The 71117-nt window shown below is 48.1% G+C and overlaps 1 protein-coding gene, 1 long non-coding RNA gene and 1 other non-coding gene across 6 annotated transcripts; 2 read left to right on the forward strand and 1 right to left on the reverse strand.

Moving 5' to 3' along the window:
• Positions 1 to 560: 560 nt before the first annotated feature.
• On the forward strand, positions 561 to 34600 carry LOC112205615 (uncharacterized). Of its 2 annotated transcripts, none has more exons than XR_010151514.1 (4): positions 561 to 752; positions 30883 to 31049; positions 33889 to 34162; positions 34515 to 34600. It is a non-coding gene; the product is annotated as an uncharacterized LOC112205615 (transcript). The 2 variants fall into 2 exon arrangements; XR_002939704.2 differs by lacking the exon at positions 561 to 752 and adding an exon at positions 24585 to 24672.
• On the reverse strand, positions 9186 to 34518 carry RHCG (Rh family C glycoprotein). 3 transcript variants are annotated; one of them, XM_016927052.4, is made up of 11 exons: positions 34020 to 34518; positions 24444 to 24630; positions 20685 to 20835; positions 17889 to 18036; positions 16950 to 17116; positions 15431 to 15568; positions 15092 to 15228; positions 14657 to 14781; positions 14330 to 14403; positions 10501 to 10642; positions 9186 to 9634 (listed from the first exon to the last, which is right to left on the reverse strand). In XM_016927052.4, the coding sequence occupies exons 1-10, from the start codon at positions 34201 to 34203 to the stop codon at positions 10514 to 10516; spliced, it is 1440 nt and encodes a 479-aa protein (XP_016782541.1). In that variant the 5' UTR covers positions 34204 to 34518; the 3' UTR covers positions 9186 to 9634; positions 10501 to 10513.
• On the forward strand, positions 13821 to 17019 carry LOC134808477 (uncharacterized). The gene is made up of 3 exons (XR_010151515.1): positions 13821 to 14205; positions 15107 to 15241; positions 16836 to 17019. It is a non-coding gene; the product is annotated as an uncharacterized LOC134808477 (long non-coding RNA).
• Positions 34601 to 71117: the final 36517 nt, after the last annotated feature.

The following is a 71117-nucleotide window of genomic DNA, read 5'->3' on the forward strand; positions in this document are numbered from 1 at the left end:
TGGTGCCCAGCGCAGTCAGTGCTCCCTGCCAGGCTGTGTCAATGTTCACAAGTCAAGAACAAAGAGGGGACTTGAACAACAACCATCAAACACACCAATGGGGCAGTCTCTGTGTGCACCCCCTGTATCCCTGTGGAGAGAAACTCGGGCTCTGCAGGGCTCTCTAAGGACCTTCACTTTACAGGAGGAGCTTCTCAGTTGCCCACGTTTGTCAGATCTACCTGATCATGTGACCCAGTGCTGGTTTTGGAAAGAGGGGCCTCAACCCAGATCTCTCCCAGGGAGGTGAGGCAGGAGAATAGGGTCCGAAAGCAGGGAACCTAAGGCCGATGCATGCTGACTGGCTATCAGAGGCTACTGACTTTTCAACCCCTCCTTTGCCTGTGTGGCAATTGAAAAATGAAAGTACCTCTGATTGGTCCCCTCCCACAGCCAATCAGACTGGTCGTGGGCCTACTCTTCCCCTCCAGCAACCAATCAGACTGGTTGTAGGCCACTACTTCATTTGCATAGAGTGAACCAATGGGAAACCTCTAGAGGGTATTTAAACCCCAGAAAATCGTGTAACCCATGCTCTTGAACTACTTGCTCCAGGCTTCTCCCATCCTGTGGAGTGTACTTTCGTTTAAGTTAAATCTCTGCTTTTGCTGCCTTGTTTTGTTTTTGTGTTTTGTCCAATTCTTTGTTCAAAACGCCAAGAACCTGGGCAACTACGCTTAACTGGTAACATATGTTGGGGAACCAGCCAGGAGGTAAGCCCAAAGTTTAGGATTTATTTTTCTCTTTTTCCTCTTTCTCTTTTCCTTTCCAACTCAGAACCCTCAGGGGATAGCGCCTATGCACAGAGGCAACTGCAGGTTTGTGGCCAGGGCTACTCTCTGGTGAAAACAAAAGGTTTCTATGTGGAAGCGCCTACCCCCAACTGCCCGGCTTGGGTGAGGGACCAAGTCCTTTTCTTTTTCAGTCTTTCAGCGGCCGTTTCCTAGCAGCTCCTTAGTAATTGAGGGCAACTGGCCAGGACCACTCTCTGGTGTTACCTGAAGGCCAAGGAGTGACCGGGGATAGCTGCCTGCCTGGAAGGGGGAAGGGCTCTTTTCCGTCTTGTCCAGTTATCATCCCGGAACCCTCCGTGTGATGCAGTTGGCAGTGGCAGCCCATCCAGGGTGAACTCATGTTTCAGGCGACTTAAACCTTGTTTCCTCATGCTAAATTCTTCCCTTCCCCTACTTAACTGGCTAAGGACAAGTCAGAGGGTTTGCGCAGATGGTTTGTGTGTGTCATGCGTCATGCGGGGGGATTCATAAAAGGGAATTTATGTACAATTTAATCTTGCCTAAATTTAGAAAGTTAAATAATTGTTTTAAGTGGGATAGGAAAAAATCCAAAGGTTTGACTGAAAATTAATTTCTAGAAATCAAGGCCTTCATCCAGGGACAAGAGGGCAAGTTCATAGTGGGCCATCAGTGGTGGAGGAAACCATTCCATAGTGGTGTCAGATCTAAGGTCAGAGACGTCCGACAGACTAAGATGGGGCCCTAAAGAGGGATGCCCCCCAGGACCCCACTCAGGGCCCAGAATTTTTCCAGGGGGATGACCCGTGTAAAATTTGGGTCACCTAATGGGCCCTCCACTTTCCAAAGTCCTCTTCTCTTTTCCAGACCACTATAGGCAACTCTCCATCGATTCCACCTGATTCCTCTATGGGCCACTCTCCATCTATTTCACCTGGTACCCTGCTTGGCTACATCCTCCACCACTGAAATCAACTTTACCCTGACAATCTAAAGAGAAAATGTATGATTCTTTTTTTCTGCAATACTGTTTTACCTCATTATGAGCTGCTCAGCCCGGAACAGCGGGTGGTCAATGGTAGCCTTAATTATGACACCATCCTGCAATTAGACCTATTTTGTAAAAGGCAGGGCACATGGTCAGAAATCCCATATGTACAGGCCTCCATGGCACTATACTGAAACCCAATAATCCCCTCAAAGGAAAGTCCAAAGGCAGAACTAGATACAGACAACCCCTTTTTACAAGGGCCACCTATCTCTCAGGGTGACAGAAACCACCCCCATATAGCCCCTTGCCAAGTGCTCCTGAGGCTAAAACCACAACACCGGGGACCCTACTAAGTCCCCCTCACACTTGGAGAAGAACACCATATTCAACTCTCCCGCCAGCCCTGCTATCCCTTAGGGAAGTAGCAGGAGCTGAGGGGCCAGTCCTAGTGCAGGCCCCCTTCTCTGTAACTGATATACAACAATGTAAGGAAAAGCAAGGAAGCTATTCCGAGAATCCCAGGAAATTCGCAGATGGGTTCCAAACTTGGACCTTAGCCTTTGATCTCTCATGGAGAGATGTTCAATTCATTCTAGCAACTTGTTGCACCCCTTTGGAAAAGGAACGAATCTTTGAGGCTGCCCGCCAGGAAGCAGATAACTTATTTGCCCAAAACCCTCAGGGCAATCACCTGGGCCCAGACACAGTCCCCACTACTGACCCTAATTGGGACTATAACACACCTGTGGGAATGAACAACTGGGCTAAATTTCTTGAGGCTCTCCTTGGAGGAATGAAAAAGGGAATAACTAAGGCAGTAAATTATGATAAAGTGAGGTTACACAGAGCAAGGAGGAAAATCCAGCCATGTTTTATGGCAGACTGAAGGAAGCCTTTAAAAAATATACTAATCTGGACACTTCCTCTCCCGAAAGCAAAATATCAGTGGCACAATTCATTCAACAATCCAACCCAAACATTAGACATAAGCTCCAAAAGCTACAGATGGGGCCACAAACTAATCATAATCAGCTTCTTGATACCACCTTTATGGTGTATAACAATCGTGATCTGGTGGAAGGAAAAAGGGAACAGAGTAAAGAAAAATAGCAAGCCAAAAGTATGGCAGCCATCATTGGCAATGCCCTGAATGCCCGAAAAGCATCCAAGGGAAACCCAAAGGGCCATAAGGATGATGCCAGAAAGGGCTCTTGCTTCAAGTGCAAGAAAACTGGGAAATGGGCAAAGGACTGTACTACTCCCCCTCCAGGCCCCTGCTGAAAATGTGAGGGCACCAGTTATGACCCCTGGCACTGGAGGATTGATTACCTTTGCTCCCACCAAGGAGCTTCATCAGGCAAAACTCTAGCTGTGCACAAGGAGGAATCAGATGAAGACTGAAGGGGCCCCAGGTCTTCCTCACTGCCCCTGTCCAGGAATATCGTAATTACTACTGAGAAGCCCCTGGTAACTCTGTATGTCGTGGGCACCCAAATTCATTTTCTTTTTGATACAAGGGCAAATTACTCTGTTCTTACTGCTTATACAGGAAAACTTTCTTCCCTGTCCATGAGTGTTATGGGAATGGAAAGAAAGCCATAAAAAAGATTGTTTACTCCTCCTTTGATTTGTCAATTTGAGAAACAAATCTTCCAACAGGAATTTCTAGTAGTACCAAGATGCCCAGTCCCCCCGTTGGGAAGAGATACTATGGTTAAAATAGGGGCACTACTACAATTTAAGCATCACCTGGTGAAATTGCTAATAGTAGAAAATACAATGTCCCAGACCACATTAATGAACAGGTTAACTCACTAGTATGGTATACTGGGAAACTAGGGAAGGCCAAAACAGCAGTGCCAGTCAAAATATGGCTTAAAGACCCCAGCTATTTTCCCAATTGAAAACAATACCCAATTAAGCTGCAAGCAAGAAAAGGCCTAGCACCCATAGTTGAGGTATTACTTACCCATGGGCTCTTAAAACCTTGCAATTCTCCCCGCAACACCCCCATCTTACCCGTTCAAAAGCTTTTGGGGAAATACAGGGTAGTATAGGTTCTCAGAATAATTAATGAGGCTGTTATCTCTCTCCACCCATTGATGATGGATCTATATACCCTACTGGCTCAGGTACCAGGGGATGCAAAATGGTTCTCAGTCCTACACCTAAAAGATGCTTTCTTCTTCATTCCTCTGGTTCCAGAGTCCCAATACCCTTTTGCCTTTGAATGGGAAAATCCTAATACCAGAGAAAAACACTTGGGCAGTGCTCCCCTAAGGCTTTTGGGATAGCCCCCACTTCTTTGCCCAACCCTTAGAGAGGGATCTGAGGGGTCTGCAATTGGAGGATGGGAGTATACTCCACTATGTGGATCACCTTCTTGTGTGTAGCCCAACCCAAGAGGCTTCTGACCAAAATACTATAAAAACCTTACATTTCCTGGCTGACAGGTGATACAAAGTGTCCAAAAAGAAGGCTCAGATTACTCTCCAACAGGTCCACTGTTTAGGGTATATCTTAACACCTGGAACCTGGCAAGTATCCCTAGAACGAGTGCAAGCCATATGTGGTTTGGGCCCCTCCACCCCAAGCAGCAGCTTCATTCTTTTTGGGGAATGGCCAGGTTTTGTGGAATATGAGTACCAAATTTAGGGCTCATAGCAAAGCCCCTGTATGAAGCAACAAGGAGGCCTGAAAATGAGCTAATGGAATGGACCCTGGAAATGAGAGAAGCCTGTGCCAAGCTAAAATAGGCCCTTACCCAGGCTCCAGCTCTTGGGATCCCAGACCTAACTAAGCCCTTCGCTTGTATGTAGCAGAGACGAATGGCATAGCTGTGGGAGTGCTAGTCCAGAAATTAGGATCAGAACCCAGACCAAACACCTACTTTTCAAAGAAGTTGGAGAGAGTGGCCTTGGGATGGCCAAGTTGCCTGTGGGTAACAGCAGCCATTGCTATGTTAGTGGAGGAAGCCACTAAAATCACCCTGAGCCAATCACTGGAAGTTCTAACCCCCCATCAGGTAAAGTCAGTCTTAGAGATAAAAGGACACATCTGGGTGATGGGGGAAAGGTTAACCAAATACCAGGCCATGCTCCTAGACAATCCAGATGTAACCCTTAAAACCTGTAACACTTTGAATCCAGCTTCATTGATACCCATAGGCCCAATGGCAGATCATTGCTGCGAGCCAGTCATTGCACATGCATATGTTAGCTGGCCTAATTTAAAAGATCAGCCTCTCCCAGATTCTGAGGACTTGCTCACAGGTGGCAGTTCTGTGTCAAATGGGGAACACTGAGCTGTGTATGCAATAGTCAATCACAACACCCTTATGGAAGCCCAGCCACTGCCCCTTGGCACATCAGCACAAAAGGCTGAAATCATTGCTCTTACCCGAGCATTAATTTTGGGACAAAATAAAAAGCTTAACATCTATACAGATTCTAAATATGGCATTCCTTGTGGTTCATGCTTATGCTGCAATCTAGAAAGAAAGGGGACTACTAGCTAGCAAACACTCCCCCATAAAGCATGGGCCTGAAATTCTTCAGCTATTGGAAACAATACACCTGCCACAGGCCATAGCTATAATCCACTGTAGGGGGCATCAAAGGGACTTAACCCCTATAGCACAAGGGAACAGAAAGGTCGATAGAGAAGCCAAAGCCACATCCCTCAGGGTGCAATCCCAACAGATCCTAGCACTGATTCCTTTCTATGATTCCCAGTGGATCCCAAATACACACTACAGGAAGAACAGTTAATAAAGGAGCAAGGGGGGCAAAAAAAAAAAAAAAAAAAAAAAAAAGATCCTGGTGGTATATGAGATCAAAAATACATCTCCCTCAAACAGCCCAATGGAGAATTATAAAAACCCTGGATGACTCCTTCCATATGGGGAGAGATGCCACCCTGGCCATGGTTAACAGGCTCTTCATTGGGCCTAACTTAGCTTCGGTAGTTAAGCAGGCCTGTCAAGCCTGCTCACTGTGTGCACTTAACCCAGGAAACAAAATGCCTCCTCTAATAGAACCAGACCAGAGGAGAGGAACTTACCCAGGGGAAGACTGGTAATTAGACTTCACCCATATGCCAGCTTGCAGAGGATACAAGTTTTTGTGAGTGCTAATAGATATCTTTACTGGTTGGGTCAAAGCTTACCCTACCAGAACAGAGAAGGCTAATGAGGCTATAAAGTTTCCCTTAAAAGAAATAATCCCCCGGTCTGGGTTACCTCAGAGCCTCCAAAGTGATAATGGCACATCTTTTATCTCCCAAATAACTCAAGGGGTTGCTAAGGCTCTTGGAATCAAATACTATTTACATTCAGCATGGAGGCCTCAATCCTCCAGGAAAGTAGAAATGGCTAACCAAACTCTAAAATGAGTGTTAGCTAAACTATGTCAGGAAACATCAAAAACTTGGGTCAGCTTACTGCCTATAGCCCTCTTAAGGATCCGTAATACCCCTAGAGCAAAAATTAATATAACCCCCTATGAAATGTTATATGGAAGGCCATTCTTAACTAGTGATTTAATTACTGATCCAGTAACAGCCAGTTTAGTAAGATACCTAGTTAACTTAAGACAATTTCAGCAGGCTTTACAAAAGTTTGGAACTCAAAGGCCCCACCATACCGGGAACTAACCAGCAACCCAAAATCAGGCTAAGGGATAAGGTACTTGTTAAAACATAGAAGGAGGGATCACCTGCTCAACAATTGCAACCCCAATGGAAGGGACCGTTTTTAGTGGTACTAGCTATGCCTTCTATGGTCAAGGTACTAGGATTAGATAGTTGGATACATCTTTAAAGGATCAAGTCTGTGATACCTGAAGCCCAGGACCAGGAGCCTGAAGTTTCCATCAGACAGTCAAAAGACAAGTAAATGCCTACCAACTTTCCTTGGTGTTTTTGTTGCATAGTTACTGTAGGCTGGATAATACCAGCCATGTTCTCAGATTTCTTGCAGTTTAGCTGCTTTCTTTCAAACGATTGGAATCACTTCCTTTGTAGTAACTAAGCAGACTGTTGTAATTCATTCCTATAACAAACATTCCTGACAGCATAGGTATCCACCCCCTGAAGTTCCCATTAAATCTTTTAACCAAATTCATTTCCTCTCACCTAGAGACCATCAAGTTTCAGATGATCCTGTGACAAGGTTTCCAGCCTGTTCCAAATGAAGGCAGCACCCCTGGCCATCAAGAAACTACCCAGTCTCCACTCGATAGATAAAGGCAGGAGTTCGGGGATCCCCAATAGGTAGGGACTGCACCTCAAGTCAGGGTGATGCAGTTACAGAAGAAAGACCATCAGTCACTCTGTCTCCCATAAAGATTTCTGGGGATCATGTCTCTCAGGGGGGAAATGAGGCAGGAGAATAGGGTCTAGAGGCAGGGAACCTAAGTTCGATGCATGCTGACTGGATATCAGAGGCTACTCCCTTTCAACCCCTCCTTTTTCTGCATGGCAGTTGCTGCCTGGCAGTTGGAAATGAAAGTACCTCGGATTGGTTCCCTCCCGCAACCAATCAGACTGGTCGCGGGCCACTACTTTATGTGCATAGAGTGAACAGATGGGAAACCCCTGGAGGGTATTTAAACCCCAGAAAATCCTGTAGCCCAGGCTCTTGAGCCTCTTGCTCGAGCCCGCTCCCACCCTGTGGAGTGTACTTTCGTTTAAAATAAATCTCTGCTTTTGCTGCCTTGCTTTGTGCATTTTGTCTAATTCTTTGTTCAAAATGCCAAGAACTTGGACAACTATCCTCAACTGGTAACAGACGCGCTGGGCATAGGCTCTTAGTGTAGCCTGCACATTGCACAGGAGGGAGTTGGAAGCCAGCGCTGGCCCCCTCCCCTCCCTGTGCAGCCCCCAGGACCCAGGTCATGTGATCAGGAGGAGGGGTGAGCCCCAGAGCCCTAAAAGCCTGGCTCTGGGTTGGGCCCAATACTGTTGGCCTGGTGGTGCCTGGGATTGGGGTGGGAGGGGTGGGAGGTGGGCTTCAGGAACCCCCCCTGGGGGGGGTTCAGCACCCCTTCGCACCCCGCCCCCCACGCCACCCCGCACCCTCTCACGCTGCGGGCCCCTCCCAGGCCCTTCATAGGCATATGGGGCTGGGCCAGGCGGCTCTGCTGGGGGAGGGAGGCTGGGGCTCAGATCAGCTGAAATCAAAGCCACAGCTCCCTCCCCGCCACGCCGCACCCCTGCCGAGCGCCGCGCACCTCCTCCTTTGTCACAATGTTTTTCAATCCGGTGAAGCAAACTGTCCAATTAGAGCCAGGGTCTCCGGCTTCCATCTTTGCCGACGTTTAATTAACATGCTCCTCTTGGCAGCTGCTGACAAGTTCCAGAAACAGGTTGTAAAGGGTTTTTGTCTTTACCCAGCATGGAAAATGAGGGGTGTTACATCGCGGGTACATGAATAGGTTGCATTTCAGATCCCTCCTTCCCCTCCCCCCTGCACTGGTAAGAGGCATGCAGCCGTGTGTGTGTGTGTGTGTGTGTGTGTGTGTGTGTGTGTGTGTGTGTGTGTGTGTGTGAATTGCAAGGGGGCGGGGAGGGCGGAGTTGGAGGCTGAGAGACCTCCTCCCTTTTCCCTCACCCCTTCTTCCCAGGAGCCTTTGCTCCACAAAAGATCCGGATTCCAAGTCTTATTCTCCAACTGGCACACTTCTGCCTCACATCTCTTCTAGCCAGTAGCAGACTTCACCGTGTTAATTCCTACCCATGGGTCTGTGCCCATGCTGTTTCTTTGCCATCCTTCTGGTAAACTCCTATTCAGCCTCCAGAACCCTGCTCAGGTGGCCCTGCTTTGAGAAGCCAACTGGGTACAGACTTCCTGTCCAGCCACACCTGTCAGAGTTCAGCATGGATTCTGAGGGTCAGGTCTGTCTCCCAGCTAGACTGTGAGCCCCTGAGGGCAGGAAGGTGTATTACTCTGCCCAGGGTGGTGGTGAGCCTGGGAGATCTACCCTCCTGAAACCTTACCCCACTGTCCAGGGAAAAGAAGGCTGGCTTGGCAGAGAGAAAGAAGGGAAGGGATGGGGAGGAGGAGATGGGCCCAAAGGAGCCCTCCCTCCCTTCTCGCAGCCCTGCTGGAGTGCCCAGAACAGGACCACATGGAGGGCACAACAGGGATGCCAGCTTTCTCAAGGGCTGAGTTTCTGGAGTAGCTGATGGAGGGGCCTTGAAGCAAGACCCCAGCCCAGAGCTGAGCCCTGCTGGGTGCCCCAGGCTGAAGGCAGGCTCTAGTACCCAAGTTCTGCCTGTTCAGCCTGCAGTGACTTTCCTCGCAGTGTGGGTGGTACCCTTGGATGAAGGTAACGGCTGGGGCAGAAGCAGGTCTCTTGGGTCCTTTTCTCTCTCAAACTGGCCCCATTGGAGCATTCACACCATTTTACAAAGGACAACAAGAATGTTTATTCCTGGAGGCTGCCACGTACACAACACAGAGAGGTCTGGGGGACCCAGGGAGCATAGGAGATGCTGGCCGAGGTGCAGGCACGGGGTAGAAGAGCCTCATAGGTGGTGACTGGCAGCTAAGTTGTCTCCTGGGAGAGCTCAGGTTCACCCACCATGTCCCAGCCCCACTTTGAGCCTGTTTTTCTCCAATGTGGCCAAGACCCCAGGCAGAGGCAGAACTTCTGCAGCCAGAACCCGGCTTGGATGCCCACTTTGTAGCTTCTCCTTCTCCATTCTCAGGCAGACCCCCTGGGATGAAGGGGAGGGCAGGGGTGGAGGCACCTTGAGGCCAAGCCAGCAGGTGGGGGTGCTGCTTGCTCGCTCTTGCGTCCCTAGCTAGGTCAGCACCAGCTCCTCTGGGCACCAGGACAGTCTGTGGAGCCTGCAGGGAGACAGCCAAGAGCAGCGGGTCACTGCCGGGTCCTGCTGTAGCCTCTCAGGCACCATTTTCTTTTCTGGATGGGGTGGACAGTAAAGGCAACTGGGCATAGCCTCACCTTCCTCTTTCCTGGCACCCTAACATCCTCTCTTGCCACATCACTCAGGCCCCAGACCCAGCTATTGCCAAGGTCTGGCCTCCAAGGAAGTTAAATAACAATAATAAGAACAGTAACAATGACCAGCAAGGACCCCAGTTTCTCCACTTGCTAGTTGTGTGATCTTCAAGAACCTGAACTTCTCCGAGCCTTAGTTTGCTCATCTATTAAAATGAGGGCAGTAATTCTACTTGCCTTGTAGAGATCTTGGGAAGGTTAGATGTGAAAGCCATGAGCAAGGGCTTGGTGCATTCCACAGAGGAGGCACAGTGTTAGTTGACGGAAAGAAAGAGGCGAGGGTGGGTCTCATCTGAGCTGAGCAACTGAATACAACCAGACCTGTCAGCTTCATTTTTATAGGTGAGGAAATCGAGGCCCAGTCTCTGGGGTGAAGAGATTCTCAAAGTCAGACACCAGCAGGCACAGTCACAAAGCCAAGTGTGCCCCCAGGTCTCCTTCCATATTCCTTCCAGGCCCTTGTGCCTTCACCTGTTCCTGTGTCTGTCCTGGATGCATGTTGTCTGACTCTAAGAAGCTCCCCTGCCAACCCCATGTGCCCACTGCACCTCAGGCAGGAGGGGTGGAAGCCCTCATTTCTTGATGTTTGCTTTTTGCCTCTTTGCTAGTAACATCTGATTCTGAGAGCTGGGCCCCCACTGGGAGAACCTCCCTGTCATCCCCCAAGCCAAGCCCATGCTCACCTGCTCCTCACCTGCCCTGGGAGCCTAGGGTACCAAGGGAACCGAGGAAGCCATGGGTAGTGGGGACACCATGGGTACTGAGGGTACTGAGGGTCCTGAGGGCTTGAAGGTGGGGTCCTCAGGGATGTAGACAGTGCTGTTCCCTTCAGGCATCTACAGAGAGAGGATGCAACTCTGAGGACCCTGTCCCAGTCCAGGCAAGGGTGTCCCTGGTGACTAGAACCTGGAGCTGCAAATGGTGTGTGGCGAGCGCCACCTTGTGATCGCCGTGCGGATCACATGCCACGGAGAGCAGGGTGGTCCTTCAACACAGGAGTCCTGCCCCTACCCTATATTAGGCACTGTCCTGGGTGCTGAGGCATGGCAAGGAGGAGACAGTGTCCTTGCCCCATGAGAGCAATGGTGAGGCATTGCAGTAAAATACCCAGTGACAGTAAGAGTTGCAAATGCACACGACAGGCTTATAACCCAGCCTGGGGGATGCTGAGAAGTTGTGCTGAACCCACTTTTAAAAGATGAATTGGAGTAAGGGGCAGAGGCGGTAAAAGGCAGTATGGCAAGCTCTGTAAACTGCAGACAGGTCCGAAAATGGGGTGGGGAAGGTGCAGGGAAGGCCAGAAGTGGGTAGAGAGGTGGAGGGCAGGCAGGGCAGGTCAGCCCTGCCCTTGCCCCATCTGTGGTCCTGGGGAACACTGGTCCAATCCCCATCCTCTGAGAAGCCACCTCACTCCCAAGGTAAACCACTCAGGGCCTCAGGGACTGCCTGATAGTGTTCCTTCCATTGGCACAGAATTTTGTTATTCCCAACCAGGTACAGCCAGCCCTCCATACCTATGGGTTTTGTATCAGCAGGTTACACCTATCACAGGTTGAAAATATTTAGAAAAAGCAACAACAAAAAATGACAATATAACAATAAAAATAATAAAAACAAAAAACAATACAGCATTTACATTGTGTTAGGTATTACAAGTAATCTAGAGATTACTTAAAATATATGGGAGGATACATGTAGGCTTTTATGCAAATACTATGCCATTTTATATCAGGGACTTGAGCATCCCCGCAAGAGATCCTGTAACCAATCCCCTGAGGTTACTGGGGGACGTCTGTACTGCTCAAGGTATACAGAGCTGAGAGATGTGAAGTTGGAATAAATTATAAAGATCAAAACAGAACCAAGAGGGAACTTCTACATGGGGGAACTGATAACATTTCTGATTTATTTCATTAGCGTAAAATCTGTTGGTTTCTAATTGTGGTGTCTAAAATAGTTTAAGTTCTGACTTTCTTAAATATAGAATAGAAATAATTATCCTGTGAGAAAAGAAAGTTTATTAGGAATGTAATAACATAGAACAATTCTTATGATAGAGCGGTAAGGAGAAAGAGACGGATACTAAATTGGGTGAATAATACAATTTCAACCGTGTAAGAAAAATCTATGCAGAGAAAAAAGATAGAAAGGAAATATACCAGAAAATATTAATATTGCTTGACATAGGGTGACAGGATTTCTATTTTACTGTATTTCCAGATTTTCTTTAATGAGCGCCTAGTCATTTTTAATTAAAAACATTTTTAAAGAGTTAATTTAAGAGACATTCGTTATGTGCATGAAGTTACCTTATAGTAGATATTAGTTAAAATTACCCTTAAAACTTCTGGTATGGTTTTAAAAATACAGAGCTAAGTGAAAGGCATTATGGGTGGCCCCTTGTCCCAGGAGCCACAGACACAGGCGGGTCCTCACCCTTGTCATGAGGGGACAGTGCAGGAGGCATGAGGGGAGTCCTGCCATCCTGCATCATCCAATGGCAGGTGGGCACCTCCAATCATGATTCATGGGGAGAGGCCAGCCTGAAGTCACAGAAAGCCCAGATTGTGGCATGTTTTTAAGGAAACTGAGTTCTGTGACATTCCACCACTTTCATATCTAGAACAATGTTCCTCAACTGCTGAAAGGGGTGGGATCCTGCAGAACTCAGTTGCCTGCCTGCTGCCTTCTTCATTCCTTCCTGCCTTCCTTCCTTCCTGCCTGCCTTCCTTCCTGCCTGCCTGCCTTCCTTCCTGCCTTCCTTCCTTCCTGCCCGCCTTCCTTCCTTCCTTCCTGCCTTCCTGCCTGCCTTCATTCATTCCTGCCTGCCTGCCTTCATTCATTCCTGCCTGCCTGCCTTCCTTCATTCCTTCCTTCCTTCCTGCCTGCCTGCCTTCATTCATTCCTGCCTTCCTTCATTCCTTCCTTCCTGCCTGCCTGCCTGCCTGCCTTCCTGCCTGCCTGCCTTCCTTCCTTCTTTCTTTCCTTCCTTCCTTTTTCCTTCTTTTCTTTCCTTCCTTTTTTTTCTTCCTTTTTGGTCTCACTCTGTCATCCAGGCTGGAGGGCAGTGGCGCAATCACAGCTCACAGCAACCTCTGCCCCCCCCCAGGGTTCAAGTGATTCTCCTGCCTCAACCTCCTGAGTAGCTGGGATTATAGGCATGAGACACTGAGCCCGGCTAATTTTTTGTATTTTTAGTAGAGACAGGGTTTTGCCATGTTGGCTAGGCTGGTCTCAAACTCCTGACCTCAGGTGATCTGCCCGCCTCGGCCTCCCAAAGTGCTGGGATTATAGGCATGAGCCACTGCGCCCAGTCCAGAACTCAGTTTCTGTATTGGAATCACCTGGGAGCTTGTCAGTTGCAGAGTCCCGGTCCCTACTGAATCAGAACCTCTGGGGTGGTGCCTGGGAAGGTCTCCAGGTGGTTCTCATGGAGACTGAAGCTGAGCACTGCACTGTGATTCCTAACCCAGGCTGGGTGTTAGAATCCCCGAGGAAGCTTTAAAAAAAGTATAATGTCTAGACCCTACCCCAGAGCAGTTAAATCCAAGTCTCTGTGGGCTGGGGCCTGGGCTTTGGAATGCTGTCAAAGCTCCCTAGGTGATTCCAGTGTGCATCTTAGCGCGAAAACCGCTGCTCAAATACAGTGGTGCTTAGACTTGTTTGTCATCAGAATCACCTGGGGCTTGTTAAACCAGCGTGCTGGGCCCGCCCCCTTGTTTTGGAATCAGGATGTCTGAGGAACTTAAGACTTTGCATTTCTCTCTCTCTCTCTCTCTCTTGCTCTCGCTCTCTCTGTCATTCTCTTCTCCCTTCCCTCCCCTCCCCTCCGCTTCTCTCTCTCTCTCTGTCTCTCTCGGGATCTTGCTCTATTGCCCAGGCTGGAGTGCAGTGGCGCCATCATGGCTCACTTTAGCCTCCACCTCCTGGGCTCAAGCGATCCTCCTGCCTCAGCCTCCAGAGTAGCTGGCACTACAGACGCATTCCACCATGTCTGACTAAGTTTTCTATTATTTTTTGTAGAGACAGAGTCTCCCTATGTTGCCCAGGCTAGTCTCAAACCCCCAGGCTCAAGCTGTCCTCCTGCATCAGCCTTCCAGTGTGGGAATTACAGTTGTGAGCTACTGCACCCATGAGAATTTGCATTTCTAACCAGTCTGTAGGTGATGCTGATGGTGCCGGGCACTATACCATGGGGACCACTGCTCTAGAATAAAGCTGACTGAGTCTTTAGGGACAAGAGTAAACTCCAGCTGTAGCCCTGACTATAGGTTGCTTCTGTCACCCCCTCTAGGGTATGCAGAAAGAGAGGTACACATCACCCACTCCAAGCCCTGGGGTCTAGAGGGAAGAGTCTTCAACCTCCATGAGACACAGCCTCCCCCGATGAAGAAGTAGGGTAATGTAGGCTCTGACCCCCACCCCCGGCATCTGGGTCCCCAGGCCCCAGCCCAGCTGATGCAGTGGAGGCAGGGAGGGAACGCAGCTGCCCTCCTTCAGGGGGCCAAGTCCCTGGAACTCACCTCCCAGTAGACCGCATCCTCAAAGCAGTTCTCATCTGAAGGTTGTCCCCAGAATGGTAATCTCAAAATGAGCCCTACAGAAAGTTGGAGATTATAGGATGTCAGGAAGTGCCTTCTCTCTGCTCACCCCAGCCATTTCCCTCAGCTGGGAAAATCCTCCTGGGGCCCTTGGGCTGAGTTCCAAATTGTCCCAGTCCTGTAGCCAGAAGTGCAGAGATCAGGGATTCCTGGGGGCTCAGGCTGACCTGTGCCGCATGCCCTTTACTTCTCCACCCAGGGAGCCCCACAGCAGCACCCCCCTTCTCTGGCTCAGCCATTCCTGCTCACCCACAATGATGCCACCCATCAGGGCCATGGCCAGGGTCACCAAGAGACCATAAATCTGGAACTTCCCCTGTGTTCTTGCGGTCCAGTCCCCCTTGAAACCTTGAAAGTCAAAGGAATGGACAAGCCTGGGGTGGAGACAGGGGGCAGGTCAGGGCCCCATGGAGAGGCCAAGTAACCGCTTGCTGCCACCCCAAAAATGTGACCGGGTACCACGGGCCTCAGCCTTCCCACCCACAACATGGGGACACCGGACGTATCAGTTGGCCTCTAAAACTCTAAGGGACAGAGTTTGGGGAGAGAGACCCATGAAACAATTGGTCCAGAGTGGGGAAGGAAAGGGAGAAAGATGCAGTCGGGTCCCAGAGGAATAGCAGGAAGAAGGGATGGGAGAAGGAAGGGGGAAGCTCCATCCCACTGCACCTCCTCCACATTTACCCTTCTTTTCCATAGACTTCAAGGCTGGCAGAGGCCGCTGTCACAGCACCCACGATGCCGCCTATGATGCCAGGAATGCCATGCAGATTGTTAATGCCACATGTGTCCTGGATGTGCAGCCGGGACTCCAGGAATGGCTGGAGACGGGAGGTGGGTGCTGCTCAGGCCGGGGGCTGCATCAAGGGTGTGGGGAGGCCGGGATTCCAGAGACCCTCAAATACACAGAGACCCAGGATTCTCTAGCCCTCAGCCCCCTCCCTAGGAACCCTTAGCTCACTTGTCAGGAACACAAAGACCTCAGCATTCTCTAGCCCCCAGCCCCTTGCCTGGGGCACTTACGGTCAGGTATACAAAACCCAGGGTGGAGATGATGCCGCAGACGAAGCCGATGATGAGGGCGCCGTAAGGCATGAGCATCATCTCAGCAGCGGTACCCACAGCCACCCCTCCTGCGAGCGTGGCATTCTGGATGTGCACCTGGGCAGGGCAGGCAGAGCAGGCAGGAACTCAGTCCTCTCCCTGGAGCACCGGACCTGGAGGAGCTCACTTGCTGGCTGTGCAAGGGTGCAGCCTGGCTCCTGGGAGCCAGGGATGGCTGGGAGTTCACCTCAGCAAGCCAGGAGCCTGCAGAGGACTTCAGCCCCACCCAGGCTTGCTACAGCTGCTCCCTGTGCCTCTCTGCACATGCCACCCATCCCGCCTAGCAGGTCTGGGCATTTTCCATGTGCTGGTGCACTTGCTGGTGAGCCCTGACAACAAGCACACTGTTGTTTTATGTATACCATGTATACCTGTGTGCCCAGACTAGCATGTCTGAATGTTCTTGCCATGGATGCAAGTCCACGTCAAGTGCCTATGGGGTCTAGACATAGGCACGCACCAGCTGCTGCTGTCTGAATGCTAACCTGTACCAGGTACCATGCTGCTGGCTGTAGGGGTTAGCGCTTTCCATCTCTACAACGAGTCTGCAAGGTGAGGACAGTTATCTTGCAACATTTGCAGATGGCGAAACTGAGGTGAGGGGGGTTAAATAACTTGTCCAAGACCACAGAGCTAGCAAGAGGCAGAAAGGTGTCTTGATCCAGGTTGTGTGGCCCCAGAGTCCCTGTCCTTGACCCTATTCCATGTCCCTTCCTGCAGGTGGGTGTGGATACACACAGGTGTGCCAGTCTGTGTGTCTGATTCTCTTCCTCAGGTGCCTGAATCCCCACCTCTCTGCATGGTGATAGTGTCCCCAAATAATCGATACTCCAGACAGTGTCTCAGCACACATATGCCCATGTCAAGACGCTTGTGTCAGATTATAAGATAGGTTGGGCGCAGTGGCTTACACCTGTAATCCTAGCACTTTGGGAGGCTGAGGTGGGTGGATCACCTGAGGTCAGGAATTTGAGACCAGCCTGACAAATATGGTGAAACCCCATCTCTACTAAAAATACAAAAATTAGCTAATTTAGCTGGGCGTGGTAGCCTGCACCTGCAGTCCCAGCTAGTCGGGAAACTGAGACAAGAGAATTGCTTAAACTTGGGATGCAGAGGTTGCAGTGAGCCGAGATAGCGCCATTGCACTCCAGCCTGGGTGACAGAGCGAGACTCCATCTCAAAAAAAAACAAAACAAAACAAACAAACAAAAAAAAACAAGATAAAGAATTCTCAAAAAAAAAAAAAAAGATAAAGAATATCCTTGCTCTGGGTGTTGCTGAAAACTGGCCATGTGCTCAAAACAAATCATTTCTCCCCCAGCCTCATCTGCAAGATGGGTGTGATGATCCCCTCAGAGGTGTTGGCAAGGCATGGTGATCAGCGCCCTCCAGGCCCAGGCAGTCAGAGCCACACCCCCAACGCCCTCATGCTCACCATGTCCAGCTTGCCCTTCTTGTGCAGGGCACTGGATATTGCCACCGAGGTAAGCACGCAGGCTGCCAAGGAGCAGTAGGTGTTGATGGCGGCTCGGTGCTGGCTGTCCCCATGGTAGGATATGGCTGAGTTGAAGCTGGGCCAGTACATCCACAGGAAGAGGGTGCCTGGTCAGACCAGACAGGCCCAATGGGCCCGGGAGGAGAGGCATTAGATACAGCCCCACAGCTCAGGCAGGCATCCTGTCCTTTAGCTCTAGAGATGACCCCACACCCAGCTGTTTCCACCTCTGCAGCTTTAGTCATGCAGGGGCTCTTCCTGGAAGGCCCTCCCTGCCTTCCTTACCCCCCACTTAGCCTTCCACACCACTCCAGGAAGTCTACCCTGACCCCCATTTCTGGGCTAAATGCCCCCACCCTGTTCCCACAGCGCCAGGAGGGAGAATCTTTTCTCTACTGTAGGGAGATCCTCCACATGGCACTGCTTTCTCTTCCACTACACTGTGAGGAGCTCCTGGAGGGCAGGGCTGGGTTTTGAGAGACCAGAATGGCTGTGGTCAGTGTCTTCTCTGGAATGAATGGACACAGGAAGTGGAAATGCACATCTTGCCCTAGCCCAGGGGATGGAGTGAGCAGCTCCTGGTTACCACTCTGTCTGCCTTGGGGCATTCTAGGGGAAATACAGGACGAGTGACCAACTTCTTTCAGCTTCATAGGGAAGGGGGACAGACATATGGGATTCTAGAAGTATCTATAGGCAAACTCTGTTTGCCCTTCCCCCAAAGAGAACTGGCAGCCATGCACCATACCACGTGGGGATCAGGTCTGATCATGGTGGCCTTCACCCATCATGGTGGCCTTCACCCATCATGGCTGCCTTCACCCATCATGGCCACCTTCACCCATCATGGTGGCCCTCAGTCATCATGGCAGTTCTCACCAATCATGGCAAAGAGGTCCGACTGGTACACAGAATTCTGTCTCTCCTTGCTCTGCTCTAGGTTGCGTCGGTAGAGGATCCGGGTCACTGTGAGCCCAAAGTAGGCGCCAAATGTGTGGATGGTCATGGAGCCTCCTGCATCCTTCACCTGGGGTGCAAGGGGCCTGTCAGACTCTGGCACCTTCTCTCCCTCCCTCCTCATTGCCGTCCCTGTCTTGCCACACACACACACGCCCAGAGCTCCAGCCTTCTCGGACTCTTCAGGGTGCAGGATGGAGCCTGGGGCCTTCACGGACCAATCAACTGGTAATGGGGAGAAGGTAGGGATTCCCATCAGCAAAATGCCAGGGTGTCCTCACCCAGCAGATTTGGTTGTTCCCAGATGGGGAAACCCAGGCCTGGAGACAGACTTGCTCATACTGCTGGAGGAGGTAAGGCAGAGGCAGAACTGAGGGAAACGACCTACCTGCTTTGTCACCCACTGGTTTCCACCTCTGTGCCTCTCATTTGACAAGCTCTGCATTTACACCACCTGCTAGTGCCTTAGCAGGGCTGTTGTCAGGATTCATGCAGGCAACTTGCCCCTGGTGAGGGCCTGGCACTTAACAGGTGCCAGATTGATGTTTGTCCCCCTCACACTCACCTCTCCTTCTCTTTAACCTCCTCCTTCCTCCCCACCTAGAACCAATTTCAGATGAATAGAATCACAGACTCACTCCTTCACTTTAGATGGGGGAAACCCAGCCAGAGAGGTAAGTGTGTCATCCACGGTCATAGAACTGGTTGTTGACAGGGCTGGGATTCTCGACTCCCAGCCTAGCAGATGCCTCTACTAGCTGTGTGACCTTAGGTGAGCCCCTTAACCCCTCCGAGCCTCAGCTTTCTCATCTATAAAACAGGGGTAAGCCAGGCACAGTGGTGGCTCATGCCTGTAATCCCAGCACTTTGGGAGGCCAAGGCAGGTGGATCACCTGAGGTCAGGAGTTCAAGACCAGCCTGGCTAACATGGCGAAACCCCATTTCTATTTAAAATACAAAAATTAGCTGAGCATGGTGGTGTGCACCTGTAATTCCAGGTACTTGGGAGGCCGAGGCATGAGAATCGCTTGAACCCGGGAGGCAGAGGTTGCAGTGAGCTGAGATCATGCCACTGCACTCCAGCCTGGGCAACAGAGTGAGACTCCATCTCAGAAAAAAAAAAAGAGGGGATACGCATACTGAGATTCAGTAATGCAAAGGACTGAGAGATGACCCTTGGAGGCAAAGGGAACAGCAATTGCAAAGGCCTTGAGGTGGGACCCAGCTTTGTGCCTGAAGAGCAGACAGCACAGTATGACAAAGCACAGGAAGATGGGGAGAGAGTAGACAATAAGATGGGGAGAGAGTAGACAACATGTGGAGAGAAAAGTTGGCGCCAGAACAGGAAGTGCCTTATAACAAGTTTGGATTTTCTCCTGAATGAAATGTTAAAACTGCTGATAGATTTTCAGTGGGTGAATGGTCTTCTATGCACTATTTATTTATTTGGTTTTTTTTTTTTTTTTTTTGAGATGGAGTTTTGCTCTTGTTGCCCAGGCTGGAGTGCAATGGCGTGATCTCGGCTCACCACAACCTCTGCCTCCTGGGTTCAAGCGATTCTCCTGCCTCAGCCTCCAGAGTAGCTGGGATTACAGGCATGCGCCACTACGCCCGGCTAATTTTTGTATTTTAAGGAGAGACAGGGTTTCGCCATGTTGGCCAGGCTGGTCTCGAACTCCTGACTTCAGGTGATCTGCCTGCCTCGGCCTCCCAAAGTGCTGGAATTACAGGCGTGAGCCACCGTGCTTGGCCTAATTTTGTATTTTTAGTAGAGACGGGGTTTCTCCATGTTGGTCAGGCTGGTCTCGAACCCCTGACCTCAGGTGATCCGCCTGTCTCAGCCTCTCAAAGTGCTGGGATTACAGGCATGAGCCACAGTGCCTGGCCTCTTCTCTATGCATTATTTATAGGGCACTCTGGCTGCTGGAGATGACTTTCCTTAGGGGCAAGGAAGGCAAGAATGCAGCCGGGGAGATGAGTCAGGAGGAAGAGATATGGTAGCTTGGACTAATCTGGTAGCTGAAAAAAATTACAAAATGAATGACTGAATTTAGGGTGACCTAAATCATTCCCTGCCAAGGAGGGGGAGTTCCAGACAGAGTCCAAACGTAGAAGAGGAGGGTGCTAAGAAAAGGGTGCAGTTTCTACGTGAGATCCCCTACTGTCCAAAGGCACCAAGGAGGCTTCTGAGATAGAGTCAGAGGTCTAAGGTGCCTCTTATCTGAGCCACTGAATTGACCTCCCCGAGGGAGCAGCACTCCTGTCATGGCCCATGTGAATGGCAGCTCTGGTGCTGTGTCGTACACACCATGGCCACCTTGGCCATTCACCTGGGATCCTGTCCTACAGATTTGCCGCTTCAATACACCGGATTCCTTTTCTTGGCAGAGGAATCTGGAAATGTGGTATGTGTGCAAGAGTATGTGCAGGGATATCCTATTCATTCCATGTGATGTGTGGGAAAGAAAGGAGGGGGGAAAAAAACAACATTCAAGGAAGCCCTGCTCTGCCCACGTGCTGGATTGATTGGCTAGGTGGACTGTGGTACCTGCCTGGTAGATATTATTACTCCCACTTTAGAGATGAGAAAACTGATTGACGTTCAGGAAGTTAAGTGACTCGCCAGGCTGGCATGTCTCCCCAGCTGTCTATTTCTCCATACCCTGCTGTCCCCCAAAGCACCCCCACCACCTCATCCCCATTCTGAGCCCTGCTCACCTTTAGCAGGTTAAGGAGAATGAACTCATTCACAGCGAAGAGGGTCACTTGGAAGAAAGTCATGATGAGCAGCTGAATGGGGCTGACTTTACCCAGAACTGCCCCAAAGGCCACGCAGACAGAGGCCACGCAGAAGTCAGCGTTGATGAGGCTGTGGGGAGACAGGCCAGTGGAGAAGCTGGGGCAACAGCAAAAAGTGGCACTGGAGGCCCTGGACTTTGGTCGTATATGGATTTGGGCTTGTGGCTTAACCTTTCTGAGCCTCAGTTTCATCATCTACACTAATGGGCACCTAACATTTAGAGCTACTCCAAGAATGAAAAGAAACCACACGAGACAGGACTAGTACAGCAGCACACACCAGATGCCCACCTCCCATGCAGCCCATCTCAGGCCCCCACTGCTTGCAGACAGCTTGGGCTCAGGGCACCATGTGGTCTGGTTGCTATTGTTGAACACGCCCCATATTTGGGGTCCTTCCCTGCCCTGTAGCTTCTACTTGCTTTTCCAGAACCTCCTTTTACTGCCTCCTCTTTCAGGAAGTCTTCCTGTTTCCTCCAACCAGATGCAGTTTCTGCCTCCAGATCCTTATCTCTCCCTCTGCACACACCTCTTCTGCTGGTAACCAGGGCCTTGCTATTGGGATCTTTCCTTTACCTTACCCATGAAGAGGATCTATGTCCAGGGAAGAGACAGGGGGGCCTTCCTGCAGGAAGGAGGGAGCTGGGGTGGTACTGGATGGAAGGAGGGAGCAGGAAGGCCAGCAGGGAGGATGGAGGCAAAGGGGCAGGTACACAGGTCCTGCTCAAGCCTGGACCCTGAACACCCTGCCAGCCCAGCAGAGGGCTGATGAAGAGGCAGACAGCTGAGTGGACATTGTGTAGACCCTGATTCCATCCATGTGCCCACTTTGCCCAAGCCTGGCCTCCTTGTCCCCTGCCAGCAGCAAAGCTGCCCTCTGGATTCCAAGGCAAGACCCTCAGTGTGGCTCTTAGGCCGAGAGAGTTGTTGATGGGGTGGGTGGGGGTCTGTCACATCTAGAAGGGACTCCCTTCCCCTTCCATGCTCAGGGCTGTGTGTATGAGAGAGAGAATGGGGTGAGGAGTGAGAATGAAACTAATTGTAGGGCCAGTTCACTGGACTGTCCACTCCACTATTGCCTCATTCACCGCTGTGTCCCCAGGGCCTAGTGCAGGGCCTGGCTAAATGAGCGATGGCAGTTCCTAAGTGCTGGGCTCTGGGGTATCTACTAAGTACTGTATATGCCCTCCTGTGCCATCCCTGAGCCATACAAGACAGGCACTGTCATTAGCCACATCATTTAGATGAGACATGGAGAATTAGAGAGGCTAAGTTATTTGCCCAAGATCCCATAACTGCAGCTGGAAGATTCATCTTGATAGAAGTGACCATTAGAAAGGAGAGAGAGAGAGGCCGGCCATGGTGGCTCACACCTGTAATCCCAGCACTTTGGGAGGCCAAGGCAGGTGGATCACGAGGTCAGCAGTTCAAGACCATCCTGGCCAACATGGTGAAACCCCATCTCTACTAAAAATACAAAAATTAGCTGGGCTTGGTGGCAGACACCTGTAATCCTAGCTACTCAGGAGGCTGAGGCATGAGAATCACTTGTACCCAGGAAGTGGAGGTTGCAGCGAGCCAAGATCGCACCACTGCATTCCAGCCTGGGTGATAGAGCAAAACTCAGTCTCAAAAAAAAAAAAAAAAAAAAAAAAAAAAAAAAAAAATGGAGAGAGAGAACAGAAAGGCCCATCTCTTGGGCTATCAGCATTTGGGAGATGGAGATCCAGATGCCACATCTCAGGAGGGCCGAGGAGGCTTGGGCAGGGCCTGAAGAGGGGCACTTTCTACACTGACAGGTGGGACTTAGAAGACTCTTCAGCAGGGACAGGCCAGAAGCCAGGGGGAGGGTCCACATCTCTGGATCCACAAAGTCAGGTCTGGGGACAATATGCTCATCCCAGCCCCGGGCACCAGAAATCAGCTCCAAGTCAGGTGCTGAAAAATCAATCTCCTGAGAGCCAATTTGTCCAAACTCAGTTTTTCAAGTGACCAACTTGCTGAACAACTGCTTCACCAAAAGCCTGTTAACTCACGGTTTGTAATAATTCCCTTTGAATTTTTTTGAGATTAAAAAAATTCATTTAGCCATAGCTATTTTGCTGTGGTGGCCAATGATATATATTACAGGTGTTTTTATACTTTGGATCTATGGTTTTGGGAATGATAATTTCTTGTGCATTTTGAACTTCGGGGTGATATGCATGTCAAGCGTCTTATAAACAAAAAGACTTGTTTACTGTTTCCAACACATATCCAGTCAACTATCTTTCCTGTTTCTCTTAATTCATGGATTAATTATCTGGCTTGGATGAAGTAACTTTTTGCAAATATTTGACATGTGTCCTAGATTTCAGACACCTGGCTATCATACCTCGTTGGTATCCTAAAAGTAACGGCAGGGATTTGCCCTTTAAAGGTGGTTTATACCAGTTTGCCTCTAAGCCCTTTCTGTGGACAGTTTATGAGTGAGCTAATGAATGTTCATTTTCACACACCAATGATTACTTTTCTCAAATTAATTTTTTTTTCTTGAAGGATGGGAGAACGGAGGAAAACATTTTTTTTTCTTTAGCTGACCTTTTCATATGTCTACAGAAATAAAAGTCTGTCTAAACTGGACTTAAAGAAGAACCTCCAATAAACTAAAACTTGGCTAAAGCAGGAAAAATCTCCCAAAGGCTCTTGAGTAGGACCAGAGCAACACAAATTGCTATAGGTTTCATAAGTTGCCGTGGGATAGAGAGTTTGATAAATGAGTCATTCAGTGAGCTGACCACTTTCTCCATTGATTTTTTTGGCAAGTTGGCTTTGGGTGAATTTATTTTATAACCTGTTGGTGGTGTTGTGGGTTGGGGAGGTGTGTTGAGGCTTGGAGGAGGTCACTGCAGAACAGAGGGAGGGGCTGAGTCACCTGACAAGAAGGGGCTGGTGGTGCTCATCAGGCCAAGTCATCATAGAGAAGTCATGAGAAGGATGGAGCTGAGAAGTGACAGTAGGGTGCTCCACCCGTGGAAGCTGAGGAGGGGGCGGGGCTTCAGCCCTAACACTCCACACCCACACCTGTCTCGCAGCTGTTTCCAGCACCTGTTCCCTGGGGTGGGTGGGGGCGGTGAAGCAAGGCAGGGAGAGAGGTACCTCCATTTGGCTGGAGTCCCCATTCGGTGTTTCCTTCACAAGGAGCCTCTGAGGCTGGCGCAGACATCCCAGTTCTCCCACCAGAGTCCCGTGGGCTGCGGTCTCTCAGGACACAGGGCTGGGCGATTTTGATGTGCCGGGCCCGGCCGGACCCTGCCCCCAGAGGAAAGTCTAGCCTCAAGTCCCTGCAGCCTTTGTCGTAGGGGAAGGGAGACCCTCCTATGTATGACACTTGGACGACTCCCACCCTGGAGAATCGCTGATCAGGAAGCGAAGTGAGAGAGAGAGAGAGAGAGAGAGAGAGAGAGAGAGAGAGAGGGAGTGTGTGTGTGTGTGTGTGTGTGTGTGTGTGTGTGTGTGTGTCTGTCTGTCTGTCTGTCTGTCTGTCTGTCTCGCAAGCCCAGTGTGGCCCAAAGGAGGAGTTGCCCTCCAGCCTCAAGACCGGGTCCCGCCGATGGGCACGCCCTCCTCCCTCAGGCTCACCTGCCCAGCCCCATCCCTCCCAGTCCGCCACGCCCCCGGGGCCCGCCCCGCGCTCACTTCTCCACGCCCACGACGATGTAGCGGTCTTGTAAGAAGTGGAACCAGCCCTGCATGAGCAGCGCCCACTGGATGCCGAAGGCTGCCAACAGGAAGTTGAAGCCGACGGCGCTGAAGCCGTAGCGCTGCAGGAAAGTCATGAGGAAGCCGAAGCCCACGAAGACCATCACGTGCACGTCCTGGAAGCCTGCGGGGACAGTGCAGCCCGGGACTCGGTGGTCTGGCAAAGGTTCGTCCCAGCCCTGGGTCTGGGCCAGGAAGGCCGAGGTAGCCCCTCAGTCTTCCCCGCCACTGGCGCGTCTCCCTGCTCCACCATCCTAACCCGGTTCCCCCACCCCTACCCCCACATCTGAACCCTGGGGCTGGGCAAGGTAACGCTGCGGGCAGAGCCTCCAGTTCCTTCATAAGGGCCTCTCTAGAAAGGGAGGCGCTGGGGGGGGACCCAAGGTGGGTCCCCACCTTAGCCTATTTAAACCACTGGGCTGTAGTGCCAAGAGATTCCCAAGCGCCCTCCTTGAGAGATGGCAGCTCCTTGGTTCTACCCTCCTCCCTGGGTGGCTCTACTGGCCCAGGCTGGAGGTGGCAGCTGGGCATCAGAATTTGGGGCCAGGTGTGGTTTACACGCAGGGTCTAAGGTCGATAGCCCAGACCGTCTGAGGCTATGATGTCCTGCCCTCTCCACCGCAGTCCTGTTCCTTTGCTATGGAGAATCAATGCTCATCTGGCCAAGGAGTAGCCTGAACAGGCCAAGCACATCAGTTATAGCTGATCACATCCCCATATCCCACCACTGACTCCAGCAGATACACATCCCCGCATCACTGAGACTTGAATTTGGACCCCGGTTACTCCATCTTCTGGGTGGATGACTCTGGGAAAGTTAAGTATTTTAACTCAGGGCTTGGCACCTGCTTCTGCAATGCTTACATCACAGATGTTGTGAGGATTAAACACACATGTGTATGTAAAGAAGCATCTAGCACAGTGTCTACCCCATAGTAGGTGATCTAAGTGGGCAGATGTCATCGTTTATGTTCACTCAGGCATGGCCTAATTCTGAGTTCTGACCCAAGTCTTCTCCAACTCACAATGTGGCCTTGGCAAGCCACTTCCCTTCTCAGAGCCTCAGTTTTCTCAACGACCAAACTAAAGGGATGTATTAGGATGATCTTAACTGCCCTCTCAGCGCTTATGTTGCATGGTTCTCAACTCCAAGAAAATAACAGAAGACAAAGAGCTTTGAGAAGCAAAGAGAATTGCAAAAGCATAACACACAAATAGGAACCTCAGATGTCACAGGACACAGGGGCCAGATGGAAGGGCTCCCACTGGCCAAATCTGGGACAATCTGAGCACCAAAGCAATTATGTGTTATAATGAATTAAAACCATTAAAAAAGGAACTCATGAGATCATACTGATAATAAGTTGGTAAACAAATAATTGAGGTAGCAGATAGGGCTCTTGCCTACAGTAGAATGCTGAGGCTACACTGTTAAATATGGAAAAAGTGCTAGAGTTGGAAAATCATCATTTTCATGGTAAAGATTCAATCAGTGGATGCTAAATGCAGGGGGAAATTTTGAGTATGCACAGGACGTTTGCATTGTCTTAAAGGGTTTCCTTATAGACTGCTTATTAGTTGCAGGGGAAGAAAATAACAGTAATTATACTGGGCAACATATTGACTGGGTGATCAAAATTAATATCACTCATGCCTCCACATGTGATACCCTGAAAAGGACCTATCCCCTAGGTGGGATTCTAGCTGAGACTGCAGAACCCAATCTAATCATGAGAAAACATCAGACAAACACAAAATGAGGAACATGTTATTAACAAGGGGAAAGGCTGTATTCTTGAAAAGTATCAGTCATAAAAGACCTTTGAAATGTTCCAGATTAAAAGACATGACAAAAGGTATTAAAGTTAATACCTTACTCTAGACTGGATTCTGTATTTGGTGGGGCTGGGAGAATGGGGGAGGGGAGTGCTATAATGGTAATTATTGGGTCCATTGAGAAAATCAGATATAAACAGATTAAGATATTATATTAATAAGATATAAACAGGTGAAGATATTGCATTAATGGAAATTTATGAAGCTGATTACTATGGTTATGGAAGAGAATATCCCCCTTCTTAGGAAATATACTGGAATAGTTAAGGGTAGAGGGCCATGACGTATGTGACTGACCCTCACATGGTTCAGAAAAACAAAGCACACATGTGTATGTGTGCGTGTGTGTATGTGTGTGTGCATCCGTGTAGAGAAAGAGTGAGCAAATAGCTGAGTCTGCGTTAGAGTATATGGTGTTCTTTTATTGTTGTTGTTGTTGAGACATAGTCTCATTTTGTCACCCTGGCTGGAGTGCAGTGGCGCAATCTCAGCTCACTGAAACCTCTGCCTCCTGGGGTTCAAATGATCCTCCCACCTCAGCCTCTGCAGCAGCTGGGATTACAGGCATGTGCCACCACACCCAGCTAATTTTTTTTTTTTTAATTTTTAGTAGAGACAGGATTTTTCTGTGTGGGCCAGGCTGGTCTCAAACTCCAGGCCTCAAGTGATCTGTCCATCTTGGGCTCCCAGAGTGCTGCGATTACAGATGTGAACCACTGCACCTGGCCAGAGTGTAGCTTTCTTTGTGCTATTTCTGTTTGAGCAACTTTTTGTAAATTTGGGATTATTTCCAAGTAAACAGTCAAAAGGAAAAGAGACTCCAGGGCCCTGACAGGCCTGTCCCAGCCCCGCCCACCTGTCTCCCGGGGGATTCCTACTCCCTCACCCACCTGCCTCCCAGGGGATCTCTACCTCCCCACATCTTCACCTCCCCACATCTTCACCTCCCCCGGTGCTCCAGCTGCTCTGGCCTCCCTTCTGCTTCTCAGTCCCACACTCTAGGGTCTTTGCCTATGGTGTCCCTGCCACTTGGGATGCTGTTCCTGCAGAATGGCCAGCAGATCTCAGCAAATTGTCACCTCATTAGAGAGGCCTTCCTGACCACCCATTTAAGACAGGTTCTCCCCCTATGGCACTCCGTTTTCTTTCCTAGGTTCTCTCCCTTATGGCATCCTTTTTTCTTTCACGGTTCTTGTTATAATTTGAAGTTACACATTTGTTTGTCTTTCCCACTACGCTATAAAACTCCAAGAAGGAAGAGCCATGCCTGTTTTGTTCACTGTGGTATTCCCAGCACCTAGGAGAGTGCCAAGGTCGACTCTCAGTTAATAGCTATGGATGAATGAATGATTGTTATTGTCTCAGAAGCACCCAGGTGTGCCAGCTGAGCAGTGGTCCAGGAGCTCAGGTGGGATTTCACAGGAAGGGCTGCAGCCCCCCTCCAGTCCGCCTCCCACCAGGAGGGCTGACAGGTTCTGGTGCCCACTGCAGCCTGGCCAAGGCTGCAGGAGCGATGCTTACGGCACAGCTGCCTGCACCTTGCCTGCCCTCATCTCTTTCCCCTCCAGGCTTCCCTGAGGTCCAGGCCAAGGCCACAGACCCCCTCAGCTAGCAGCTACCTGGAGGAGGCTTAGGGGGCTTGGCACACTGAAGGGCAGGGGTACAAGCCAGTGCGGGAGAGCTGTGGGTCCTGCCCCAGGGTGGTGCTCTGAACTTCCCTCTGAATTTAGCATCGGTGCTGAGTTTACATGAACAAATACACCTCGGCTTAGGTTTCTCAATGTGCGCAAATGATTTCATGTATGATCGTGTTGCAGGGTTTATCACATTTCTAACTGTTGTGGAAGAAATTGAGCTGATGTATGTGAAGCACCATAAATGGTATTATGGTTATTCTGGGAAGAACTGATGGGTGACAGACTGGAAGAGAGGTGTGAAAGAGAGGGAGGTGACAAATTCAGATGACAATTCCAGAAGCAGGGAGGGGAGTTGGCAGGATGACAGGATGGCAGCGCTGTTGACAAACACAAGGCAGTGGGAAGAGGTTGCTGCGTGGGAGGGAGGTGCTGGGTCTGGCCTGGCCGTGGTGAATTTCAGATGACCAGGGGGGTGAGGGCTGGGCTGGTGGGCGGGGGTTAGGGGGAGAAATGGAGCCTGGCTGTGGGGGCTTGGAGCTGAGGTCTGAGATTGGGCAGGCCTGCAAATAGAGCTGTGAGTTGCAATGTGGGAATGAAGGGAGAGAGAGACACAAGCTGAGAACTGGCTGTGCCTTGAAGCTAGCAGAGAAGACGAAGGACACGCTGGCAGGGAGGTGGGAGGAGCCCCTGGGGAAAGACAGCGTCACCGCAAGTGGGGTCCTTTCGATGAGAAGGGTGTCAGTTGCCTGGTGGTATAGAGGCGACATGCTGGCAGGAGCGAAGCTGAAGAGGACCAAGGGAGCCGCTGCTGCAGGGGAAGGTGTGTGTGGTTTCAGGGCTGCCTTGGCCTCTGTGTGGCCTGAGAGCAGGAGCAGGGAGCCCTCGCTTTCCTGGTCCATCCTCCCTGCCTGTCCCCTCTCACCCTGCTCTTCTCCCTGCTCTGGTGGGTGCCCTGTCTCTCCTTTTCACCCTGTCTGGGGGTGTCTCTTTTTTTCTCTTCCCTCCGTCAGGAACACAGACACCCACTTCCTTCTCCTTGGGCACCTCCCCAATTTGTCCTCTTGCTTCCCGTCTCTTTATCTGTCAAACTGGTCTTAATTCAGCATCAAAATGTATCCATTTATTAATTTCTGTTTCATAAAGTTTGATGCTACCTAAAATGATTTTTAGGCTGGGCGCGGTGGCTCATGACTGTAATCCCAGCACTTTGGGAGGCCAAGGCAGGTGGATCACTTAAGGTCAGGAGTTCGAGACCAGCCTGGCCAACATGGGGAAACCCCATCTCTGCTAAAAATACAAAAATTAGGCGGGCAAGGTAGTGCACACCTGTAATCCCAGCTACTCGAGAGGCAGAGGCAGGAGAATCACTTGAACCCGGGAGGCGGAGGTTGCAGTGAGCTGAGATTGTGCCATCGCACTCCAGCCTGGGCAACAGAGTGAGACTTCATCTCAAAAAAATAAAAATTAAAAAAAAAAAGATTTTTAATAGTGACGATTTGAGGGTCCAAACCGTATGGACCTTCAGCAAAGGACAGAACTTCTCAGATCTACAGGTTCTTTGTCAGTCAAATGGGAGATAGTAACAGCCCCTGGACAGTGCTCACTGCAGAGCTTTGTAGCACACATGTAATGGTATAACGCAATCAAAGCCCTATGCGAAGGCAGCTGGCTCTTTAGAAATTGCCCCATCATATAAGTTATTATTTCTCTTTTCCTCTTTCAAGACTGACAAGATTGCATTGGGTTGGCAACTTGCTGAGGGTCAACAGAAGTTGACCCTCAGTCTCCCTCCCCAGCTTTGGTGACTCCACCTGTCCTGCCCAGAACTGGCTTCCTCAACCTGGAGGTCCCTGATGGGGCAGGGCTGGCACTCTGGCCTCCAGGGGGCACCAGTACCCAGCTGTTCTCCCTCTCCCCTTACTCCCAGCCCCCAGCCCCGTTCTAGCTCCTGCTGCCTCCCTCTGTAGACGAGTCCCCCACCAGGCTGGCTGAGTCTAGGGGAACAAAGTGTCCCACACTAATGGGCCTCTGCAGCCCTCCCCTCTGCTGCATCAGCACACGAAGGATGGTGCCCTCCAGGGGCTGGGTGCTGCCCCCCTCCCCCTCCCATTCGCAGCCCAGCCTGTTTTCTTTGAGACCTACTGGCCAGTTCCCCAATTCCCCCAAGACTCCGTGCCCACCTCTTCCACATCAACACTGCAAAATCTCCTGGGGAGATGTCAGGGGGCAGCAATGCCACAGAAGACCCTGGAAAGCAGGTAGGCCCTGGGGTGGGGGCTTGGCTCTGACCCTGCCTGTGCCACTGGCTGGCTGAGAGTGTCCAGCTCCTCTCGAACCTCCATTACCTCCATCATAAAATGGAAATTATAAATGCCCCACCTGACAGGGCAGGCAAAAAGCAGTTTGTGATTGGGAAGTGCACAAAAGAATTTAAATGCTATAATAGTTCCAACTAATATAGGGAGAGGTGACTCCACCATGTTTCTGACAAGGTGCTGATACTTACACACCTTCATGGAAGGAGCACTTACTCCCTTCTGGGGAAGCCCAGTGGCAGCATTTACTGTCCTCTCCCTTTATGCCAGGAGATGAGTGCCCTACCAGTCACCTGTCATCTTGAGTCTTCCTAGAGATCCTGTACTTTAAATAACATTTCTACCTTAAGATGGGCACGCTGAGGCTCACTGTGGCGAGGTGGTTGGCTCCTCCATGCAGTGATGCACCCGAATGGGATCTGTTTAATTCTAAAGTTCCACTGCCTTCTGCCTGTGGGTAAGCTCGTCCTTTATCAAATGGAGCCTGCTTCGGCCTCATGACACAGTCCTTCCGGTGTTTGAAACCAGAGCTTCCTCCGCCCTGGGTCATCTCCCGAAATGTGTCCCACTCCTCCCTTGGTCTTCCAGGGAGCTTCTGGAGTCCAAGCCCTGGTGGCTCCTCCTTGGGCCAGCCTCCCTGAAGCCACTGCCCTCAGCGGTTCACCCAGACCCTGGAGCACCAGCCCATAGGGAAGCTGCGTGTTTAGCAACCACAGCCACTGCCTGCATCACGGGCCTCCGAGGGCACTGCCAAGGTGAGTACCCAGCTGGCTCCATGCCTGCTACCTGCTGCAGGGCCCATGCCTGGGGAGCTACCCTCGGGCCAAGCCAACTGGAGCTGGACTCCTCCGGAAACTGGAGATGCCCAGCAGGCTTCACTAATCCCCTGAGTAGAAACGAGGCCCGCACAGCTGCTGATGGCCTGGATCCAGGAACAGGGAAGGCACCTTGGAGCCTGCCCTCACCCCAATCCCCTAGGAATCACCTCGCTGCCCAGGAACCCAGGCTTGGGGACTCACATGGGCCAGGAAGCCTTGTGCCCTCTAACTCCTAACCACAGCCACGATGAGTGGAGCGGGGGAAAGGGGGAAGGTTGAGACTAGGGAGGAGAGTGGGCCAGGAGTGTGGGCTCAGACCCCAGGGCTGCTCCTCTTGCTCCCTGGTTTCCCAGCTGAGTGACCTTTGCAAGACACTTCTCCACTCTGGCCTTAGTTTCCTCATCTGTAGAATGGGGGTCATCACACCACCTCCCTCACAGGTGGTGGTGATGATTAAAGGAGAGAACGCACGTGCGGTTGGAGGGGTGGCCACTACTTCTTGCCAAGATTCTTCCCCTATACCCCTCTCCTCTGTTGCTTCCTGCTCTAGTGGCCAAGAGCTCTCCAGGAGAACTAGCAGGGGAAACTCAAGGCCCTCCTTGATGCTGGGGCTCTCCCCCTGTTAGCATCCTTGCCCCATCCCTTTCACAAACCCTACTCTTGGGCCACACAGAACCACTGCCCCTCCTCGCAACAGCACCCCCTTTTAGTGGCCCCCTTGGCTGCTCGGCTTCTCCCCTCCTCACCATCCACCACTTCCCAGGAAGCCATCACAGATCACTTCTGCTCAGAGCACTTGGTCCCACTGAGGCCCTGGGTGCCACGGTGCCCCTCTCTGCTTCCAGAAAGTCTGGGGACAGAGACCCAGGATATTCAACTTATTTATCCAGAGTGACCATAGCCCTGATTTGCCAGGACAGTCATGGCTTATCCATGGGTCCCAGCAAATTACTACCAGCACCACCTTCACTCTCAGAGGTGTCCTCTGATGATGATAAATTGTATGATCACACTACAGATAAGCACTTGTTGCATGAACACATTAAGCTGGGGTGTGAAAGGTGGGTGGGCAAGTGTGGTGGGAGGAGGATAAGAGCTGGGGAGATGTAAGGACTGTACCTCCCCACTGGTGAGGTTCTGCAGCTCCTATTATAGGGTCTCTCTCTCTCTCTCATTTCTTTCTTTTTTTTTTTTTTTGAAAGGGAGAGAGATAGAGATTCACTCTGTCACCTAGGCTGGAGTGCAGTGGTGCTGTCATAGCTCACTGTAGCTTCAAACTCCCAAGCTCAAGCGATCCTCCCACCTCAGCCTCCCAAACTATGCTGGGATTACAGGTGTGAGCCATCGCACCCAGCCTATTTAAGGTCTTGAGGTCCTCCACTCCCCAGACACATTGAGGACCTGTGAACGCCCATGGGAGTTCTTGCCCCTTATGCTCTGGGGTCAAGTGGGAAGCAAGTGCGGGAGGGAGGGAGAAGAACAGGTAAAGGAGGGTCTCAAGCTTGCCTGCCTCACTGTTTGCTGGAAAGTCCCCCCCTTGAGGAGAGGAAAGGTGGACAATGTGAACAGTGGATTTGGAGCCTGAATCCCAAGGCTGCAGCTGTCTAAGATATCTTTTAAAAAACAGCCCTAAATGGAGCCCAGGAGAAACTGTGGTCTCCCCAGCAGGGGGCGCACCCCTTATCTGTTACTTCCCTTCTAGGCACCATGTAACTATTAAATGCAGCCCATGATAGCCCTAACTTTTTGGCAGCCACTTAATATGGCTGGCTCCCACCAAGCCTGCAGCCCCCCAAACGCAGTCTTTTTTCATGCAGGCTGCCATTCTGAAAGTGTGCAGTTGTTTTCTTGGAGATAGAGAATCCCCTGTTGCCGAGAATGTCTAAGGTGTGGAGGGAATACCAGTTGATATAGGCGGCTGCTGGAGAGGGGCTTTAGGGTCCCTTTCAAAGCTAACAGTCAATGACTACATGAACACCACTGGCTAGAATAATTGTCATTGGCTGATGGCGGATGGAGTGGAAAATCAGAAAGTACAAGGGCATTCTGATTTTGGGAAAAGCCCCAGGCTGGGAGTCCAGAGGTCGGGCAGCTCAGAGTGACCTTGGGCTAGCTCTCCCTGCTCCTGAGTCCTAGGGCACCTGTGTTTGGTGCTCTTGTAGCAATTGCTCCATTATGAAGAAAGGATCCCACCCCAACTCTGCCAGAGCTTTACATGCACTTCCTCGCCACAGCCTCACCCCAACCCCTGTGAAGGAGGTCCTACCATTATCTTCATTCTGTAGATGAGGAAATTGAGGTTTAGGAAGGTTGGCATTTGCCTGAGGCCACCCACCTGGTTTGTGGCAAGAGCCACGAGAGCATGAGAGAAAGGGAGGTGTGTGATTGTAGGGTCATGCTCTTAACCACAGCACCGCTGACACGAGAAGATTCAGGGGCGCTTGTTTTCCCTCTCCAAGCTAAAAGGGGGTGGGTGTCCTGGCCTCCTGGCCCACCAGTGGTCCCACAACACCTCTGCCCGCAGCAGGGCTGGCGCTTATTTGGGGTAAGCGCTCCTCTGGACAAGGCAGCCAGGTCACCCACTGGTTGGTAATGGGGCGAGAGGACTCGGATCTTCTTAGTATACCAAGCAGGGCTCTCTGACAGGGATGTTGGGGGGCTCTGACGGCTGGGAGGGCGGTCAAATAAAAACCTCATCCCGGTGTTTTCCCTACTAGTTTTTCACGGGGAAAAGGAGTTTGTGCACATCTGACAATTTCCCACACATGCCCTGCAGAGGCCGGCGAGATGCGGAGTCCGCGGCTGCAGGGTAGATCCCCTCCTCTGCCCCGCTCTGGGCCGAGCCCTTGGCCAGGTGGGGACCGGCGCGGATATGTCTCCGCTGGGCCTGCAGGCGGCGAGACTTACTTGGGTAGCGATAGTAGAATTCGTTCTCCACGTCGCTCAAGTTCTTGTGCGTCCTCTCTGACCACCAGTGGGCGTCGGCCTCGAAGTCGTAGCGCACGAACACCCCGAAGAGAATCACCATAACCACCTGCAGGAGCAGGCAGGTGAGCGGCAGCCGCCAGCGGAGGTTGGTGTTCCAGGCCATGCTGCAGGGGTGCCTGGCCGGGCTGGCAGCGGGCGGTTCGGACTCTCGGAGGCCGGCGGGGCTTTTGAGACCCGGGCAGGGGGGCGGGGCGGCCACGTGGGGCGCGGAGCAGCTGACTCGGGCACCGCCCGCGAGCTCGCCCAACTGGCGGGGGCCCAACCCAAGCCGAGGGCCCCAAAAGATTCCCCGCGTCCGGCTGGGGGACAGCGGCAGGAGCAGAGGCTAAGGCAGTGGGCAGGAGGATCAGGGTGCCCCAAATTCTGTGTGTCCCGTTGATACTGGGGCCTTTCTCCTTTTGTTCTGCTGAACAGAGAAACACGGGGATCATTGGCCTCCCAGTGAGATCAGAAGGAATTCCCAGACCTAAGTCATCATCATCAACATCATCATCATCTGCATCATCATCTGCATCATCATCTGTCCTTTCTTTTTCTGATTATGAAATTCATACAGGGCACATGAAAAACAAGGAATGTTTGGGACACTGTCACACAACAGAGCGGCCTGGGGAGACATCTGTGATGTGCTACCCCAGACTTGACACTGGAACAGAAAAAAGATGTTAATTGGAAAACTGGTAAAATCCAAATAAAGCCTGAAAATTAGTTAATAGTGACGTTCCCATGTTGTTTTCTTAGTTGGGACAAATGTCATGGTTATGTAAAATGTTAACAGTAGGATAAACTGAGTAAGGGCTATATGGGGACTGTCTTTGCCACTTTTCTGTAAATCTAAAATTATTCCAAAATACAAGGGTTTTAAGAAAAAAAACACGGATAAAGGATTGTAAGAACAATTTAAGAGTTTTTCACAAGTTCATTGATCTATAGTCAGAAACTGTCTTCTGGTTAAGATCTGTGATCTTGACATGAGTTAACCATAATATTTAAGTAAAATCTATGCTTAGTCTGTATATTGTCAAAATAAATTTGATTTTCTAATTTTTCTTTAAAAATACAGAGATAATTGTAGAGATTTGGAAAATACAGAAAAACACAAAGAAGAAAGTAAAAATCACTCATAATCCCACCACCCAGAGGCAATACTAATATTTTGGTGTATGTACTCTAGTCTTTTCCTAGCTCATTGAAGAGGGGCTGGAGGGGAGCAGGGGGAGTGTTTCAAATGATCATACTAATTTATAGCGTTTTTAACTTCTTTCATATTTTGTAAACACCTTCCCATATTATACTTCTACAACTTTTTTTCTTTTTCTTTTTCTTTTTTATTTTTATTTTTTTTTTGAGATAGGGTCTTGCTCTGATGCCCAGGCTGGGAGGGCAGTGGCTTGATCATGGTTCACTGCTGCCTTGACCTCCTGGGCTCAAGTGATCCTCCCACTTCAGCCTCCCAATTAGCTGAAACCACAGGCATGTGCCACCAGGCCCACCTAATTTTTTTTTTTTTTTTTTTTTTTGAGACAGAGTCTCGCTCTGTTGCCCAGGCTGGAGTGCAGTGGCGTGATCTCGGCTCACTGCAAGCTCCGCCTCCCGGGTTCACACCATTCTCTGGCCTCAGCCTCCTGAGTAGCTGGGACTATAGGCGTGCGCCACCGCACCCGGCTAAGTTTTTTTTTTTTTTTTTTTTGTAGAGATGGGGTCTCCCTGTCTTGCCCAGGGTGGTCTTGAACTTATGGGCTCAAGTGATCCTCCCACCTCAGCCTCTCAAAATGCTGGGATTACAGGCATGAGCCACCACACCCAGCCTGCCACAACATAACTTTTATAGCAGGATATACTGTGCTTTATCTAGACAATCCCTAGTGTTAGGTGACGAGCGATGAGGTCATTTTTTATTTGTTTAGTATTACAAATCATGCTGTCATGAACATCCAGATATGTAAGTCTTTGCACAACTTTCTGTGAATTCCTGGAGGCAGAGCTGTTTCAATACATATCTCTAGATGTTCCCCTAGAAAGATTTTACGAGACAAAGCATGCACCCTGTGAGCCAGGGGTCAGTGACTTTTCCCATGCACTCTTGCCAATGCTGGCTTTAAAAAATCTTGCCAGTTGAAATCCCAGATTTGTAAAAGCCACTAATGCCATGTATAACATCTGAGGCTAAGCACCTAATCAGGGTGCTTGGAACTTGAGTGTGGCCACACTGTGCCAGCGTGGGGTACCAGGGTATCCCCACTCCCTTGGCAAAGAAGCAGCCAGACACTGCATGAGCAATACCAGCAATAGGGACCATTTATTAAGTACCTGCGGTTGCTGGATCCTTTTGATATATATTTAAATTCTCAACTAAACACTTGTGAAGTGGACATTGTAGGTACATCCTACAGTTGAAAAACCTGAGTTCTCAGATTGGCTAAGGAACTTGCTGGAGATTCAAACCCTGGGCTGTCTGATTTCAAAGGCTGTAGTCTTTCTACTGTGCCATTCTGCTTGTCCCCTCTGGAAGGAGTGAGAAGGAGGGTTTGACTTCGTGCATGTGCATTCACTGCTGGGGAGAAAAACATCAAGTACACGGCAATGGGAATAAGTGGAGGGAGGGAGACAAGGGCTGGCATAGGAGAGGCTGCTGCAAGTAGATTCATGAGCATCTAGGTTCCCCACAGGAGCAGTGGCGTTATGGGATAGAGGGCAGTGGGTGGCATGGTCCCTGAAGCCTGGGCCGGGAGGGGGCAGGTAGAAGACCTGCTCACCAGGCTGGCCTGCTTAAAGGATAGGGAAGCCGGGGTGTCCTGCTCATTGTGAGAACTGCCCTCCCATCCAGACCTCCTCCAGAGTCCCCTAGCACACCTGTGGTGCTGGAACCCGGGACCCCCTTGGGGGACTCCTTGATGGGGCAGGGTACAGGGTCCAGGAGAGAGATGCTGACTCACAAGCCCTGCAGAGGCTCAGTGGGACAGACCTGGAGCCACAGCCAAGCACAGTCACTACCCACAGCCAGCACAAGAAGGCCGTTTGCCCTTGACCTTCATATTTGGTAGACTAAAGGTACAAATGATGGGCTTCAGACTACAAAGGGGATACAAGGTTCAAGGGAGACACTGTTATCAGATGGTTTTTTTCTTGGGTTACATTTCTGGGCCACTCAACTAATATAGGTCATCATGAATTAACATTCAAAAACAAATCCTGGCCGGGCACAGTGGCTCACACCTGTAATCCCAGCACTTTGGGAGGCTGAGGCGGGTGGATCATTTGAGGCCAGGAGTTTGAGACCAGCCTGGCCAACATGGTGAAACCCCGTCTCTACTAAAAATACAAAAATTAGCTGGGTGTGATGGAGGGCGCCTGTAATCCAGCTACTTGGGAGGCTGAGACAGAGGAATCTCTTGAACCCGGGAGGTGGAGGTTGCAGTGAACTCCAGCCTGGGCGACAGAGCAAGACTTCATCTCGAAAAAAGAAAAAATTATTTGTTTATAGTATATCAACATACCATAGTATTTAACCCTTTATGGTATTTCTCCCTTTGTTTTATTCCAGGAAGCTGCTAGGTCTCTCTTGACCTCAGTGAGCCCCAGCAATCACCAACCAAGGAAGGGGCCCAGGGAGCCTCTTCCAGTCCAGAAGTCTTCTCTTCATCCCTTTCTCTGCGGCAAGACCAACTGTCAGAGCCTCCACAGCCTGAGGGCCTGGGTGGTGTGACCCCTGCAGAATAGGGGGAGCAGAGGGAAAGCTAGGCATTGACGTCCCCGGTTTTACTTCTGCTTCTTGAGTAGTTGTGTGACCCTGGGCAAATTGTCAACTTCTCTGAGTCTCTACTCTCTCATCTGTAAAATCGAGACAGTTATCTCCCCTCGGGTCTTGGTGAGACTTATTCTGAGTAGCTGGGACTACAGGTCTGTGCCACCATGCCCATCTAATGTTTTTTGTATTTTTTGTAGGGGTGGAGTTTTGCTATATTGCCCAGGCTGGTCTTGAACTTCCAGGTTTAAGTGATCCTCCCACTTCGGCCTCCCCGAGTGCTGGGATTACGGGCGTGAGCCACTGCACCCAGCTGGTGAGACTTATTCTGAGATACAGCATGGCGAAGAGCCCAGCACAGTGCCTGGCATGTGACATGCCCTCAGTTCCTGTTCATTTTTTTCCTAGTGCCTGGAACAATCGAAAAGCATGTGCCACTTGAGATTCTGCAGAGAAAGATAGGTAATCAAGGTTGAAGAACTGAGGCAGGTAAGTGTGGGATGGTGGAAGGAGTCCTGGCCTGGTGTGGGTCCAGTTTCTGTCTCCCTCTGCTGGTGATCTCAGGCAAATTCTTAGCCTCTCTGGGCTTGCGTCCTCACCAGTGAAATGAAGATTGTGAATGGGTCATTTCCAAAGCTGCTTCTAGTTGCAAGGTGCCCCCCAGCCCAGAGGAGCTAGCCCCTCTGTTGCTTTTCCCCACTCACATGCAGCCTTCTCTCTGGTTGGACAAGCTGAGTGCATTGCTTCACAGCCTCTTGCAGCCCTGCCAGGACCTAAGTCACCCAGGAAAGGCCTCACCCTTGATCCTGGAGTGACCTCAACCACATTCACTGTGTCTCATCCTGTGTGGGGTTTGCAGGCTGCCCTCTTCGGCTTCCTCTGCCTCTCCTCCCAGCATGCCCTCTTCCTCCTTCCCACATTCTCCTCTCTTTCCCACACCCAGCATCCTCCCAGCCACATCGATCATGGCACCTGTCCCCTGTGTGAGGTCCTACCACCCGGAGACAGTGAAGCCCTCTCCCAGTGCCCCCTGCATAATATTTGAGAAGATGAGACCACAGACAGCAGCAGCAACTGCTAGCACCACCTCTGCAGGCTCTACAGGCCCAGTTACTGGAGGTCCAAGTTGAACGTTGGGCTAGGACAGAGAGCTTTTGGGATGAGGGGGGTGGGGAGCACACCACCCTCTGAAGTCATTCATTCCCTAGAGGGTCCATCAACTCTGTTAAGACAGGGGTAACATCTTATTTATAAATCTGTCCCCTGCTCACAGTATAGTGTGGGGGCACAGAAGAGGCACTTGGGGAGTGTTCTGGAAGGATGGAGGAAGGAAAGAATAATATTCTTTGAGCACCTAGTATGTGCCAGGCACTGTTTCAGGTGCTGAGACATGGCAGTGAACAAATGAAGCAACAATCCTAGTCCTGGTGGAGCTGGCATTCTACGAATGGTGGGGAAGGTTGGCAAACAACCTGGTAGTATGTACCTTACTTATCTACTGTGTTTAACAATAGATAGGTAAAGCAGACAGCATGTGGGAGGGTGATACATGCTGTGTGGAGCAGAGGGGAGGAAAGCGGGAGAGAGGAGGCCAGGAGTACAATGTACACTGAGCGGCCAAGGAAGGCCCCATGGAGGGAGGCAGGGAAATCAGTTCATCTGCCGGTGCCCTAGTCCCAGCCCACAGCATTTTGATGTGACTGCCCTTTTTCTTTTTCTTTTCTTTTCTTTTCTTTTCTCTTCTCTTCTCTTTTTTCTTTGCTTTGCTTTGCTTTTCTGAGACTCAGTCTCACTCTGTTGCCCAGGCTGGAATGCAATGGCATGATCTCGGCTCACTGCAACCTCCACCTCCCGGGTTCAAGCAATTCTTCCACCTCAGCCTCCCGACTAACTGGGACTACAGGCACCCACCACCATGCCCAGCTAATTTTTGTATTTGTGTAGAGACAGGGTTTCACCATGTTGGCCAGGCTGGTCTTGAACTCCTGACCTCAGGTGATCCGCCAGCCTTGGCCTCCCAAAGTGCTGGGATTATAGGCGTGAGCCACCACGCCCAGCTGTGACTGCCCTTTTCTAAACACCCCAGGCAGCTGTCCCCTTCCTCAACTGCCCTTGGTATTAGTAAAGGCCAAGCTCTCAGTTTCTCCCCTGGGTGGCCGGCAGTTTTATTTCTGGTGCTCCTGGAAGAAAAAATGGCCACTATTCCAGAAGCCTAGGAAAAATGTCCCCTCCCAGAACATTCTGTCTCCAGCTCACATAAGGCATGGCCAGCAGCCTGCCCGCCCACCTCAGGCAAGGCCCAGGTGCTCTGCGGAGTGTCTGTCCTTGTGGGTAAAAGGGGCTGGGGCTAGAGGGGCTTGATGAGACAGCGGGAGGGTGGAGGTCACTCTCCCCACTCTCTCCTACCCCAACCTCCATGTCAAGCATTCATACACTGTTTCTTCCTAGCGCTTCTCGTATCTGTCTATGGTGTCTTCCTACATTAGAACATCAGCACCCAAGGGCAAGGACACCTAGAAGAGATCCTAGCTTGCGGTTGTTGCCCATTAATTATTTTTCCAATGGAATGAATGGATGAATGGATTCTTTCAATTTATTCAGTTATTTAAAACATGTACGGAGCACCCACTGCACACAGCTCCATATCAGGCCCAAATAACTATATAAGCATGCCCCCCAGATTTGCACTATAGAAAAGGAGATACAAGTTTGCCCCAGTGGTTAAAGCAGAATGAGCACTTTCCTGTGTACCTGAGGAGAGCTTGATGGGCCCTGGGGTGATCAGGGTGGACTTCATGGAAGAGGTGGACTTTGATCTAGGATTTGCAGGGCAGATAATAGGTAGACCTTCACCCCCTGCCCTTTGGCTTTTCTTGTCTCATGTATGCCCTACCACATGATTCCAGGCTACCTCCCTCTCCCCACCCCAGCTTGGTACTTCAGATGACAACCCAGAAGTGGAATTCTTGCCTTGTCCTCTGAGACGGGGGTTTAAGAAACCTGCTGCTCAAGTCTAACAGGCCAGGCAGGGGTTTTCCTAAGGAACCGGCCTCTTCCTCCTAAAATGTGTGTGCCTTGACAAGCAAGGATGACTGACGGCTGGGACGCGATGGTTCTTTCCCCAGCCAGGGAGAGGCAGGGTGTGGTAGCCACGCTGGCAGGCAGGGAGATGGATTTCGAGGCAAAGGTGGTTCAGGCTGTCTTTCTTCCAGGCGAGGTGGAGTCTCCCCTGCTCTGGTGTGGCTGTGTTGAGGGCGTGGTGCTGGGACTGTCCCTGCTATCACCCTTCTCTCTACTCATCCCTCTTGATAGATGACTGTTCGCATCCTTGACATCTCTGGCCTTGGTCCCACACGCAGCCCGAGGCTGTGGCAAGACACTAGGCCAGGACTCAGAAGTTCTTGGGGCTGGTCCCAGTTTCACAAATTTTGTCAGATCACACCCCCTGTCTGGGCCTGATTTCCTTGATTTGCAAATGGGTGCCTCCGTGTCTGCGCTGCTCAGCTCTCATTTTGCTGTGATGCTCAAAGACCATGCGGCTTGGTGCTTAGCACAGTGACCCAGAGGCTCTAGGAGGCCCGGGCTCCAGTCCCAGCCCTGCCACTTCCTAGCTGGGGGACCTTGGGCAAGCTGCTTAACTTCTCTGGGCCTTGGTTTCCCCATCCATACAGAGGGTGACAGGAGTACCTGGGATGACCTTAATGCATAATGATGCTTTTAACCCCGAGACTGGTAGTATGTACTTGATGAAGTGGCAGCTTTTACTATTTGCCACTAGAAATGAATGGGGGCTGGGCACAATGGCTCAGGCCTGCAATCTCAGCACTTTGGGAGGCTGAGGCAGGAGGATTGCTTGAGCCCAGGAGTTCGAGACCAGCCTAGGCAATATGGTGAAACCTCATCTCAAAAAAAAAGAAAAAAAGAAAAATAAAAAGAAAAGAAAGCAATAGGAAAGTCTTTTGTAAACTGAAAAATGTCACAAATATAATTGGTGCTGCTTCTATGACGGTGGGTAATGGCATTCCCCTCTGGTGCTCTCTGAAAAGTCTGCAAAGGCAGGGCCCAGGAGAGGGGGTCCCACGCCCTCCCTGGAGTTGGGAGCGGGGATTAGGGCTGGGGGAAGGGGCTAGGGGCCCCGGGAAGCAGCTCTGGACATGCCTCCATCATCTCTAGTCCCTCAAAGCCACAGACAGGGCTGCCTCCCCATACTCATGGGAGATCTTCAGTGTAGGTGGCTTGTGGAGTGAGGGGAAAGGGTGTAGGTCTCTCTGCAAAACTCTCTTCCATGACAACTTATGGGATCAAAAATAAGAACAGCAATAGTGGGGAACTGGACATCATGTGCTGCTCCCTGATGGGCTGCTCCAAGAAGGACCCAATCCCAAATGTGCTATTCCTGCCAAAAATGCATACCCTGAATTTAATCATGCAGAAGCAGCAGACAAACTCAAATTGAGGGATATTCTGCAAAACAACTGGTCTGGAGTCTTAAAAAGAAATGTAGGTGTGATGGATGTCAAAAACAAACAAACAAACAAAAAAAAAAAACAAGGAGGGCAAAGATTGTAGGCTAAAGAGACGTGACAAATCCATAAAATGCTTTGATTGATTCTTGATTGGCTCCTGGATCAAGAAAAAATCTTTAAAAAAAACGCTATTGGAACAACTGAGGAAAAGGAACTAAGAATGGTATATTGACTAATGGGATTTATTAATGCAAAGTTTTTTTAAGGGTTATCATTGTATTGTTGTTATATGGGAGGCTGCTCTTTTTCCTAGGAGATGTCTGGTTTTGAGGTAAAATGTCATATGTCTCCAACACACACAAACATATATACTGAGAGAAATGAAACAAAAGTGGTGAATCCAGGTGAAGGGTATATGCATGTTCATTGTGCTATTCTTGCAACTTCTCTGTTGGCTTGATAATACGTAAAACAAAAAGTTGGGAGAAAAGCCACTGTGGTGCTATCAACCGGAGTCTCTGATATCTACTAGAAAATACCAGCCTATCCAAGGCCGGGAGCAGAAGCCAAAGTCAGAGACCCAAGGCAAGTCCCACACACCCTCTACCTAATTACAGTTCAAACCCTGTGGGGCTTTCTGTGTGTTGTACAGCATAGGGTGAGCACATACCAGGCGCTCAGCACCTACCCCATCCCTGGCACTGTAAAGGCACTGAGATATCAAGATGTGACTTCTGTTCTTTCAGGGCAAACGGTTCAAGGGAGGGTCTTCACTCACTTCTTCATGCTACTGCAGAGTATGTTGTCCATACAGCAGTCCAAAGGCTCACAGATAAACCTCAGGATTCCCAGGGGAAGATGGAAACAGATTAGTAACAGCAGCAGCCTCCATGAACTGGGCGCTCCTAGGAGTCAAACACGAAGCTAAGCCTTGTCTTTGTCTGCCCATCACCATGTGTCCTTTTCATGACAGCTGACCATGCAGGAAGGGATTTTTTTTTTTTTACAAGGTAGAAACTCTGGCTCAGAGAGGTCAGATCACTTGTCTAAAAGTCACCCAGCTAGAGGGTCGCAGATCTGAAGAAGAAAGCAGCATGATCTCAGCCGTGAAGAGGTTTAACAAGTTGGCTTAGTGGAGAAGGGCATGCCACGAGCAGCTTGAGGGAAGATGTGGAGGAAAGAAGGTGAGGGCAGGGTTCCTCAACTTCAGCACCAATGACATTTGGGGCCTGATCAATCTCTGTTTTGGGGACTGTCCTGTGCGTTAGCAGCACCCCTGGCCTCTACCCACTGGATGTGAGTGGTCAGGAGTATGACCATCCCCTCGTTGTGACAACAAAAAAGGTATTCAGATATTACCAGATGTCTCCTGGGAGATAAAACTGCCCCAGTTGAGAACCACTGGGGTATGGCATCTACACTCTGCCCTAAGCTGGAGGTAATCTCTTGGCACAGCCTTGCTCCTGGCTGGAGGACTGTATCTCTGCCCCTGAGGGTGGGCAGGTGGACAGGGCCTGGTAAGCTCTGCATTATCTCTGTAGGACCTCCCACAGGGCAGGGCCTCAGGTGCTGGCTGCAGCTCCTCCACCACCACTGTCTCACTTCCATTTCTGCCTTGGCTGCTGTGATGGTTAATTTTACAGGTCAACTTGACTGGGCATGGGGTGCCCAGACATTTGGTCAAACACTATTCTTTCTGGGTGCGTCTATGAGGGTGTTTGTGGATGAGATCATCATTTGAGTAAAGCAGTTGCCCTCAAATGTGGGTGGGCCTCAGCTAATCAGTTGAGGGTCTGAATGGAATGAAGAGGTTGACCCTCACTCCGAAGGAGAAGGGAACTCCTTCTGTCAACTGCCTTCCAGCTGTGGTATCAGTGCTTTTCCTGCTTTCAGACTTGAACTAAAACATTGGCTCTTCCTTGGTCTCTAGCCTGCTGACTTTCAGACTAGAACTCCACCATCAGCTCTCCTGGGTCTCCAGCTTGCTGACTGCAGATCTCGGGACTTGGCAGCCTCTATAATCATGTGAGCCAATTCCTTATAAAAACTCTCTCTCTGCTTCTCTCTCTCTCTCTCTACACACACACACACACACACACACACACACACAGTTGACCCTTTAACAACATAGGTTTGAGCTGCATGGATTCACTTATACACAAATTTTTCTCAATAAAAAGTGCACTGGCCAGGTGCAGTGGCTCACGCCTGTAATCCCAACACTTTGGGAAGCCAAGGCAGGTGGATCACGAGGTCAGGAGATTGAAACCAACCTGGCCAACATGGTGAAACCCTGTTTCTACTAAAAATACAAAAATAATTCGGGTGCGGTGGTGGGTGCCTGTAATCCCAGCTACTCAGGAGGCTGAGGTAGGAGAATTGCTTGAACCCAGGAGGTGGAGGTTGCAGTGAGCCAAGATCACGCCATTGCACTCCAGCCTGGTTGATAGAACGAGACTCTGTCTCAAAAAAACAAAACAAAACAACAACAACAAAAATGCACTGAGTGTGCCTGCTTCTCCTGCCTTCCCTTCCACCTCCCCCACCTCTTTCTCCTCTGCCATATCTGAGACAGCAAGACCAACCCCTCCTCTTCCTCCTTCTCCGTCTACTCAATATGAAGATGAGAATGAAGACCTTTATGATGATCTACTTCCACCTAATGAACACTAAATATATTTCCTCTTTCTTATGATTTTCTTAACATTTTCTTTTCTCTTGCTTACTTTATTGTAAGAATACAATATATCATACATATTACACATGAAATATGTGTTAATTGACTGTTCATGTTATTGAAGGCTTCCGATCTGCAGTAGCCTATTAGTAGTTAAGTTTTTGGGGATCAAAATTTATATGTGAATTTTTGATTGCCTGGGAAGTTGGTGCCCCTAATCCCTGTGTTCTTCAAGGGTCAAATGTTTATGTATATAGATAAATGTTATATATAATATATATGATATGATATATGTCAATGGTATATATAATATATATGATATGATATATATCAATGTTATATATTATATATGATATGATATATATCAATGTTATATATTATATATGATATGATATATAAATATTATATAGAATATGATATATAAATATTATATAGAATATGATATATAAATATTATATAGAATATGATATATAAATATTATATGTAATATAATATATAAATATTATATGTAATATAATATATAAATGTTATATGTTATATATAATATGATATATAAATGTTATGTATGTTATATATAATATGCTATATAAATGTTATATATGTTATATATAATATGATATATAAAAATGTTAATTTTTATGGGGACACCCGAAACACAGTATATATACATATATATATACACATATATATATTTATGCAAAATAAAATCTCACATGTCTAGTTCATGCACCATGGTCAGACTGGGATTGGGTTAAAGGCCTTCTTTGGAAAGGTAAATGAGATGGGAAAAGAAGACTGGCTTGAGGTTTGACTGCAGAGGCGTACTATATGTATATAGTATGTTTTGAGTGTCTCCATAAAAACTTATGCTGAAATTTAGTTGCCACTGATGGAACTGGGAGGTGGGGCCTTAAAAGGTGATTGGGTCATGAGGGTAGAGCCCTCACGAATGGATTAATGCCATTAACACAGGAGTGAGTTAGTTCTAGGAAGTGCATTAGTTCTCACAAGAGCAGCTCATCATAAAGGTGAGCTTAGCTTGCCCTTGCGGTCTCTTCTGCATGTACTTCTTTGCCCTCTCCCCTTCTGTCATGAAAGCCTTCACCAGATGGTCAAGCAGATGCTGGTGCCATGCCCTTGAACTTCCCACCACCATCCCCCACCTAGCCACTATACGGGTTGTTAGATATTTTGACCACCTCCTCTTCACTCACTCCACTATTCAACTCACTGCATCATCAATGTATTTATTACAAACCTGTCACAAGCCAGGTCTTATGCTAGGTGCTCCTCTCAACAGGTTCTTGAGCTGGCAGGGGAGAGAGAGACATTCAAACACCAAGGATTAATATACCATGACAGGTTTAAAGACAGAGGCCTATAAGGGTCCCCTGGCAGTGCCATGGAGGTAGGGCATGGTCGGCTATACCTGTAGAGGTGTCTAAAGGGAGGCTTGCAAGCTGCCCCTTGAAGGACGAGCAGAAAATTGTACATGAGGACAAGTAGGAAAGGAATTCCAGGAGGAGGGATCAGCATGTGCAAAGGCATGGAGGTTGTCCATAGAATGTAGAGAGAAAATATTAAAACCTATATTTATACTAATTTTTGGCCTCATACTTTTATATTTTCTGTTTTATAACCATTTAATAATGCACATAACATATTAACATAGTGATTCATATGTATGCTTTTTTAAATATGCATATTTTGGGATATACACTCCCCACAGTTTTTACTAATGCGTGATCAAAAATGTTGCCAAGACTGGTTTGGGACATGCTATGTTTGAAAGGCCTGTGAATGTCCAAGAGGTAACGTCTAGGCTTGGGGCTAGATATGGGTCTGGGGGTTGGAGAGACAGCCTTGAGCATTGGGGGTGAGGAAGGGAGAGGGGCTGAGATGGCCATGAGTACACAGAAACAGGGCAGGGTGGAGGACAGAGCAAGTGGTTTGAGGCCTGGCTGCACTTTGAATCACCTGGGGAGCTTTTACACTATTCCCTCTTGGCTTTTCTGATTTAATTGGCCTGGGTAGAAGCACAGGCATCATCACCTTTTAAACTTTCTAAGTGATTCCAATTGCAACCAGAGTTGAGAACCACTGCCTTAGACTAGTGGTCTTCAACATTTCCTGTTGTACATCCCCTAAATAAATTTTGGAAAGCTGTATACTCTGTTACACAATTTTAAGTTGACATCTAAATTTCATATCATAATTTTAACAGCTGCAAAAAACCATAATTTCCCTCATGTTGTGTATATTTTCTCCAGAACCTCAGAGTTGCATATTTCATTTGTTTAATTTATGGAAAATGTCTGCCATATAAGCTAATTGGCAAAGCCAGAATTCATTGCCAACCCAGTCAGCCCAATTAGACTTATTAACCATCAAAAGAAAATCTGAAATCATTTTCAAACTCAAATAAATGTGTTAATACACAGCCTCAAGACAAAGCCTGCCCATAACATTTCAATTCTAAATTCTAATTCTAAGCAAAATAGACAGACAATGCACAGAGTCTTGCCACCTAGAATTTGTCCCTTAAATGGAACAAGGTGCTGTTCCCCTCAATATCTACAGCAGATGCTCTCTGTGCTTTGAAGGGGTCTTTCTCTCAGGGGTGTGCATTCTCCAATCGCCGCTTTGTTTGGGTTCCCAGCGGTTTGCACATGTCTAGTTCAGGCACCATGGTCAGACTGGGCTTGGGTTAAAGGCCTTATTTGGAAAGGTGAATGAGATGGGAAAAGAAGACTGGCTTGAGGTTTGACTGCAGAGGCAAATAGATCCACATCAGAAAAGAAGACATAGAGAAGTTGAGGATCTGGAAATCTATACCTTTTAAAACTGTCTGTGATGGATCCATGCATATATGGTCACTTGACTTACAACAAAGGAGCTGATGCAATTCTATAGAGAGAAGGATGTTCTTTTCTATGCATATTCATAGGGGAAAAAAGGAACTCTGACCCCTTCTTCACACCATACACATTAATTCAAGATAAATCATAGACTTCAATGTGAAAAGTAAACCAATAAAGCTCCTAGAAGCAAACAGAGTAGGGTGGGGGGCGGTCTCCATGACCAAGCAAAGATCTTTTAAGCTGGACATAAAAGGCACTTACTATAAATTTTTAAAAATTTTAAGTTAGACTTCATTAAAACAAAACCCTCTTTTAATCAAAAGATTAAGAAGAGGACAAGAGATTTTCCCAATGCATATATCTGACAAAGGACTCATATCCTGAATATATAAAGGTTTCCTACAAATCAATAAGAAAAAGGCAACCAAACCAACAAACATTGGGGGCAAAAGACTTGAATAAGCATTTTACAAAAGAGGGTGCCTAAAGGGCCAGTAAGCACCTGAAAAGGCACTCAACACCATTAGTTGTCAGGGAAATGCAAAATAAAATCTCAGTGAGATTCTATGATACTCTCATCAGAATGGCTTAAAATGGTAAAGACGGACAATGCCAAGAGTTGTTGAGGAGGTGGAGGAGATAAAGCTCTCATACATTACTGGTGGGAAAATAAACTGGTAAAAGCCAACATACCCCTATCCTAATTCCCAGCAATTCCACTCCCATACATCTATCCAGGACATGGCAGGTGCTGTAGTTTACCCAGTGTGCAGGACATAAGGAGTGATGTTGTTGCAGAGAATTTAGGACAGTAATAAAAACGGCTAAGTCAGTTTGCTTTTTATTATCTATTAATGCATAACAAATCACTTCAAAATGCAGTGGCTTTAAACAGCAATAATCTTTTTTAAAAAAATCGGTCATAATTTTTGTGGATTTGGAGGTGTCAGGGCTGGGCAGCTCTTGTTTGAGATCTCTCATGTAGTTGCAATCATGTGTCATCTAAGGGCTTGATTGGGGCTGGGGGTCTACTTCTAGGGTAGGTCACTCACACGGCTGGAAAATGAATGCTAGCTATTGTCCAGGGGCTCAGTATCTTTCCCTAGGGTCCTGTTTATGGAGCTGCTCGAGTGTCCTCATGGTCTGGTGGCTGGCTTACCCTGGAACGAGCCATTCAGGAGAGCAAGGTGGAAACTACAAGCCTTCACCTTGGAAATCATCTGCTGAGACTTCTACTGTAATCCAGTGATCAAGGCCAGCCCTGATTCAACGTGAGAGGGGGCCAAGAAGTGTGTGAATGCCAGAAGCAAGGATCCCAAGGATACATCTTGGAGGCTGGCTACAAAAGATGGTGTCTTATTAAGCCCTGTATCCTTAGCCACTTGCAGAGCCACCATGGGGTGGCTCTGCAGCAATTGCTGGATGAGTACAGAGTAGAATAGAAGGATGGGGCTTGTCCACATGGCTCTCTCCTGTGAAGCAGTGCTGTGGCAGGGTGTGCTTACAAGGAAGAGACGACCCACAGACTACTGCTGGCCACCCTTGCCTGGAGTGTGGTTTGTAGGGGGTGAGGGAGTTGGGGCACAGGCTGCCTTCTACCTCTAAGAACAGAGCAAAGGTCCTGAGAGGGGTCTCTGATTGTCCTGCCTCTGGACCTAACAGCCAGTTAAAGACCAGTGATATGCCCCATGGTGGCTCCCAGTCACCTCCTCTCTGGACTGAATTGATTTCGGCATGAGGGAAGACACCAGAACACGCCCTGGGCACGTGCAGGTGAAGCTGCATGCATGGGATGAATCAGAAGTTAAAGGTGCAGGGAGAGGGCAAAAGTCACATGGGTGTGCATGTCACAACTTATTTCTCCAACTCCCTACAGGAACTTAAAGTGGGTAGAGCATTGGACCTACAGAGCACTGAGGATGCACTCAAAGGGCTTTGACAGATGAACATAGAGTGGAGTAGGAGGATAGGGCTTGCCCATGTGGCCTCTCCATTGAAGGCTACCATCCACGATGACAGAATACAGGAAGGAGATAAAGGCCTGCGTAGACACGCTGACCTCAAAGTCCTTCGTGTCCCCCAACCTCAGGGTCCCTCTGTCCCTACTGGCTCTGGTGTGAGCTGCCCAGGCAGCAGTTCTGGATTCTGTTCCATCCTGGCAAGACTCCCGCCTCCGACCTTATTCCAACTCTTCCAAACCAACTTCCCCAATGGATGCTTCCTTCTGACTGTATCCAGCGCTTCCCTCCAAACCATCTTTCCCTCTCCTTTGTTGAATAGAATGTATGTTTTCTTGTTTTGTTTTTGTTTTTGTTTTTTTGAGACGGAGTCTCACTCTATCGCCCAGGCTGGAGTGCAGTGGTACAATCTCGGCTCACTCCAACCTCTGCCTCCCAGGTTCAAGAGATTCTCCTGCCTCAGCCTCATGAGTGGCTGGGATTACAGGCATGCGCCACCACACCCGGCTAATTTTTGTATTTTTAGTAGAGATGGGGTTTTGCCATGTTGGCCAGGCTGGTCTCGAACTCCTGGCCTCAAGTAATCTGCCCACCTCGGCCTCCCAAAGTGCTGGGATTACAGGCGTGAGCCACCACACCCCGTGAGTAGAATGTATTAAAACATTTTAAAATTACACAACAATGGATGTTTATTTGTTCTCCTTTGAATGATCTTAGTGAGCCTCCTCACCCTTGCTGCAATACTCCTATCCTGGACTCCAGCTCCCATGTCTAACTTCAAGGTTGACTCATCCTGAAACTGACCTCTCCAACGTCTATCTTCTTAAGGGATACTTTTTAAAACTGTTACTAGTTATGGGATACTTTTTAAAACTGTTACTAGTTACTAGGAGAAAATTGGAGAGGGTAGTGGATTTATTCACAGAGACAATCAATGTTCCATATGAGCTAATAATCTCTGAATTGGTCTTTAATTCAATTATAGCCCCCAAATGGCAAATGGATCTGAGTGCCCAGGGTGGTCCATGGTCGAAGCGAGAGTAATGAGAAAGATCCCAAATACTTTCTTGCTTAAAGCACACCTCACATCTTTGCTTAAAGCCCAAGGGCTTAACAATGAAGGAGGGACGGCTTTCTAGATGAACAGCTGTTCTCCTACAGAACAAGGAGACCAGTTTTTCTTCATTTTTTAAAACCTTGGGGATAAAGCAAAAGACACTGGATTGAATGCAGCAGGAAGGATCTGGATTCAAAATAAGGAAGAATTGCCAAGCTGATGGTGAGAACTAGAAAACCTGGGCATGACCTGGCAGGAGCAGTTGTGCAAGCCCCTCCAGGAAGTCCTGAGCATGGAAACATACCCTGACTCAGCTGCATTTATGGGGTGAGCATCAGCCAGGCCCTGCTGCCATCATAGGGCCAGGTGGGCTGGGCTGCCAGGGAGGCAGTAGTGTGAGATGGCCAGGGAGCTCACCCCAGCCAACAAATGGCTTAAAGCCATTTCCTGGGCAGGATTGGTCCTGTGGAACAGGTGGGCCAGTCAGGAACCTGAAGCAGCAACCAACTTGCCCATGAGGATTGGGCTCTTATCCACTGTCTTTCCTGACCAACTCATTCTCATCCTTCAGGATTTAAGGCAGATGTCACTTCCTCCAGGAGGCCCTCCCTCAGGGCACGGAGCACACAGAGGTGGACTCCAGGACTCACCTGCTTCCCTCTCTAGTTGCAGGTCCCTTAAGGGGGACTGTGGGTGATTCATCATTGTGTCCCTTGTGACCTCCAGGTGCTTGGGAGATGGAGAAAATGAAGGAAGGGAAGTGGAAGCAAGGGAAGGAAAGTTGAAGCAAGGAAAGAAAAGAGAAAGGGACGAGGAAGAGAGAGAAGACACAGAAAGGAAAACTCTTGTGCCCAGAGATTGTACAGATTGTCTAAAGAGTCTCAACCCTGCTGGATGGACAGTGGCTTTATCAGCAGCAACACTATCTCAGCCTCCCCGGCAGCTAGGACTCTGGCTGCCTACACATTTTTTGCTCCATGCAGGCCCAGCTCAGGGAGAGGTACTCAGGCCCAGGCTGGTGGTGCTGAGTACCAGGACTTGGAGTTAAGGGGGCTTGCTGTGGGCACAGTCTGGCAAGTGAAGACGGACAGCTCTGGGGGCCACAAGAGAGCTGGGTAATAGAAGACTTTATGAAACCTGTATTAGATCTAGTTCTTGTTCATTTCTACTTACTCACGTTATAATTCCAGAGCTGTGTTCTTAGAGGGAAATGTACTTTTATTGAAATGTTTTTCATAAGATGACAGTAGCCTTTCCTGATTATGAAGAAACCCTGTTGGCTGGGCATGGTGGCTCATGCATATCATCCCAGCACTTTGGGAGGCTGAGGAGGGCGGATCACCTGAGGTCAGGAGTTCAAGACCAACCTGGTCAACATGGTGAGACCTCGTCTCTACTAAATATACAAAAATTAGCTGGGCGTGGTGGCAGGCACCTGTAATCCCAGCTACTCAGGAGGCTGAGGCCGGAGAATCACTTGAACTCGGGAGGCAGAGGTTGCAGTAAGCCGAGATTGCAACACTGCACTCCAGCCTGGGTGACAGACACAGACTCCATCTCAAAAAATAAAATAAAATAAAAATAAAAAATAAAGAAAGGAACCCTGTTATAACAAATACGAAGAATACAAAAATGATTTGAAATCCTAGAGATAACCATTGTCAACATTTTGTTGTATATTTTTCTAGAATGTTTATATACTTATATTTAGGTATTCTTATATTTGTATATTAATATATTTAAATATATAAAATATTTTTTAAAAACAAAAGGTGGAATCACATTATACATAGTGTTTTATAAACTGATTTTTTCCCCACTCAGTAATGCCTTACGAACTTTTCTTACCAGTAAATAAAATTTCACATCATTATAGTGGCTGCAAATATTTTACTTAATGAAGGTAACATAATTTATTTAACCTCTTTGGCCATTTATGATTTCCCCCCAGTTTTTTACTCTTAAAAACTACTTTTGGGAAAAGTTAACCCCGGCAACATCATTAAAAACAAAAACAACTATACCACAAAAGTCAGGTGAAAAAATCAGATGTGATTTTGAACTACAGTTTTAGAAATAACTTCCTTGTAAATAATCGACTGTATTGTTAATTAAGTCAAATATTGTGGGAGAAACAGAACGGGGCATATCTGAGACTGAAATAATTGATAGTGAGGTATGGAAAAGGAAAGTTTTCATTTTGAAAGGAACACTGAGCTTTCGTTGTTTTGCAAAAATATACTTGCCTAAATATAGTTGTTTTGAACAATCTGTTGCCTGTAATCATTACCTCTACCAATCCCCTGTGGTATTGTGTCCTTTCAGGGTATGAGTGTTGGTCTGTCTATAAACACTAGAGATTTCTCCCTCTTCCAGGCACTTTCCTAGCCTCTGAGGATGCAGCAGTGAATAAAACCCACCCACACCTTATCCTCCTGGCAGTTAGCCTTAGTGGAGAGGCACAAGGGCTGCCTGTCTGGTGAATGAGATGATACTGCTAAGCACATCAGGATGCTGGAATCTCCTGCCTCTTCCTGGCAGATAACCTGCCCCTCCCAGAACTTAGAGAATACTAAGTGCACAGGACATACCTGCCACCAGACCATTCAGGTACATGGTGTTTTCACTACCATTCCTGAGATCAGGCAAGTTTCAGATCTGTTTTCATGAAGCTAGAAGAGGGCTTAAAGGTCACCTTGTCCAACTGACCTGGCCTGTTGAGGCTTGAATTTTCTCTCTATAAACCTGAAAGAATTAAAAGGATCAGAATCCAGTTTAAAGTTTATTCAGGTGAAAAGGTGAAAATGATCATCCAGGAGACAAAGACTCCAGGGAAATGGGATCCGTGCTCCAAAGTTAAGAGTTAAGTTCTTGCTAATACAGGTAGAAAACAAAGACATTTAATGGGATCACAGCATTTTCTATACAAGAGTGGTATAAGAGTTACAACAAATTAATTAGTGATAGTCTGTTTTCTTTTCTCTACAGTTTGTTTTCCTTTCTTTACAGCTGATTTTCATTTCCTCACTCAATTTAAAAGAGTATATTTAACGCTCCATCTTAAGGCAATGTGATAGCCATAAAGTCTTTATGTGAGAAAGGTAAGAGGGAAGTTAATCTATAATGAAGATTAACAATCAAAGGGAAGGGTCAACATAAAAAAAATCAAATAAATTTCTATATATTAGTAATAAACAATTGGAATTTGAAAAAAAAATTGAAGCTTTATTTACAATAGTACCAGAAAACATGAAATACTTAGGTATAAATCTGACAAAATATGTGCAAGGTCTGTCTGCTGAAAACTATAAACTAATAAAAAAAAATCAAAGAGGCCAGGTGCAGTGGCTCACACCTGTAATCCCAGCACTTTGGAAGTCCAAGGCGGGTGGATCACCTGAAGTCAGGAGTTCAAGACCAGCCTGGCCAACATGGTGAAACCCCATCTTTACTAAAAATACAAAAAATTAGCCAGGACCGTGGTGGCTGGTACCTGTAATCCCAGCTACTTGGGAGGCTGAGGCAGGAGAATTGCTTGAACTGGGGAGGCAGAGGTTGCAGTGAACCGAGACTGTGCCACTGCACTCCAGCCTGGGCAACAGGAGCAAAACTCCATCTCAAAACAAAATAAAACAAAAACAAAACAAAACAAAAACAAAGAAAACCTTAAAAAAAAAGAAGAGGCATACCATGTTCATGGATTGGAAAATTCAATATTGCTAAGATATAAATTCTTCCCACACTGATTTAGATTCAATGCAATTCTAATAAAAATTCCAGCAGAATTTTTTTTTTTTTTGTAAAAGTAGACAAGCTGCCAGGCGTGGTGGCTCACACCTGTAATCCCAGTACTTTGGGAGGCCGAGGCGAGTGGATCACAAGGTCAGGAGATCGAGACCATCCTGGCCAACATGGTGAAACCCTGTCTCTACTAAAAATGAATACAAAAATTAGCCGGGCATGGTGTCGTGTGCTTGTAATACCAGCTACTCGGGAGGCTGAGGCAGGAGAATCGCTTGAACCCGGCAGGCAGAGGTTGCAGTGAGCCGAGATCATGCCGTTGCACTCCAGCCTGGGTGACAGAGAGAGATTCTGTCTCAAAAAACAAACAACAACAACAAAAAACAGTTGACAAACTGATTTTAAAGTTTGTATGAAAAGGCAATGGGGCTGGGCACGGTGGCTCACACCTGTAATCCCAGTACTTTGGGAGGCCAAGGTGGGTGGATCACCTGAAGCCAGGAGTTCGAGCCCAGCCTGGCCAACATGGCAAAACCCCATCTCTACTCAAAATACAAAAATTTAGCCAGGTGTGGTGGCGGGCACCTGTAATCTCAGCTACTCAGGAGGCTGAAGCAAGAGAATTGCTTGAACCCAGGAGGTGGAGGCTGCAGTGAGCCAAGATTGCACCACTGTGCTTCAGCCTGGGCAACAAGAGCGAAACTCCATCTCAAAAAAAAAAAAAAAAAAAAAATGGAACTAGAATAGTCAGAATAATTTCAATCAAGAACTACGAAGTTAGAGAATTTATACTAACTTCATGACTTACTCCAAAGCTATAATAATCAAGATAGTTGGTACTGGTGAGAGGATAGTATACATCAAGCCCGTCCAACCTGCAGCCCATGGGCCGCATGCAGCCAGGATGGCTTTGAATGTGGCCCAACACGAATTCATAAAGTTTCTTAAAACATTATGAGTTTTTTTTGCAATTTCACAAAGCTCATCAGCTATCGTTAGTGTTAGTGTATTTTATGTGTGGCCCAAGACACCTGTTCTTCTTCCCATGTGGCCCAGGGAAGCCAAAAGATTGGACACTCCTGGTATATATAAATAGAACAAAATAGAGTCCAGAAACAGACTCACACATATATGGTCAATTGAATTTTGACAAAGCTGCAAAGGCATTTCAATGAGGAAAGAATAAACTTTTATTTTCATTATTTTGAGACAGGGTCTCTCTCTCCAATATCCAGGCTGCAGTGCAGTGGCCTGATCACAGCTCACTGCAGCCTTAACCTCTGGGGCTCAAGTGATCCTCCCACCTCAGCCTTCCAAGTAGCTGGGACTACAGGTGTGCACCACCATGCCCAGCTAAATTTTTTTCTATTTTTTGTAGAGATGGGATTTCACCATGTTACTTAGCCTGGTCTCAAACTCCTGGGCTCAAGCAATCTGCCTGCCTCAGCCTCCCAAAGTGCTGGAATTACAGGTATGGGCCACTGCACCCAGCCAAGAATAAACTTTTCAACAAATGGTGCTAGAACAAATGGACATCCATATGAAAAACAAAACAAAACAAACCTCAATCTATACCTCACATTACTTACAACATTTAACTTAATGTGGATCATAGGCCTAAATGTAAAATCGAAAACAATAGGACTTCTCAAAGAAAAGATTTCTTAGACATGACACCAAAAGCATAATCCATAAATTTTGGGGGATAAATTGTACTTCAACAAAATTAAGAAGTTCCGATTTTTTAAAGACTCTGCTAAGAGAATTAAAAGATAAATAATGGTCTGGAAGAAAATATTTTCAACTTACATATCTGATAAGTGACTTCTATTTAAAATATGAAAGAACTCTCAAAACTCAATAATATAGCTCCTCAAAAAATTAAAAATAGAATTACCGTATAACCCAACAATTCTACTTTTGGGTCTATAGCCAAAATAATTAAAAGAAGGGTCTTGAAGAGATATTTGTACGTCCATGTTTATAGCAGCGTTATTCACAATAGCCAAAAGGTGGAAGCAACCCAGATGTCCATCTATGAATGAGTGAATACATAAAATGTGGTGGGTGTGGTGGCTCACGTCTGTAATTCCAGCACTTTGGGAGGCTGAGGTGGGAGGATTACTTGAGTCCAGGCATTCAAGACCAGACTGGGCAACATAGCCAGACACTATTTCATATATATATATAAAATAAAAATACAAAAAAGCCCACAAAATGTGGTGTCTACATAAAATGGAATATTATTCAGTCTTAAAAAGGAAGGGAATTCTGACATATGATACAACATGAATGAACCTTGAAGACATAATACTCAGTGAAATAAGCCAGTCACAAAAGGGCAATACTGCATGATTCCACTTACCTGAGGTATCTAGAGTAATCAAATTCATAGAAAGAAAGTTGAACGGTGGTTGCCAGGGGCGGGGGAAGGGGAGAATGGGAAGTTTCTGTTTGATGGGTACAGTGTGTCAGTTTCACAGGACGAAAAATTTCTGGACCCAGCGCGATGGCTCACGCTGTAATCCCAGCACTTTGGGAGGCTGAGGCGGGAAGAATCACTCGAGGTCAGAAGTTCGTGACCAGCCTGGCCAACATGGTGAAACCCCATCTCTATTAAAAATACAAAAAAATTAGCTGGGTGTGATGGTGGGCACCTGTAATCTCAGCTACTCAGGAGGCTGAGGCAGGAGAATCATTTGAACCTGGGAGGTGGAGGTTGCAGTGAGGCAAGATCACACCACTGCACTCCAACCTGGGAGACAGAGCAAGACTCCGTCTCAAAAAAATAAAGAAAGAAAATAAAAATAAATAAATAAATAAAAGAAAAAAGTTCTGGAGCCGGATGGTGGCCATGTTCACACAACAATGCGAAAGTATTTAATGTCACTAAACCACACACTTAAAAATGGTTAAAATGGTAGATATTATGTTATGTAAATCTTAATACAATTTTTAAAGTAAATTTTATCTTTCTTTTTTTTTTTTTTTTTTTAAGACGGGGTCTCATTCCGTCTCCCAGGCTGGAGGGCAGAGGTGTGATCACTGCAGCCTACCTCCCGGGCTCAAGCAGTTCTCCCACCTCTGCCTCCTGAGTAGCTGGGACTACAGGTGTACACCACCACACCCAGCCTTTTTTTTTTTTTTTTTTTTTTTGGAGCGATGGGGTCTCACTTATAGGCGTGAGCCACCACACTCGGCCAAAAGTAAAATTTAAAAACTCAAAAGGAAAAATAATCTATGGCAACATAAACAAGACACTGTTAAGATTAGCATCAGGAGTGAAGGTGGGGAATTAAGTAAGGGGTAAGTGTATAAGGAACAGTAGTGGGAGAGAGACTTTCACAGCATTGCTTTTCATATTTTTTCAATGACTGCATTACCTACTCAAAACACTAAACATATAATTTTTAAAAAATTCAAGTTCTTCCTGATATTGAGCCAAAAATCTGTCTTACAACTACCTGTGTTGAACAAATCAAATTCCTTCTCAAAGTGCCAGTCCTTTAATATTTTGAGGATATTCTGCTCCCTCTGAGCTTCCTCTTCTGCTCTCCACCCCTTGTAGCAATGTGGGCACTAACTACAGCAGGTGGGGTGTCTGAGTCTTTGAGTTCTCTGGTGGACATTTGCCGTTTGGGAATATCCAACATCTACCCACCCTTCCCCCACTCAGCCCCTAAAGCATTCTACCTCTCCTTTACAGAATCTCACACTGAGCACAATCTCTGCGGGAGGACGTCCTAGCTTCCCACTAGGAAAGTAAGAGGTCCAAATGGCTCCTCCCTCTGTCTATGCTGGTCCAATCAGGAGGCAAGCATGTGACTCAACCAATCAACTCGCTCTTCCTAAGTGTTGCTCTTCAGAGCTGGGTACGTGGAGGTCATATTTATTCTAGCAGTGGCGGCTCAGGCTATTTGGACTGGACAGCCCTTATGCTCTCTCCTTTATTGGGGCACCTGCCACCCAGTCCTCCAGAACTCCTTGGTTCTGACCCATTTTCCAATCTTGTTCTTCCAACCTCCATCAATTCTATGAGTCCTAAAGGTCTTCAAATAAGTTATCTTCACTTTAACTAGAGCCAGCTTCTGTAGTTTATGAGCAAGAATCCTGACTGCTAAAAAGCTCACATTTACATATGACTTTGGGAGATGTGACAAATTGTATTTCACAGGATGGCCTCAATAATCTTCCATCCACATGCTGGCCAACAATGTAACTTTGCTATTCCTTCCAAGGACAAGTGAGCTCTATGTCGCCTCCTCTTGAATCTGATTTCCACAGATAAGTATGGCAGAAGTGACGGCGAGACAGCCAGGTGGGAGGGGCTCCCCAGAAAAAACTCCAACTAGCCTGGGCACTGGGTGGAGCCACAGAAGTTCACGCCCTTTGCAGCAGGGAGGAGTCAGGCTCCTCCTCTTCCTTTGTGGAACCTGGGATTCAAAAGGCGGGGGCAGGAAGTGCTCTACGGGAGGGACTCTGGCCTTGCGAGAGTCCCTGTTTCCCCCTTTTTTCCCCTTTTCACCCAATAAAATCCTGCTTTACTCACCCTCCAAACCATCTGTGAACTTAAATTTTCATGGCCATAGGACGGACAAGGACCCCATCTTTAACTGAACTAAGGAAAAGTCCTGCAACAATGGTATGTAGCTGTTGAGACTTAGGTCATAAAAAGTCATGCAGTTTTTGCTTGGTCTCCTTGAGTTGCTTGCTCCTGGGGAAAGTCAGCCTCCATGTAACAAATCCAACTAGCCAAGACTGTCATGCCAAAGAGGCACATGTAGGTGGTCTGGTTGACAGTCTCAAATGGAGTCCTCTGCCAACTGTCAGCATCTTCTGCCAGTGGTGAGTGAGTCATCTTGGACACCCAGCCCATTTGAGCCTTCAGATGATGACAGCACCATCTAGTATCTGACCATAACTACTTGAGAAATCCTCAGCAAGACCTGCCCAGAGAAGCCTCCCAAATTTCTGGCCCACAAAATCATGAGCAAAAAACCTATTGCTTCAAGCAGGTATGTTTGGGGATCATTTGTTATGCAGCAATAGAAACTAGAACATTGAAACTCTTGCTTTCTTATCTTGCCCCACAGAAAAGTGTATATTCTCAGCAATCAGAAAGACAATAGGGCAAAAGGCAGGAAAAGCTCTAAGTTTATTGAGTCCTACCACAGGACAGATACTTTACAATCCCACCTAGCATAACCCCCATGATTCTGTGAGTTGGGGACAATGTTTCTTTGTCAAAAAGAGAAAGGTAGAGTTCAGAGGGGACAAGGCTGTCAGATTGCACAGGTGGTGCTCTTTCTGCTGGAGCAAAATGTCCCAAAGTAAGACCGCAGAAGCAAGAGTCAGGCAAGAAAGTTTGATTTCACAACATACTGTTGCTAGGATAAAGCCCTCAGGAGCTATGTGATCCTTTTAAAGGATAAAGTGTCCCTTTTGCTTCCCTCCTTCCTCCCTGCAATTAGTCAAATGGCAGGTGGAGCATGTAGTCTGTGAGGCAGAGCTGAGGAGTGAGAACTTTCATAGAAACTTCCACTTACAACCAGGTATGGTGACTCATGCCTGTACTCCCAGCACTCTGGGAGGCCAAGGCAGGAAGATCACTTGAAGCCAGGAGTTTGAGATCAGCCTGGGCAATATAGTGAGATTCTGTCTCTACAAAATATTTTTTTAAATTAACTGAGCATGGTGGCACTTGCCTGTAGTCCCACCTACTTGGGAAGCTGAGGCATGAGGATAGCTTGAGCCTAGGAGTTGGAGGCTGCAGTAAGATGTGATCACACCACTGCACTCTGCCCTGGGTGACAGAGAAAGAGCCTGTCTCTAAATAAATGAACAAGTAAATAATTTTTTTTTAAAAAAGAAATGTTCAGAGCGTTGCAGAGTGTTACAGAGAGGAAACTTCTAGAGTCTTCACACTTGCAAATCACTTCCTTTAGTTCTCAACTCATTGAAGACTTGAGCTGAGCCCTCCAGGTGGTCAATTTGAAGACATATGAGGCATGGAAGTGCCTTGGTGAGTCCCTATTACGGGCCGGACGCTGTGTGCACTATCCATGATCCTGCAAGAATGACATTGCTATCTCCCATGGCAGATGGAGAAACAGTCACAGGTGATTAAGTTATTTGTCCCAAATGTCACACAACTAGGAAGTACAGGCTAAAGAAGGGTCCCAGTGGAGCAGAGTATGGGGGAGTAGGCAGGCGGACAGGCAGTGTGGCCCCACTGGCACAGAGCCCTGAGGAAGAGCCTCAGAGACACGAGTTCAGGATTCCTGCAAGCTGCGGACCAGGAGAGGAACTAGCAGAATGTGGGGTCCCCAGAGGACATAGAATCAAAGATGCTAGAGAGAGAACAATGTCCTCATCAACATGAAGCTGATGGAGCAGAACCCCTAAGGATAACGTTTCACATTCATTTACTCCCCAGCTAGCAGGGATTGTCTGATCCAACCCCTCGATTCTGACATATAAGACAACTGAAGCCAGAAGGAAAAAGGGACATGCCTGAGGTCCCCCAGCTTGCCAGAAGCAGGGCAAGACAAGAGTTCCTATTCCTGATTCAGGGTCCAGTGCTCTTTCAGAGGCACCTTCCTGAATTCTGAGATTAAACTCAGGCTTTAAGTGGGTGACCCTTTCAATTTATGATCCAAACCAGAATGAGAAGGGGCATTATTAATAATTACAACAGGATGGCAGGTGTCAACAGGACTGCCCTGTGCAAATGGGACACACAGTCATTCTAGCATGGCATTCTAGAATGCCACCCACTTGCCCACCAGGAAAGCCTCTTCACAGCCTTATGGCTGTGGACCTGACAACTCACTATCATCCTCCATGCCAGGTGAGGGGCTGATGGACCAAGCAGCCCTGAGGATCTGGCTTTCCTAGGGGTCTTTAGGGAGCTCAGAACTGGCTGCTCCAACACTGGCCTCTGTCCCCACCTGGCACTGTGTATGCATAAACAGAGGCCCCATTTGTTCCCACCTATCAGGGGCAAGCTCCCTGCCAAGCCCAGTGGAACTCCAGTTTTAGGTGCTTGCCTCTGGGTGATACCCACTGAACCAAAGCTGTCCTCACTGTAAGACTGTGAATGTGGGGCTCTCCTATGGAGCCCCAGGACAGTGGAAGAAGGCCCCTGCTGGCTTGGTAGCCAGGTCACGGCAGAAACTATAAGGATGTGAGAAGCACACCAAGTGGCATAAACTAGCTGTGCTGTTTCTTCCCCCTCCTTCACTCCTCTGTCCCCCCTAATAGTCACCAGCTTCTGAAACTTTACCTTACACACACATCTGCTGGGGATCTTGTTAAACTGTAGATTCTGATTTAGGAGACCTGCAGTGGAGCCTGAGATGCTGGATTGCTCACAAGTCCCAGGTGATGCCAATGCTGCTGGCCCAGGTGCCACTTGGAATAGTAACCCTCTCTCACAGCATCCTGCTCACTCCCTTCAGAGCAGTAATCATAACTTGTCATTGCTTTCTTATGTGGTTGTTACTGATTGCAGCAGATGTTGCAGTATTTCAAGCCTGATAATCACAGGCTTGAAAAGCACATGTGTGTTGGGCTTGTCCTCTTGGAACCCTGCTGCTGAGTGAAGAGCCCATGCTAGCCTGCTGGCAGCCCCTGGCTCAGCCAACAGCCAACATCAACAGCCAGACCTAGGAGTGAGACCATTTAGATCATCCAGCTCCAATTGCAGCCACATGAATTATTCCAGAAGAATCACCCACCTGAGCCCAGCCCAAATTGCTGACCTGCACAACGGTGAGCACATAAAATGGTCATTGTTTAGGTCACTAAGTTTTGGAGTGGTTTGTTACATGGCAATAGATAACTGATACACTGGTTTAATGTCTCTGTTAGGGGTGGGACTAGATATGTTTTATTTGGTATGTTACACCCAGTGTTTTGAATTGATGAATAAATGAACTAACCTGGATCTGTCTGATTCTAAAACCCAAGAGTTTCTGCTCCACTGTTTCTGCTCCCTGTTCCCAGACAAGTTGCTCATCCTGGGTCTAGTGAGGTCAAAGTTAGGATATGTAATCTAGCCTAGGTTAATTAGTGCTTTCCAGTCTACAGTGATCAGTTAAGGGATGAGTGTGTGACCTAATCTAATCCAATCAGATTGAAACTCGGGACTTTCACTGAGAATGGTGGGGAAAACACCTTCTCTTCTCCAGTCAATAAAAAGAAGAAATATAGGAACAGTTTCCAAAATCTGACTAATCAGACCTAATCTGACAAGTCACTATAGGAAGGAAGGACTTACACAGGCCCACTGCTATGCTGGGCTTTAACTTTTTAGTTGCATTTTGGGGAGGTCGAGGATACTCCCATACTTGGAGGGTGAGAGCATTTAAGCTCTGAGTAAAGTCTTGTCTGATGCTAAAACTACCACTGAGCTTCCAAATCACACGAGTCCAGAAATATATTTGTTTCAGCCAATAGGGCTGGACTTCCTGTTGCTTGCAATTATCAAGCAACAGAATGCTTCCTAACTGGCCGACCTTCTTTCTTCTGGGAATCTAACTCTCCTTTAAGGTCAACCAGGTGATCCAGACACTCTAAAATTAACCCAGGTTTAAGCCAGAACAAGAGAAGAATGAATCCCTGGGTGGACTCACAACATTCCCTACAGAATCAGCTTTACTCTCCTGTGTTTTGCCAGAAGAAACATTTCATAAAACTCGTCTTTGAATCTATTGGACAGATGTTCTTGAGGGTGTGGCTTCCCACTTTCCACAGGGTCTTTCTGGTCTTTCAGCTGTAGATTCCTAAGCAGTAGATTAATTTTCTACCACATGGACAGTTATGAACTATGTAACTAACTAGTTTTCCCTTTTGGTCTTGGTTGCCAGGAAACTTTACACCAAATATGTACCCACTTGCAGCAAAAGTGCACAACTCCATGGTCTGTCTTTTTACAGTAGCTTCATTACTGGTTCAATTTTATGTCGTTAGCCTTGTTGTACCGTATTCATTTTTACTTCCTTTGACTTATATAATCTTGCTTCGTTTTGTGTATCCCTATAAGAAAATAGGAGTTATAATTTTTTAAAAAAACACTTTGATTTAGGCTTGGTTAAAATGAAAAGAAACTACAGGGAGTACTGTTATATCAATCACTTTGAATTTCAGTGAAGGAAACAGAAGGGAGGTATGGAAGAACATATACATTCCAAGGATCTCAAGAGCATAAAGAATCGACACCAAGGCCAGGTGCGGTGGCTCAGGCCTGTAATCCTAGCACTTTGGGAGGCCAAGGCGGGCAGATCACTTGAGGTCAGGAGTTCGAGACCAGCCTGGTCAATATGGCGAAACCCCATCTCTACTAAAAACACAAAAATTAGCTAAGGCATGGTGGCAGGCACCTGTGGCCCCAGCTATTCGGGAGGCTGAGGCACGGGAATTGCTTGAACCTGGGAGGCAGAGGTTATAGTGAGCTGAGATTGCACCACTACACTCCAGCCTAGGTGACAGAGTAAGACTCTGTCTCAAAAAAAAAAAAAAAAAAAAAAAGAATCAAGACACCAAAGTGGGAAAAAGCTTTTAAGTGCAGGTGGCCTCTAGAAGAGGGGGCAAGCAAGGAAACAGATTCTCCCTGAGCCTCTAGAAGGAACACAGCCAACACCTTGATGGTAGCCCAGTGAGACTCATTTTTAATTTCATACCTCCAGAATTGTAAGAGAATAGATTTCTGTTGGTTAAGCCACCGAGTTTGTGGTGATTTGTTACAGCAGCCACAGGAAATGAATATAGGCCCCATTCAGACCTGCTGGGTGGGAGACTCTGCAGGTGGGGTCTGGCGTCCTGTATTTACCAAACTCTTCAAGGGGTTCAGAGGCGCGCCAAAGTTTGAGAACCACTGCTCTTAAATGGTGGTTCTTGACCTTCACGGAACATCACACTCATCCGGGGTGTTTCCAAAAACACTCGTACCCAGCTCTACTCCCAGAAATTCCAATGTGATTGGCTACAGTAAGGTTCAGGCGTTTCATTTTTAAAAGCTCCATCTACTGTTCTAGTGCTCTGCACTGCCAGAACTGGAAAGCTGGGCTTCCCTTCCCACTTGCTGCTTCCCACTTCCTGCTTCTGCCTCTGCTTCCACCTTCTCTTCTCTAGATGTTGGGTCCATCTTAGTCTCCTCTTTCCTTCTTGGCTGAACAGTCAGTGAGGCTTTCTCCTGAAATGGCAAGGGATGAGTTTGCCAGTATTTCTAACTAAAGAAAAATTAATTTATAATATGCTATATAATTTTTATTATATGTTAATATAATAAACTCAATACTGTCACAAACCCAATATTCTGGTTCAGGGGACAGATTTAGTCACACACTCCTAGAAGAGAAGGATGTTGGAGAGTGTCTAGCCCCACAACACCCTTTCTAGTTTGGGAAACTGAGGCCCAGAAAGAGAAAGTGACTAGTCCAAGGTTACAGAAGGGAGGCACAGAGCCTGGGACCAAACCCTGGTCTTCTGATCTAAAGCCTGCTGTCCTTTCACCTTCTAACTTTACTCTGGCTCTGTTCCCTGCGCTGGAATATAGAGGACTCCAGGCAAGGATCTGGCTCTTAAAAAAAAAAAAAACCAGCCACCCCCTCTCTCCCCATTTCTAGGCAAGGCAGAAGGGGGCCCGTGCAGCAAGCAGGTGCTGGAACCTTCTGGGGATGACCTTGAGCTGGGTCTGGATGGCAGGAATGATTCTGATGACCGATAAGTCTCGATCCTGGGGGAGGAGAGGCAGTCAGCTGAGACTATCGCACCTGGGAAGCAACCAGCCAGGTTGCCACCTGCCCTGGGCAGGACAGCAGCCCAGAGAAAGAGAAGGATGGTGGGGAGGGGTGAGGAGAGGCCAGGCCTGGGCCAAGGGCCTGCAAATAGCCTCCTCCTGACTGCAGGGGCCCTGGGCTAATAGAGGCAGAGAACTGCAGTGAGGTCAGGTCCTCTGGCACCTGGTGCCTGTCTACGCCCTCTCTTAACACGTGCAGGACCGCCGCCTGCCCCCCTCCCCGGCAAGGTTGTACAGCAGAAAGAGGGGTGAGATGGAGGTAGTGAGTGGGTATAGGGAACTCACCCTGGCTGCCTTGTGGCAAGTTTGGGAGAGGCAGTCGTGTGGAGTACTTAAAGGCACAGGCAGTGTTTGGAATCACAGAATCTGTCACTTTCAGCTGTGTGACCTGGAACAAGTCCCTGAGCCTCTCTGGGCCAGTCTCCTCTCCTGTAAAATGGGGATGATTCCTGGTTTTTGTGAGGAGTCTGAGAAAATACATGTACATGTGTGTGCATTTGGGGCTCAGAAAATGGCAGGCAGCAAGCATCATGAAGTGTCCAAACTGCCTGGGTTCACATCCCAGCCCCATCCCTTTCTACCTAGCCGTGACCATGCTGTGTCTATTTCCTCTTCTGGAAAATGGGCTGGCAGTAGCACCTACCTTATAGGAGTCAGTGAATTAACAGATGCAAAATGCTTAGGACAGGGGCCTGGCTCAGTGGGTGCTCCAAACCACCACCTTTAGTTTGGCTTCTGATATCAATGCTGCTGTGTACCCATCGAGGACTCTCATGGCAAGACTGGGAGCGGCAGTAGTGTGAAGTCCTTAAAGTGCTAGGTCCTAGGAGGTCTTCGTACTCACGTAAACATTTATAAGACTAGAGAAAAAAAATTACTGGCTTCAAAATATGAAAGGAAAACTGCAAAGTCAAAATTAGTGACCCTTTTGCTAAATGTCCACAAAACACACTATTACTTCAACTTTATAAACTATGTCTGAAACATGTCATAACACTTGAAATCAATTTATTGGCTAGATTATTCTCCTTCTTCAAGAACTTAAGTGACTAACGATGACTAAAAAATCAGAACAAGCATAACTTATGTAACTCGTAACAAAAGAACTTCACATGCAAAATTACAAAAATTATTTTAATAGATCATTGTAACAATTGAAAAAAAGGCAAACACTTTAGATCTCTGTAAGGAATATATATAAAGTTTAAGGAAATAAATGGGAACAATATCCTCCAAATTTAGGGTGGTAGTTATCTCTGCTGTAAGGAGAGTGGATCAGAGAGGCCACACAGGATGTTTCAACCCTCTAGGTAGCATTTTATTTCTTAAGTTAGGTGGTGAATCCCACAGATTTGTACTGTATTATTCTTTGTCTCCTTTTTGTACATATGAAAAATGTTGTAACAAAATTTAAAAGTATGGTTTGGTAGCAAAAAGAAGAGCAAGAAATGTCCCCGGATAATTTCAAATTATTTTATGGCAAATTTGTATTTAATGAGAAATGTTAGGGATTTCACATTCCTACATAATGTCAGGCAGGGTTTCCAAAAGCAAGTCCCCAAGGCCCTGACTCTACCAATGGTCCTCCAGGCCCCAGACCCCTCACCTGGTGTCTTAGCTTGCTCGGGCTGCTATAGTGAAAATGGATGGCTTAGCAGAAATTTATTTCTCACAGTTCTGGAGGCGGGAAAGTCCAAGATCAAAACACTGGTGGACTCAGTATCTGGCGAGAGAGGTGAGGGCTAGGAGATGGGGTGGAAGGCTGGACTCAGGGGCAGCCTCAGGATGGAGCAGGCAGCCTAGACCCTTGGCTAATGCCAGTCTCTGCTAAGTTCAACCCTGGGGGAATTTGTCCAGTTCATGGCAGATGCAGTCTCTGTTGTCAAGAGTCTAAAGGTCAGTGGAGAGAGATCCACAAACAGGCATGAAAGAAGGTAAACACACTGATTACCTTAATTTACTGAAAGGCTGTGGCAGGGGTCCCCCATCACCACCCTGTGCTGATTCGTGGCCTGTTGGGAACCAGGCTGCACAGCTGGAGGTGAGTGGCAGGCTAGCGGGCATTACCACCTTAGCTCCACCTTCTGTCAGATCAGCTGCGGGATTCGATTCTCACAGGAGCTCCAACCCTGTTGTGAACTGTGCATGTGAGGGATCCAGGTTGCATGCTCCATATGAGAAACCATACCCGCCGCCCCTACTCCCTCCATGGAAAAATTGTCTTCCACAAAACCAGTTTCTGGTACCAAAAAGTTTGGGGAATTCTAGGCTATGGGAACACATCATTCTTTGTGGGGAATATAGGAAGCATCTCCTTTAAAATCCACATGAGGACAATGCCCACTGTCACCCCTTCTACCTAGCATGGCTGCAGAGGTCAAAGTCAGGTCATAAGAAAAGATAATGAAATTAAAGGAGTAAAGTTCAGACAGGAGGAAACAAAATTATAGTGGCAGATTATGCGATCACATTGAAAACCAAAAGAATCAATAAACAAATTATTAGAAATAAAAGAATTAGCAAGATGGCTGACTATACCATCAATAATAATCATTTTAATTTACATTGACTCCCATTATACATACTAATAATAGCAATAGTTAACCTTTCCTTTTTTTTTTTTTTTTTTTGAGACGGAGTCTTGCTCTGTCACTCAGACTGGAGTGTAGTGGCGCAATCTCGGCTCACTGCAACCTCCGCCTCCCAGGTTCAAGCGATTCTCCTGCCCAGCTTCCTGAGTAGCTGGGATTACAGGTGCCCACCACCACGTCCAGCTAATTTTTGTATTCTTGGTAGAGACGGGTTTCACTGTGTTGGCTAGGCTGGTCTTGAACGCCTGACCTCAAGTGATCCACCCGCCTCAGCCTCCCAAAGTGCTGAGATTACAGGCGTGAGCCACTGTGCCCTTCCTAGTTAACCTTTCTTAAATCAACATGCTTTGCACTCACTCTATGCTAAAAGCTTTCTATAGATCAGCTGTGTGCTTAGAACTACCCTGTGGAGTTGGCACTATCATCATCCCCATGTTAAGAAGGAGAAAACTGACAGTCAGAGAGATCAAGCAAATTTCCCATGGCTACATAGCTGGTGTGTGATGGAGGTGGGACCGCTTCCTATTACCTGCTACCTCATCCTGCACACTCCAGCGCACAAATCTCTGATGTCCAGGGTGGGACTCCAGATCTCAGGCCTTTCTCTCATTCTCTGCACATCATGAAAGTTTCCAATATTACTGTGTGAGCAGAGAGAGAGGGAAGGAAGGAAGGAAGGCCCAGTAGGGGCAATGAAACTTCCCTCCAGCCTACTGCAGTCAGACTTAACCTGAACTAAAGAAAATAAGTAAGTGTGATGTTTCTTGCGCACCTGAATTGTGGCTGCAAAGTTTCGCGTAGTGTGTTTCCTTTAATCTTATTCAAGCCTCAAAAGAGCTGTCTCCATTTTACCAATGAGGAAAGTGAAGCTCTGAGAAATTCAGAGACTTGTTCAAAGTCATGGAGATGGAAAGTGGCAGAGGCACTGTTGGATCCTAAGCTCACCGACCAGACATCAAGGCTGTTTAGACTTTTTCAAGGAGCTAGCAGGGAGGCAGACAGGGGCACAGTCATCCATACGGCAGTGTGGTGAGAGTGAGCCCTGGATAGACACCTGTGAGGATAGGAGCAGCTGAGGATTATTATTATGAGACAGGTTTTTAATTATGATTATTATGAGACAGCTTCCTGGAGGAAGTGGCTTTAAGCTGGGTGTTCAAAGATGAGTAGGAAAGAGCCAGGAGAAAAAAGCACTGAAGAAAGCATCAGGTGCAAAGGCCCAGAGTTGAGAGAAGTGGTAGGTTCTCTCAACAGCCGGTAGCTCAGACAAGGCGGGAAAGAAACTGGCTGAGGAAGTCTTCTGTATCCACTGCTGACCACTGACCCAGCCCACCAGCCAGAGCCCCTAGATAGCAGCAGCACCAGCTGGGGCCTCACCCAGCTTTGCCCTTAGAGACCATGCAGTTAGATGGTTGGGAAACTTTGCACGCAGTCAGCTCTCAGGAGTCTCGGTCCCCAGGCTTTGGCTCCCTTCCCTTCCTCCATTCAAGCATTGCTCAGGGCTGAGCTGGGCCAAATGAAATCACAATGCTGGCTGGCCCTGGCTCCTCCTGATGGCCCCCTGATTTATGTCACAGCATTCCCAATATGCCTTATTGCCAAACTGGGCCAACTCATAGCATTTACTTTAGTGCTTTTCAAAGTTCAACATGCTTTCAAATCACTGGGGATGGTGTTAAGATGCAGATCTTGATCTGGCAGGTCCAGGATGCGGCCTGACATTCTGTATTTTTATCAGGACCTCACGTGATGCTGCTGTTGCTGGTCCGCGGACCACACTTTAACTAACATCATCTTGGCAACTATTTGTGGAGCCCCTGTGGTGTGACAGGCACTGTGCTGGCTACTTTTTATACGTTTTCTAATGTAATCATTACAGTCACCCTCTGAAATTGAACTTTTTGTTTTTACTTTTCAGAATAGGAAACTGAGGGTCAGAAAGATATTTCACAATGTTAGTGAATGGCAGAGTTGGGCTTTGAACTTGGATCTGTCTGACTCTAGAACTCATACTGGGCCTCCTCTTCAGAGGGCCTGCTACAGACTGAATTTTCTCCCCTCTAAATTCTTACATTAAAGCCCTAATCCCCCATGTGGTTGTATTTGGAGTAAAGAAGTAATTAAGTTTCAATGAGGCCACAAGGGTGAAACCCCGATCCCACAGCATTAGTGTCTTTAGGAGAAGAGGCACTAGAGAGCTTGCTCGCTCACTGTCATGTGAGGACACAGAGAGAAGGCAGCCGTCTGTAAGCCAGGAAGACAGCCCTCACCAGGAGGTGAGCTGGCTGACATTTGATCTTGGACTTCCAGCGTCCAGGACTGGGAGAAATAACTCTGTTGTTTCAGCTACCCAGTCTGTGGTATTTTGTGATGGCAGCTAGAGCAGACTAAGACAGGGGCCCAGCTGCTTACCAGTCAGCCAAGGATGCCAATTAAAATGAATCCCACCCCCTTTTTTGTGGAATGCTGCTCTACTCAACCTGAGCAGGACTGCAGAAGAACCAAAATACTACTACTACTAATCATAACTCACACCCAAGCTAAAGTTACCTGTACCCATTCACAAAATGAAAGCACAACAAAGCAACTCAGAACAATGGAGCCACCCAAAGCCTCACACCCTAAATCCAAGCATGTTTCATGAGGAGACAGGAAGTGGCATAACAATCAGATATAGTCTGCTCATTTGCTGCACGTACTTAGAGGGCTGAGTCTGCATCCTTGTGGAGTGAACAGGTATAATTAATAAGCAAATCCTAAAGGTTAGCCAAGCCCTGTGTAGCTGGGAATCAATGGAAAGCACGAGTCTGAATGATCCTCCTAAAGAAAAACCTAAATGCTGAATAAAATATTAAACAAGGGCGGGCGCGGTGGCTCACGCCTCTAATCCCAGCACTTTGGGAGGCCAAGGAGGGCAGATCATGAGGTCAGGAGATTGAGACCATCCTGGCTAACGTGGTGAAACCTCGTCTCTACTAAAAAAATACAAAAAAATTAGCTGGGCCTGGTGGCGGGCGCCTGTAGTCCCAGCTACTCAGGAGGCTGAGGCAGGAGAACGGCCTGAACCCGGGAGATGGAGCTTGCAGTGAGCCAAGATCGTGCCACTGCACTCCAGCCTGG

This window comes from Pan troglodytes, chromosome 16 (assembly GCF_028858775.2).
Source record: "Pan troglodytes isolate AG18354 chromosome 16, NHGRI_mPanTro3-v2.0_pri, whole genome shotgun sequence".
Taxonomy (NCBI): domain Eukaryota; kingdom Metazoa; phylum Chordata; class Mammalia; order Primates; family Hominidae; genus Pan; species Pan troglodytes.

Excerpts from the sequence above, each read along its gene's own strand:
- RHCG (XM_016927051.3), bottom strand. The coding sequence starts at position 34,203 with ATGGCCTGGAACACCAACCTCCGCTGGCGGCTGCCGCTCACCTGCCTG. Across the intron at positions 18,037-20,684 it reads TTCTCCTTAACCTGCTAAAG|GTGAAGGATGCAGGAGGCTC; the intron begins GTGAGCAGGGCT and ends CTTGCACCCCAG. Across the intron at positions 15,569-16,949 it reads AGAAGGGCAAGCTGGACATG|GTGCACATCCAGAATGCCAC; the intron begins GTGAGCATGAGG and ends TGCCCTGCCCAG.